The sequence below is a fragment of the Zingiber officinale genome, chromosome 2A, assembly GCF_018446385.1.
Source record: "Zingiber officinale cultivar Zhangliang chromosome 2A, Zo_v1.1, whole genome shotgun sequence".
NCBI classification, from domain to species: Eukaryota; Viridiplantae; Streptophyta; class Magnoliopsida; order Zingiberales; family Zingiberaceae; genus Zingiber; species Zingiber officinale.
In genome coordinates, this window is record NC_055988.1 from 103789031 (window position 1) to 103859553 (window position 70523).

The 70523-nt window shown below is 40.0% G+C and overlaps 6 protein-coding genes, 1 long non-coding RNA gene and 1 other non-coding gene across 10 annotated transcripts; 4 read left to right on the plus strand and 4 right to left on the minus strand.

The window, feature by feature from the left end:
• The first annotated feature begins 2735 nt into the window (after positions 1-2735).
• LOC122041805 (RCC1 domain-containing protein RUG3, mitochondrial-like) lies at positions 2736-11027 on the plus strand. Of its 3 annotated transcripts, none has more exons than XM_042601624.1 (8): positions 2736-3347; positions 3812-3951; positions 5535-5729; positions 6199-6327; positions 6631-6786; positions 6866-7063; positions 7141-7250; positions 11009-11027. In XM_042601624.1, the coding sequence occupies exons 1-7, from the start codon at positions 2824-2826 to the stop codon at positions 7158-7160; spliced, it is 1362 nt and encodes a 453-aa protein (XP_042457558.1). In that variant the 5' UTR covers positions 2736-2823; the 3' UTR covers positions 7161-7250; positions 11009-11027. The 3 variants fall into 3 exon arrangements, with proteins under 3 accessions (XP_042457558.1, XP_042457557.1, XP_042457559.1); XM_042601623.1 differs by having other exon boundaries at positions 7138-7250; positions 11009-11026; XM_042601625.1 differs by having other exon boundaries at positions 3129-3347; positions 3805-3951; positions 7138-7250; positions 11009-11024.
• LOC122041802 (vacuolar-sorting receptor 6-like) lies at positions 8301-12245 on the minus strand. Its single transcript, XM_042601621.1, has 12 exons — positions 11813-12245; positions 11027-11716; positions 10784-10872; positions 10625-10694; positions 10450-10533; positions 10286-10362; positions 10105-10186; positions 9340-9422; positions 9160-9223; positions 8953-9081; positions 8772-8875; positions 8301-8681 (listed from the first exon to the last, which is right to left on the minus strand). The coding sequence occupies exons 1-12, from the start codon at positions 12108-12110 to the stop codon at positions 8580-8582; spliced, it is 1872 nt and encodes a 623-aa protein (XP_042457555.1). The 5' UTR covers positions 12111-12245; the 3' UTR covers positions 8301-8579.
• A 3475-nt stretch (positions 12246-15720) lies between these two features.
• On the minus strand, positions 15721-17730 carry LOC122041803 (ATPase WRNIP1-like). The gene has a single exon (XM_042601622.1). It carries the CDS (start codon positions 17663-17665, stop codon positions 16097-16099), a length of 1569 nt encoding a protein of 522 aa, XP_042457556.1. The 5' UTR covers positions 17666-17730; the 3' UTR covers positions 15721-16096.
• Positions 17731-17978: 248 nt separating this feature from the next.
• Positions 17979-20223, minus strand: LOC122041806. Its single transcript, XM_042601626.1, has 2 exons — positions 19954-20223; positions 17979-18296 (listed from the first exon to the last, which is right to left on the minus strand). The coding sequence occupies exons 1-2, from the start codon at positions 20147-20149 to the stop codon at positions 18142-18144; spliced, it is 351 nt and encodes a 116-aa protein (XP_042457560.1). The 5' UTR covers positions 20150-20223; the 3' UTR covers positions 17979-18141.
• A 140-nt stretch (positions 20224-20363) lies between these two features.
• TRNAA-CGC lies at positions 20364-20436 on the plus strand. The gene has a single exon. It is a non-coding gene; the product is annotated as a tRNA-Ala (tRNA).
• Positions 20437-20510: 74 nt separating this feature from the next.
• Positions 20511-21737, plus strand: LOC122039845 (peptidyl-prolyl cis-trans isomerase FKBP13, chloroplastic-like). The gene is made up of 5 exons (XM_042599270.1): positions 20511-20899; positions 20992-21084; positions 21167-21227; positions 21311-21379; positions 21497-21737. The coding sequence occupies exons 1-5, from the start codon at positions 20543-20545 to the stop codon at positions 21553-21555; spliced, it is 639 nt and encodes a 212-aa protein (XP_042455204.1). The 5' UTR covers positions 20511-20542; the 3' UTR covers positions 21556-21737.
• A 23108-nt stretch (positions 21738-44845) lies between these two features.
• On the plus strand, positions 44846-45331 carry LOC122039847. Its single transcript, XR_006128405.1, has 3 exons — positions 44846-44885; positions 44992-45060; positions 45181-45331. It is a non-coding gene; the product is annotated as an uncharacterized LOC122039847 (long non-coding RNA).
• Positions 45332-46018: 687 nt separating this feature from the next.
• Positions 46019-49832, minus strand: LOC122043860 (putative disease resistance protein RGA3). Its single transcript, XM_042604429.1, has 3 exons — positions 46665-49832; positions 46332-46413; positions 46019-46211 (listed from the first exon to the last, which is right to left on the minus strand). Exons 1-2 carry the CDS (start codon positions 49830-49832, stop codon positions 46378-46380), a joined length of 3204 nt encoding a protein of 1067 aa, XP_042460363.1. The 3' UTR covers positions 46019-46211; positions 46332-46377.
• Between the last annotated feature and the right edge of the window lie 20691 nt (positions 49833-70523).

Genomic DNA, 70523 nt, shown 5'->3' on the forward strand with positions numbered 1-70523 from the left:
GAGTTTAATTGATTTTTTGATAACATTATAATACATTTGAAGAAGTCAAAATAATCAATAGATGACACATATTTGAATTCTTTGCAACCCCATAAATCAGTAAAGATTGATCCATTATTTATTTCAACTTCTATGGAGGTGTAAAATTGTAATAATGATGAATTAGTAAAAATCCTCATGTGTGGGCCCGATATGAATCATTTCAGGCCTAACATGGGCTTGATATGATTTATATCAGGCGCAACGTATGAGGATTATTTTACTGATTATTTTTATTATATTTTAACATCTTTTAGAGGTTGAAATAAATAATAGATAACATATTTGAACTTCTTGTAACATCAGAAATCCATAGGAATTGAAATGAGTGCAATCGGAATCCTCTAAGTCCACTAGTGGGTTTTGACCGAAACCCACTGATCGACCTAGAGACCTCAGATTGTAACCATTTCAGGTCCTGTGGATTTCAAAAATTACAAAGAGTCCAAATATGCTCTTCATTGTTATTTTTGGCATTCCTAGTGGTGGACCAGAGGTTTTGAAAAACTTAAATCTCTTTTTTTTTTTCCTTTTTTTTCTGTTGTTAGGCTTGATATGGGGAGATATCAGATCCACATTAGGCCTGATATGAAGAGATATCAAGCCCACGTTAGGCTTGATATCTGCCCGTATCAGGCCTAACAATAGAAAAAAAAAGAAAGAAAGAGAGATTTAAAATTTTCAAAACTTCTGGTCCGCCACTAGGAATGTCAAAAATAACAATGGAGAGCATATTTGAACTCCTTGCAATTTTAGAAATTCACAGGATCTGAAATAGTTATAATCTGAGGTCTCTAGGTCGATCAGTGAGTTTCGGTCAAAATCCACTGATGGACCTAGAGAGCTCCGATTGCATCTATTTCAGTTCCTGTGGATTTCTGATGTTGCAAGGAGTTCAAATATGCTCTCTATTGTTATTTTCGGCATTCCTAGTGGTGGACCAGATGTTTTGAAAAACCTAAAACGTATGAGGATTGTTTTGCTAATTCTTTTTTATTATATTTTAACATCTTTTAGAAGTTGAAATAAATAATAGATAACATATTTAAACTCTTTGCAATATCAGAAATCTATAGAAACTGAAATGAGTGCAATCAGAACTCTCTAGGTTCATCAGTGGGTTTTGACCGAAATCCACTGATCGACCTAGAGACCTTAGATTTCAGCCATTTTAGGTCATGTGGATTTCTAAAATTGCAAGGAGTCCAAATATGCTCTCCATTGTTATTTTTGGCATTCCTAGTGGTAAACCAAAGGTTTTGAAAAACTTAAATTTTTTTTTTTCTGTTGTTAGGTCTGATATCTCCCCATGTCATGCCCATATTGGGCCTGATATGGAGAGATATCAGGCCCACATTGGGTGTGATACGAAGAGATATCAAGGCCATCAAGCCCAATAAAAAAAAAGGAAAAAAAAAGAGAGACTTAGGTTTTTCAAAACCTCTGGTCCACCACTAGGAATACCGAAAATAACAATGGAGAGCATATTTGGACTTCTTGCAATTTTAAAAATCCACAGGACCTGAAATGACTACAATCTGAGATCTCTAGCGATCAGTGAATTTCGGTCAAAACCCACTGATGGACCTAGAGAGCTCCGATTGCACCCATTTCAGTTCATGTGGATTTCTAAAATTGCAAGGAGTCTAAATATGCACTCTATTATTATTTTCGACATTCTTAGTGGTGGACCATAGATTTTGAAAAACCTAAATCTCTCTCTTTTTTTTTTCTTTTTTTTTCCTGTTGTTAGACATAATATCTCCTCATATCAGGCTCACATTGGACTTGATATGGAGAGATATCAGGCCCAACGTGGGTCTGATCTCCTATAACAGGTTTGAGAAAAAAATTGAAAAAAAAGAGAAGATAAAAAAGAGGTAAGGAAAGAGAAGATACATTACATGTATGGTAGGAAAGAGAAAAGAGAGAAATGATAAAGAAAAGAAAAAGTAAATCAATTAAATTTATTAGGAGGGTAGAATAGGAAGACCACTATAAAAAGGTACGCCCTTTGATAAATACTAAAGTAGTATATACTTTTTGATAAATTCAAAAATCTAAGTACGCCTTTTGATAAATTGTCGAATTTATCATATTATATAACCAACTTAATTAAATCTTAGGAGCCTATATTTAGTCGTTAGTGTGATAAAAGTTGATTTGTTTGTTCATAATGCTTCCATGAATTCATTCCTAGATTCATATAGGAGAAGTAAATTACAAATGACTATTAACTATAAAAATATAAAGAAAACGAAGACATATCAAATTTTGACCTGGTGACCTAATGCTATATTTAGTCGTTAGTAGTGACAAAAGGTGAATACGCTGACGTCAGTGCCTCTGTCAACTCATTCCAGGACTAACACAGAGGAGGTAAATCACGGATGACTACTAGTCTTTGGAATAGTGATTACACATAAGGGGGATATTTATCTCGGTTTTATCAAGATTTGAATACTAGACCTCATGATGATAATATTTCATGTGCTAGTTACTAGACCGTCCCGATAGATTAGCCGTCAGTGAAACATGAAAGAATGTTGTTATTTTCAAAATTAATCGGGTGAAAATCGAAATTATATATATTAAAAAAATTGACTTCAAAGAGATCTTCCAATCTAACAGTCGCACAACCTTTCTTAACGATATTATATAATGGGCGTTGAAATGAATGATAATCATATTTAGAGGGCAATTTTGTAAAGTGAGGACATTCTTGACAACAGCGGTTGAAACCTCTCTCAAACCCTCTCTGTCAGCCAACCCGCCGCCCCCCCAATGGCGGCCCTCTTCCGCTCCATCTCCTCCCTCCGATCTTTTCGCTACCTGTCCACCGCTGCCGAGGGCGTTTCCGCCGCAGGACCTCTCTTGTGGAGCCACACCGACGTTGAATCCTGTGCGCCATCGTCGATCGTGCAGGTCCTCTCGTGGGGCCGCGGTAGTTCCGGCCAGCTTGGCGGCGGAAAGGAGGAGATCCGCTTCTATCCGTCCCCCGTGGCCACTCTCCGTCTTCCTTCCAACTTCCACCTCGCACCTATCCAAGGCTGCCTTCCTTCACAGAGCAGCTCCGACCCTGACGCCAACGTCGAAGTGGGGATCTCGTGCGGGCTCTTCCATTCCGCATTGCTCGTTGATGGGAAGTTTTGGATTTGGGGGAAGGGCGACGGTGGGAGACTCGGCTTCGGCGATGAGATATCTCTGTTCGTACCTTCCTTGAACCCTAACCTCGAAGATGTTCGGAGTATTGCCCTTGGAGGGATCCATTCCACCGCCCTTACACGGTCCGGAGAGGTCTTCACGTGGTCAGTATCGTTGTTTATTCCATTTTTTCTTACCAATGGACAAGTATCACTAGTTTCTAGCATTCCACAAGTTTGTAGGTGTATGTTATTGCTATTCCCTAACATTGGATACATTTTAGTGGGCCGATGTTATCCCTAATTCCTAGCACTTGGATAAGTTATAGATGAGTTCGTGGAATATATATAGGTGTTATTTCATTGAAAAACAAATATATCTATTTTTCAGTTGATTAATTGTGTTCTCAATTTATTACTCTTTCTCCATTTTCTACATTCTCCTTTTATTCCAATTTTTCTTCTCTTTCATCCTACATTAATAGTATAAAATTCATGGTCCTAGGTATGAATTTTAGTATTTTCTCTGTTTATGGTATCTTTTATTTGGATGACTATTCATGAATCCGCTGTATTGATCTGCTGGATTAGCAGAGTGACACTGCTTCTTAATTGGGTGAAGTTTTCAGGGGTTATGGTGGGTTTGGAGCTCTTGGGCATTCAGTCTATCATAGTGAATTGCTTCCGAGACTCGTAAAAGCTCCTTGGACAGAAAAAATATCTCATCTTGCTACTAGTGGAGCCCATACGGCTGCTATTACTAGTTCAGGTAAAAACCTTTATCTATCTTTCATTTTTTTAAAGAGTTCTGAGTCATCTAGTTCTTGTACTTTCTCTTCCTCCAGACTTCCATTATGTAACATGTTTCCTAGCAGGCTTAAGCCCTGATTTTTTTTTTCCATCATGGAATATGCTGTTTCATAATGTCTGTCTTAACTTTCTTGTTTTTCTGTCTCAATGACCTGTACCTTCCCTGTGGTTTGGAGAGTGATAAGTGCATATAAGAAGCCAAGAACTCTATAACTTTCCCTTTCGAAGCTATCTGCAGTAAAAGTTATTTAAAAATAGGATCCTTCCTTGCAGTATTCATTAAAAGTTTTACCCTGGAAAATGGTTGTTGTTACAATATTTCTTTGTCATCTCGCAACTATCCATGTTGAATTGCACATCGAATTGGAGTAAATAGTCTCATGTGATTTAAAATATTTTTGGAGATATGTTTTACAACTCAATTTGCTTGACAAGGCTAGAGTTGTGTTGTTAAACTTTGAAATGCAATGCCCTGTTATTGTGATTGCATCTGATTGTTTCAGTGTTTTGTAGAGGATGACAATTTTAATTCCCCCATTTACTTACTGCTGTCTTATTTACTTTGTGCTTATGTCTTATTAAAGTTCTTGTTATTATCATTGCCACACTAGCATTTGCAGTTGTACTTGCTTTCAGAGTTGAAGATTCTAATCCTTGTCTCTTGCTATATAAGCAGACATTTGCCTTTCTTATCACCGTTATCTTTTGTCCATTCTCTAGTGCTTTTAAAATGGAACCAGCCTGTGAACCAGTGGTTCTAGTTCCCTGGTTTTCTTGTTGTACTAAGGCCAAAATTCAGTCCATCCTGGTTTTCTCCTGCGTCATACTAGACTAGTTTGCTCCTGGTTCCAAGGTTGAACAGGTGAACTATTTGGTTTTGAAATGACTTCAATTTTCTCTTTTGTATCATGACATAGGTCAATATTCTAAAAAATTAAATCTGATGAGACTTACTAATTGAATCCTCTAAAGAGTATGCAATGATACCCAGGGGCTTGATGAAGTTGGGGGGATTCAAGCAAAGATGCCTTATACTGAGTCCATTATCTTTGATGGATTATAAATGTATAAAATATGGCGATTTTTATGTGTTTTTTATTTATATTTTTCATTCTCACATTTTGACATAATGGAATCCTTTGGCCGTTGATGGTGGTTCACTCCATTGATACTGTGTGATTCTAGACACTCTTGGCTTGTTGCTTTATCCATATTTTCATGTAATGAGTAAATAAATTTCTTAAATAGCACATATGCAATTTGTCAAATTTCTCTTCGATGGTAATGCGGGTGAGTCTTATTTGCAGCCTTTCAGAATGTTTTGGTGTCATATTCTAGATTTAATAAAGCGGTTGCTAGTGAAAACCGAGATGACTATTTGGAACATACTAAGTCGCTAAATTGCAAAAAAAAGTGTAATGAGACAGTGGAACATATTATGGGGGTACATAAATCATAGGAAAATTAATTTTCTTTTAGCTTGCCTAAACCTTCTCCCGGATTTTCATCTATTTAATTTTGTTTTGCTATGCATGAGTACAGGTGAGCTTTTTACTTGGGGCCGTGATGAAGGAGAAGGTAGGCTAGGCCTTGGAAGCGGTGGAGGTCCTGGTGAAGCCGGTTCTCTTAGCATTCCTTCTAGAGTAAACGCACTGCCTGTCCCTGTTGCAGCGGTTTGCTGTGGTGGTTTTTTCACAATGGCACTTACTTCAGATGGTCATATATGGAACTGGGGAGGTAAGGGTTTTGTACTGATATATGAGTATTTTTCACTCATGCCATAGTTGACTCTGACTTTTACTAAACACAAATCAAAGAAAGACTCGCTGAGAATAATTCAAATAATTATGTATTTTTTTAGATAAAATTTTGATTGTTTTTTAATCTTCTGTTATATGAACCCTTAGACATCTAGCTATTGAAATTGGCTTAAGAAGGAAGAATGGCTAGTAATCTCACCACTGCAGTGCAGTGCATCTGATAGCTTGGATATTATTTGGAATTTTGAATGTTTGTATGATATTTTTGTGGTTTCTTTGATTGGTAGTGTGTTGGTTGATATACACTCAGCTTTGAGCTTGCATTCTCATTGGTTTTGCCATCGTTTTCACTGAAAGATGCTCAAACTATTTCCTTCATATTTGCTTTTTGCATTTTTTTTCTTCCTGTGACTTTGAAGAAGAATCTCCCTGATCTTTTTCTGCAGCAAATTCAAATTGTGAGCTTGGTAGAGGAAATAACTTAAGTGATTGGAGACCACATCTTATTCCAGGCATTGACGAACATCAAATAGTTCAGATAGCAGCCGGTGGTTACCATTCTTTAGCGTTGACAGGTAAATCAGTGTATGTATTATCTTATCTACTGTTCATTCATACTCTTGAAGTTCAATGAAGCCATGGCATCCTGTTTTCTTTCATTCGTCTTTGAAATTTATATTTATTATTCATTCTAAGAAATGATCTGAATTGCCAGTTTTGCACAAAAAGCACATATATTGTGGATTAAACTGCTGACTTTTGCCAAATTTAGCAATGTCTGAATCACCAGAGCAACCTGGCGGTCCGGTCCATATTGGACCCTAATGTAGGGAAACTATGTACATAAATTGCTATCTTATTGTTTTGGACCTTCTCAGACACTGGGAAAGTTCTTTCATGGGGTTATGGTGGTCACAGTCAGTTGGGCCATCCCTCTGTTCAGAATCAGAAAGTACCACTTGTTATTGAGGCTTTGGCCGATGAGCACGTAGTCCAGATTGCATGCGGAGGGTCATCCTCAGCTGCTATTACAGGTGACTGGTTGTCTCCTACATTCTGCTTCCATTTTTTCACTTTGATCACCTAACATGTCGGCGAACTTGGAAACTCCAGACAAAGGAAAACTGTACATGTGGGGAAACGCAAGGGATTGCCAATTGGGCATTCCAGGCCTCCCAGAAGTGCAGCCGGTGCCCGTGGAAGTGAAGTTCCTGATGGAGGATGAGGCATTGGGCCCACACCATGCGATATCAGTTGCAATCGGTGCATCTCATGCAATGTGCTTAGTTTTGCGGCAAAACTCCAGCATCAGTAAGATTTGAAGACACACAACCCGTTTTGTATTGTTTTCCTATTTTTCAGAGGAAAATGTTGCAACTGTGTAGCAGAAAAAAGCTTGCTGCATTGAAAGCTGGTGATGCAAGTGTCAAAGCTGAATATTTTACTCATCAGCTACGTGAAGCACATTTATGGTGGACTATTAGAGAGGAACCCTCTGGTACTGTTTTTTTTTTTCTATCTTTTCATTTTTATTTTCTTTTTCAGAAAATAATAACCATTTATATACTTTTTTATTTCTGCTATAAGTGGTCAGTTTATTTTATATCTGATGGTGAATGACTTTGTTGCAATGGAATGTTGCAATAACAACCGAGTTTTATCCCACTAGATGGGATCGGCTATATGGATCATTTTACGTTATTATTATCATTTATATTTAAATAAATTTTATATTAATTTATTATTGTTAATCAAGTTTTATATCATATAGTTGGATCATCTATTGACCGTCTACATACATGTCTCCCCGAATACAACAAAGACAAAAAAACTGAAGGTAAGAGACAATTTGTGGATTTACTATTAGGATACTTAGATCTTATCCAAATCTAATCGCCAACCAAATTTGGATATATATAGCTTTAACAACAACCTGGAAACAGTCTTTTGCAAAAAGCAAGGTAAGGTTGCGTACAATAAATCCTTCCCTGGGACCTCGTATGGTGGGAACTTTGTGTACCAGACTGTTCTTTATAACTTTAACAACAACACTCCCCTTGGACCATACCGATATTGTGTTCTCTAACCAACAACTAGGATTTCCAACATAGTACTCCAACTAACAACTAGGATTTCCAACATACAACGCTCGCAATCTAAACTAAAGACTTCCTAAGTGGAGCATGTAGCTATTAATTGTTCCATGTCTTTAAAGTGGAGCATGTAGCTATTAATTGTTCAATGGCTTCAAAGCCACCATAGTAGACTTGAAGACAAGGTGAAAGATGGCATAAAGTCAGCTTAGAAAGGTTGGGGCATCTGAGTGATTAAAGGCCAACAAAGTGGACTCAAGAGCCTAAAACATCTAGGGCTTCAAAGACTTATAAGACGTGTGGGAGAGACTATGAGTGAATGTAATAATTTGCAAGGAGTGTTCTATCAAAGAACAAGAGTTGTAGTCAATTTCGAAGCTTGATCTACAACAATCATTTGCTTATCCTCTTGTTACTACCTTGTTTCTTCATCTTCCACAATTATTCCACCAACAAATCCAAACCTGTAAAACTATATGCAACTCCCCCACTACAAAGCCAATGCAAGTTTCTTTTACAAACCTTTTTATCCTCAACCGTGCATCAGCTTTGAAAGTTGACTGCACGATCAAAATTAATTTCTAAACATGAAACATGAAAACTTTTGGCCAGGATCTATCGTCTGATATATTTCAGCTCAACCTGTGAATCTACATTGATATCTACTTCTGTGAATCAAACAAGAATGACTGATGATGCAGAATTAAGGCACAACCATGCAAACTAAACCCTCATTATATTGTTGTGTCTTCTCTCAAGGGTTGTTCCCCATTTTGGTGGTTGTCAAGAGGCATGTACTGCGACATGATGGCCATGATCTCAGAATCCATGTAAGACTACAAAAAGAGAAGATAAAAACTGTTGTATTAGAATAAAAAAATTCAGGTATTCAAAGTAAGTTTGCTGTTGGAGATTAGGAAACTGACCCTGAGTCTGTATTTGTAGAATACATAAGCTGCTATTGCAGCACTGACCACAATTGCTAGCACAAAGAGTGTTATAAACAAAGAGAACTTTGAGGCATTCTTAGCTGCATTTAGGCACAGGATAAAAAATCACAAACCTATTTGAAAGAGAATTTGATCAATACCGAAATGTTTTCCTTACCGATGCACGCGTCCTCAGACTTTATGTACACAAGGTCACCTCTGCACTTGCAGTCATACCCTCCCCATGTGTTCTTGCAGGAGCATTCAGGACAACTGCAAGCAAGCTTCTCCTTGCACTCGTCAATATCTGAAAAATTATGATAAGATGGACTTTAACATAGGGATTTCACTCAATAATCACCACAATTCAAGAGGGAATAATTACCTTGGCATTCATAGCCATCACCAGAGAATCCATATGGGCAGCGACAACCCTTCAGCAGTGAATCCTGTATGCATTTTGATGAATCAGTTGATCCATAAGTTACTGAAAAAAGGATGAATTGAGGGTGAAAAATGGACTGAAATGGTGATGATATGATCAAGAAAAGGAATTTGACAGAACTGAACAAGCTGAGAATGTCTGGTTATCCCTGGTAGCATTCCAGCAACCTCCATTATCAATTGCACATCTTCCAGGACCCACAGCTGAAACCCAACATGCATAAACAATGGATTCAGTACATGTTATAAATAGGGGCTGAGGTCTCCAGTTCATATAATTTTACTGATATTCCATCATTCATTAGGGCGGTAAATGAATCAAATATTCATTTAAGAATTTATTTAATACATACAAGGTTAATAAAATGAATAAGTTTGAACATATTTATATTTAGCTCATTAATATTAGATTGTGAACTGTCCGTAAATAATATTCATGAACAAAGTCTATCAATCATGTTCATAAATAAAATTCTTATCACTCTAGTAAATAAATAAAGAAAATTTTAAAATGAATAAACAAGCTTGTATTGTAAGTTCAACAATCAATCAAATAAGTTATATAAAATTTTAAGCAATCAAACAAATTTGAATTGAGAGCTCGATAATATATATAAACGAACTAAGCTAGCTTAGTTCATTTTTGGACTCAATTTGATTTAGCTCGGTTACTTTATCAAATAAGTTTAAACATTGACATGGTTTAACTTGTTTACCATCTTAATCATTGTAAAATTCTAAAATAGGAGGATGCATATGGTCTTTAAGATTTCTATCTTACGGATTCAGATATGATTCAAATATATTATTGTTTATTATATTGATATGATATAGAAGATCCTAAATTTAGATCTCTAACAAAGAATCGCTTGTAAAAAACAGATACCTATGCAAGAATTATAGCCATCTCCACTGAATTGGACGTTGTTTACTACAGGGCACTCGCAGATTCTTCCCCTAAAAGTATCCTAAATAAAATGAAAAATATATATATATATAAGTTCATCTTCCTTCCTAACAAGAGGAAGAAAAATCTCAAATGCCTCAGGTAAGGTAATTAGTTGTACTTTGCAAGCAGTGATATTCAGCTGTGTGTTCTTCCAGCAACCTCCATTCGAAGTGAGACACTCATTCGTCTCAATATCTGAAAAACACAGCAAAGTCAACTGGCCGAAGAACATGATGCTTAGTCAACTTTTAAACCGGCAAAAATGGGTGCAAATCAGTTGACCTGGGTTTAAGCAAACAACAGGCTCAGTAGACTCTTTGAATCCTGCACAGATTGCCTTCAGCACAGCAGTCCTCTCTAATTTCCCTGAAATGTCCACAAGTTCTTTTTTTTATCAGCAGAAAGCCTTGAAAGAGGGTGGTAAGAACATGACAGAATCAACGATGTAAATCTAAACCTCGATACTGAACGTTGTTTATCATCAAGGTGGGCAGGATAGTAACATCTCCGCGACTGCCGTGGCCGACCTACAAGATCGAAGAAGACGGTATCGTAAGTTGTATGCCTGAGTGACCATTTGTGCCTCTCGGCTGAAGGAATCTGAAAAATCAGGAACCTGAAGTTCTTGCTCGATGTTCAGGACTTCGTTATCAGCGTCGGCTTCGGGGTCTCCCATACACTTTGTGACCTTGTCCAAAGACAATCCTGATGAACCACATTAGATTGCATCAATCTGCTTCGAACTCAAAGTTCGAGCTATATTCAAATTCGATTTGAAGTTTAAAAATATAAATAATTTTAACTCGAACTTGATTCCAATCAAATATTTTTTTTTGAGCAGGCTTTAAAAACTTCTTACCCAGGGAAGAGACGACAGCCTCTGCGCATGACTTGCTGTACTTCTTCTCCTTCATGGAGCACCTCGCCTGGTAGTCGGTCACGAAGTCCCACCAGGCCCACGGCCTCCCGCTCTCGTTGGCGACTCGGTGGACGCAGAGCTGCCGGAGGTTCTCGACGACGATGTCCTTGCCGTCGTATCCCTCTTCGAAGTCCGTCTCGGGGTCGGGGGCGCAGTAGCGGCCGTTGTTGATGCACTGCGCCTTGCACTCCTTGCTTGCCCGGAAGGCCTCCGGGCAGTACCAGGTGATGTAGTGCGGGGTGAAGAGGGCGAAGCCGCCCTTCTCGAGGATCTGAGCGTTGCCCCTGAAGTCGCCGACGAACTTCACCTGCTCGTCGCATCGGTCGCCGCACTCGTCGTTGCTGTTGGTCCAGAACTCGTACTCGACCCGCTCGTCGGGGTGCGGCATCGACTCCCGCCAGTCCAGCTTGACCACCACCTCCTCGTCGCCCTTCGCGATGGCGCCCTTGAGCGCCGCGCCCAAAGATCGGGTGATGAGGGCGGAGGGGAGGGTGATCTTTTCGACGAATTCGTTGTCGCTTTCTTCGGGGGCGTCCATGGTCAGGAGGGGCTCGTCTATGGTGTCGGCGACGAGGACCGCTGCAGCGCCGGCCTGCTGCCCGTTGTATGCCTTCAGAGCGAAGTAGCAATCTGGGGAATCGAACAATTTTCACAGAAAGGAATTGATGAACAGAAAGAAGAAGAAGAAGAAAAAAAAGAACAGAGCACACACGATCGATCGATTACCTCCGCGATCGACGAGGAGAACGACGGGGCGCTTGGACTTGGACTGGAACGGGCCGTCTTCGAAGGCGTTGCAGCCGGTCCGACCCCGGGAGGGGTAGATGACGACGCCGGTCAAGGTGCCGCCGTAGTTGGGCACGCCGAAGTTAGCGATGGAGGCGTCGTGACGCCCCTTGATCGACTCGGGAGAGACCACGCTGATGCTCTCCTTCTCCACCACGAACCTCCCCGACGCCGGCGGCATCAGCACCCAGGATAAGACCGCGGCGACGGCGGCGGCGGCGAGCCGGAGACTCCCCATCCTTCTTCCTTCGTCCGAACTAAGGATCTATATGAAAAATCTGCAATTTTGGGTCGGAGAATTTAGAGGGGGAGGAGCAGAGATTGGCGTGTCTACTTATGGAAAGAGGATCAGGACATGAAGAAGAGATGAGTTGAACAGCCAACCGACTGCCAAACCAGAGGGAAGAACTGGGCTCGCGGTGAAAGTGACAGTTACCCGTTGAACAATCTAACATGATTTCCGTCCTGAAGTTTTTTAAAATTACAGATATTTCACTGTCTGATTTTTGCCCCTGTAAATATTTGAGGTGCACTAATGGAATTTTTTAAAAGTCAACTCCACTTTTTTTAATCCAGTGACATCATTTACTATTTCATTATATATAAAATGTTTTTTTTATTTTCCAGAGAAATAGTTGGAGTTAATGTCTGAATAAGATAGGAAAACATAATTTTATTGATTTTTTTTTTAAAAAAAAAAGAAAGAAAGGAGAAAGGTACAGCGTGTACTCGGTCATGTATAGTTTAGTAATTATTAAGTCAATGGTCTCCCATTGAGTGCGAGACAAGTTGGCCGGTCGTCTGCGTTTAGGCGTTGACGATGTGGAGTCGACTTATAACCCGATCAAATTTTCAATTGACGCTGGGACACGAACACAAACACAAACGGCCAGTGCCTAACCCGAGCTCAAACCTCCACAGTTTGTTTAATAATAAAAAATAAGTAATAATGATCAAATATAAAAATTTATGAAAATTATATTAAAAATCAATATATTATAAAAAATAAATATATATTTTTTATTTTTATAATGCATAGATCAAACTAATCCCACAAGCCATGCCCGACCAAATACAAACGGGAGCCCACGATCTCTAAACCTAGGGTCGAGGCTGCCGTTGTCAGGTGTCACTAGTTTCTTTGTATTCCACGTTGAAATTGTATGCATTAAGAAAGCCATAAAACATGGTTGACTTGTGGAGTTGAATCTATATTTTTTTTATAAATTAATTCTAAAAATAGATAAGCCACCCTTTATTCACCCAACAGATAAATTCAAAATATAATTTATATGTAATTTCGAATTCTGATCTTCTTATTTATTTCTTAAATACTTTACCATTACGTAGGGCATGATATTCAATTGAGATAAGGTTTATTTCATCCTAAAATAACTAATTTGTGGATCATCAAATCAATATTAATTGAGCATCTAGAGGGATAAGCTAAGTAGTGATATTAAAGGTTCCACATAGCATTTGACAGAGTCAATAAACTGAGTCAAGTCGATCCATATGAAGGGGCCACTGGCAATTGACAGAGTCAATGGGGGTGAATCTGAGTCAAGTCAATAGAAATCGCTAACAAAATCAATTGAGCATTTAGTAGGGCAAGATAGAACAAATGTATGATTATCATAAGCTTAATAACTTGTGGAAAAATAATAGAAAAATAAATGGATGACCAAGTTGATGATGATGACCTACCATATTCTTATGTTATGGAGAATAAAATCGATCCTCCTTAGGATGTGTTTGGTTCAAGTTATCAAATATAACATTGATTATATGATTATCTGGTAATCACATAATCAAGATTTTGAGGAATAAAATATGATCAAATGTTGTTTAGTTCAACCTAAGTAATGTAACAAAAACTTATTTGTTTGAATGTTTTAATGAATAACCTAATTTAATATTTTAATGTATTACCCGTAGTTACAAAATCAACTATACATATTATTATTATTATTATTATTATTATTATTATTAAACTTTACATTTTTTATGGGGTTTTTTAATTTTTTTTACATTTTTTAAATTTTTATATGCTATTTTTTTACATTTTTTAATTTTATTTTCATTTTAAATTTTTTTTTTACACTTTTTAATTTTTTTACATTTTATTTTTTTTAAATTTTTTACGTTTTTTAAAATTTTTATGTTTTTTTATTTATTTTTAAATTTTTTTATGTTTTTATATGTTATTTATATTTTTTCCATATTTTAATTTATATATTTTTTTATGTTTTTTATTTTTAAATTTTTTTTTTTTACGTTTTTTCTATTTTTTAAAAAATTTTGTGTGTTTTTTTTTATTATTTTTACGTTTTTTTTATTATTTATTATTTTTTATGTTTTTTTAATTTCTTTACATCTTTTCCCTGTTTTTCCTAAGTTTTTTTATTTTAATTTTTTTATGTTTTTTAGTTTTTTTTTAATGTTTTTTTTCCATATGTTTGTCTTATCGGAGAGTATTTTTGATAAAAAAAATTCGTTAATCCCAGAATCAAGAAAAACCTTAATTTTTTAAGGTTTTCCGATTCCGAGTTGCATGCCCCTTTTATTGACATGTTAGGCATGGAATATTACCCTGGAATAATCAGGATTTTCGTTGATAACCTTAGATGGATAATAAGATTCTCACGGATAATCCAACTAAACACATCCTTAGTGTTTTCTACTCCCTATTTCTGGTGCCTCCCTATTTGGGGAACTCATCAGACACTTCGTGGAGATAAAGTCAGCTATATTTTTCAGAGGAAGCAACAAGTGGCCATTAATAAACAAAAACAAATTTTACCACCAGAAATATGAGAAACTTCATATTAGCCATAAAGGGGTTGGAGCTTACGGATCTTAACTGTGTTCTTTGCAATGCTGAAAAAAATCTACAGGGAGGTATACGACCTCAACTGTGTTCTTTCAGAATAAAAAACACAGAGATAGCAACTAAGTTAACACCATGGCAGCCAATGATATAAAATCAGAAATCAGAAATAGGGGATAGAATAGAACAAATTAGGCCATTGCCATCTAGTTAAGTTGGTCTATTCAAAACAGAGATTCACACTGAGAATGGTTTAAAGAATCAATCAGAAAACAGCTGCTAAGGGAGCATCCATCAGCATTGCTTGATATAAGAAGAGAAAAATGTATTTTTACCTCTATCATCTAACCAGATTCCTATACTTGATATTTGTTTTATGATCTTATCAAACTATGTAGAGGATCCCATTCTACTTAACCAATAAAGAAACCAAGACATTATCATAATGCTTGTGGTGATTATGAACATCCACAACAGCCCTGTGGCCCTATAATATAAGGGCTAGGATTATTCTTTATCTATATTCACAGCCAAGTGGATAGTCAACTTCAGGACAAGTTAATTAAAATTTTACATGTGATAATAGATTTGGTAATTTTTAGATTTTTAGTTTTAAAAATTCATAATAAATTTATTAAAATGTATAAAACTTATAAGATATTTAATAAATTATCTAAAAATAATCAAGAGTAAGCCAAATGGGTGGAACCCCCAGCCTAAAAATAATTTATCTTTGCCTCTTTTCTTTGGACTGTTGAAGCAATTAGCAATCCATGTTCATACCACTCCATCCTATCCATGTGCATTTAATAGTGCATCCGAAATGGGAAATTCATGTGATTTTAAGACAAGAATTAATAAATGTTAAAATACCAAAGATAAGGTTGTTGCCATCTATTATACAGGTTTGCAAGTTCTTATATAATGAGCTTCGAAATAGAACTATGTTATGGTGGTATATTCAAATTAAAAAATCACACCAGAACTCTTTCAAGAATCAATCAGAAAGCAACTGCCATGGGAACATCCATCCACGTTACTTAATATAAGAAGAGAACAATCTATTTTACTTTTATCATATAACCAGATTGCTATACTCGATAACTGTTTTGTAATCTTATCACAAACTACCCATTAGGAGAGGAGGAGCTATCATTAGGAAGTTGTTCTCCTACTAGTGGTAATTTTGAGTAGCCACAAAAGCAGTATAACAACTAGGATGGGTCACTATTTATACTCAAACCAAGTGAAGGACCCTGAGTTCCCAGTCAAAGAAAATGTTGGCATCAGATCTTTCCAGCAAAATGAACATAATCTATAGCAGATTCCAAAAGCTATCTATAAACCAAAATTTTAAATCTATGGAAAAGGTGCAATTCTAGGCGTACCCTGCTTCACTCTTGCTTTCCATCATTTGGAGGCCAATCAAGAAACTTGTGCCCAAGAAGTGACAGGGGCAAATATGTCTGTGATGAGCAATCATTGTGATCAGGAGGATACATGTAATCTTTGCCATATCCCAGATCCTTCATCAGCTTCGTCGGTGCATTCCTTAAATGCAATGGCACCCCCTCATTGCCCCCTGTTGACTCTTTTATCACCCTCTTGGCTTCCTTGTATGCTCGATAGACAGCAACTGATTTTGGTGCCAGAGCTAAGTAAGAGACACACTGCGCCAAACAGACATCACATTCAGGCATTCCAATAAAATGGCATGCCTGGTAGCATGATACAGCCTGAGGTAGTGCAGCAGGATCTGCCAATCCTATATCCTCACTTGCCAACCTAACAAGCCGACGAGCAATGTACAGTGGTTCCTCCCCTCCTTCCAGCATTCTCGCAAGCCAGTAAATTGCAGCATCAGCATCACTTCCTCTTATTGATTTGTGAAGGGCACTTATCAGATTGTAGTGTTCCTCTCCAGCACGGTCGTACGCCAAGTGCTTGCATTGCATTGCCTCTTTCACATGATCAAGAGTCACTTTCAATTCCCCATTGCTTCCGTCTACGTTGCGACGTGATGCTATTGTCGATGCAATCTCCAGAGCGTTGAGTGCCACTCGAGCATCGCCATCGCAATGCAGAGATAGGAAGTCGATGGCCTCTTGCGCAGCCGACACTGGACATTGAGTTGTGAACTGTAGGCCCCTCTCGGCATCCGAGATGGCTCGGCGGAGTAAACCCTCGATGTACTGCGGTTTGAGGGGCTGGAGGGCGAGGACGCGGCAGCGGGATAGGAGCGGGGTAGTGAGCTGGAAAGAGGGGTTCTCGGTGGTGGCACCAATGAGAACGATGGAACCGTCTTCGATGGCGGGGAGGAAGGAGTCTTGCTGGGACTTGGAGAACCGGTGGATCTCGTCGACAAAGAGGACAGTGCGGCGGCCATGAGATCGGGCGCGGCGGGCGCCGTCGATAGCCTCACGGAGCTCTTTTACGCCAGAGGAAACGGCGGAGAGGGTGACGAAGGCGTATAGGGAGGCCGGGAGAGCGGAGGAGAGGGCGCGAGCGATAGTGGTCTTCCCAGATCCCGGCGGACCCCAGAGGACAATGGAAGGGATGCAGGAGGAGCGAATGATGGAGGTAGAACCGAGGAGGTGATCCTGGCCAAGGACGGCGTCGAGAGTGTTAGGGCGCATACGGTCCGACAAAGGGGCGGCGGAGGAGGGGTGGCGGCGCTTGGCCGGGAGCGAAGACGAGGAAGGAACAGGTGGTGGCTTAGCGGATGAGACAGGATTGCTGGTTTTAGGGTTAGAGGAGGAAGCGAAGAAGCGCTCGAGGCAGGGTTGGCTGGAGGCGGGTTGGGAGAGAGGGAGAGGAGGAGGAGGGGACGAAGACCCGGTGACGACGGAGTCGGAAGAGCGAGAGAGAATCCAGTCGGCAGCAGCAAGGGGAGAGCCGCCGGCGGCAGCGAGCGCTTGGGCGGCGAGATCCTCGGAGAAGCCCATGCTGAGGAGTTCCTCCATGGCGCCTTGCCTTGCCACTCCTCAGCGGAGGGCTTGTGCGATTGACGATGCCCAAAAATAGAAAGACTTGTAAAACATTTTTACAAGAGGGGAACAAAAACCGAAACAGAAGAGGAATTAGAAAACATTTTTATTTTTTTAAAAATCTTTTTGTTCATCATTCGAAGAATTACTTGTAAAATATATTTATTTTTGAAAAAGTAAATTGATTAAGCATTACAAAGTGCAAATTTCCTCTAAGTGCTTATTTTAGAGGGGAAAAACACAAAATTATACTAAATTAATTAATTTACCTAAAATATTATAATAATGATTATACTAATTATTCATTCTTAGGATATCCGGAATAAGAAACTAGAACAGTCATTACACAATTTAAAAAGCAACTAAATATTAAGCATAATGCTAGTGTTAAAAGCCATGGTCGAAACAAAAGATACAAACACGAAATGAGCTCCACCGTTCCGAGTCTTCGGTTATACCCTGAGTCTTCGTGCCTTTCCGTTTCCTTTTCCTTTTCCCTTTCCTTTCCCTCGCTTCTTGCGGTTCATCTTTAGTTTCAGCTTTTTCTTGCCTATTCCACCAACAGGCTTCAAAAATGTGTTTGGTTGCTCATCAGCCATATCCACATCTGTTCAAGAGCAATCAAGCGGAATGAATTACAATGATGGAGGTGATAGATAGTTAGGCAACTATTCTATGTTACAAAGAAGCGCAAAATGGAATTTTAGAATATAAAAATAGAATGCTACCGCCTAGTGCAAGATTCAAAAAGCCCAACGGATTGCCATATAATAACTGTCAATCTTTTGTAACTAGTCTTCACCCAATGAGTTTCATGTTTCATCATGTTATAAAATCACAAATCAAATGGAAGTTAGATAAGAAACCAAAGTTGATAGAAGGCTTCGGCATTTTGTTGCACTTAAATCTTATAGAACTTGCAGCTGGAAAACGCATTAAGAAACTGAAAAGAGATTCTTAGCTACGCATGCTTATCTTCAACCTCAAAGGCTATATACATAGCTTGAGCAATTACACTGCAGTGAGCATTAGGCTAATATAGATTATTGAAAAGAAAAACATGATAAGCAGTGATCTAGCAAAACTATCACACAGCTTACACCAGGATTATGTGACATTAAAGATGGGGATTTACTAGCATTGTCTTGGCATAATGTGGCATGGACAACTATAATGTCTTAATTACCTTTGCATTTGCATACTAGTTACATTGTTAACCATTTTTAACGGGCATCAAGTGCAGTAAATAAATCACAGATTGTTATCAAGTATCAGTTCCACTTATTTAAACACTTTTTTCCAACTCCAATTAGATCTTGTATCTTAATACACAATGAGTACTGAAAGCAAAATGCACAATTCAAAAGGAAAAAAAAAACACTGAGCCACATAACGAAGGTGGGGGATGCTGGAGGTATAAAAATCAAGTATGAACACTGCTCCATCCAACTACCAACAAGACAATTAATTTGATCCGTGGAGAAACACTTGAAGATGACAAAAAGTTATTCCAATTATCTTAAAACACATTCGCCTACAACAAACTATATACCATCTTTAAGAGACTTACAGGATAAAAATTTTCACTAGATTGTTCGTGAACCAAAATTAATATTCACATAAACGTAAGAACATCTGTTAGTTATTCAAATGGAAGCAAGATAAACATCTCAGCCATGCATCCACTTCAGAAATAAGTTCATGAGAATAAAAAAATATCAAACATCCTTCAGCTATAGATGCTATAAACATTTTCACATTCTTCTAAATTATGTTGATGGCATTGGCAGGGATCAATCTTATTGATGCAATTTATCAAACTAATCTGATTGTCACAAAAATATTGTATACTAACTAATCAAGAGATGACTTAAATTTAATAAACGTAGCATGTACATAAATTTCAGAATTGATGAGATTAAAGATGTTGACACAAAGCCTCATTTTGAAGGATAATGAAAAAATGAAAACTAATTATTTTTTCTTCCCAAAAACGATAACATTTTAGTCGATCAATATTTTAACAATAAATGTTCAGATATCCACCCACCACTCACGAGAAAAAAAATCGACTTAGAAAAGTTCACCTTGTTTTTCCTTATCGTTATAAGCTCACCTATAACACAGTTGCATATCTCTAACATCAAATTTGTAAAACAAAAAAAATATCATATTTTGAAGCCTGAAACAAAATATATGCCAAAGCTGCCAATGAAAGAAACGTAAGCATCGAGGAATCAAAGAGAAGGAGCATTGAGGCTCACCCATAGAAGCAGAGGTCAAAGCGGCGGGTTCTTCATCGATGGAGGTGGGAGTTATGACGGCGAGCTTTGGGGCGGCGAGGGCAGCCTCCTGGGCAGCAAGTTTGGCCACCTCTTTCTTATCGTAGAAGGGCTCCACGATCTCCCTCCTCAATGTCCGTAATCTCCTCTTCTTCTTCGAACGCAGCGACTTCGCCATTTGACTTCGGAGGTTGAATTAGGGTTTCGCCAAAAGGGGAGCACGAGGGAGGCAGAGGACGTCGGTGGTGAGAGATTTGTGGTGGAGTTTATCGAACATTGGACGGTCGATATTCCATCAGCTTCCATCCGACAGCCAATACGACGCACTGATCCAAAAGCGTCATTAAACTATGATTATATATAATCAATAAAATATTGATTTAAAAGCAATTGGGGGTGTAGCTCATATGGTAGAGCGCTCGCTTCGCATGCGAGAGGCACGGGGTTCGATTCCCCGCACCTCCATAAAGTTTTTTACTTTTTTTATATTTAACTAAATTTTAAAAAACCTTTTAAAATATATATTTCTACGGCCACTCGATAGAGATTTGGCTGCGAGCTCTCCCCTGGCATGGCCGCCTTCTGCGCCTCCCCCTTCCCGTCTCCGACCATCCTCACCCTACTCCGCGCCACCCCTCGACCCGACCACCGCTTCTCCTATCGCCACTCTTTCTCCCCCAACTTCCGAGCACTCACCGACCCAGTTCTCGCTCCGTCCCCATCCCCCGTGCCCCTTCCCCTTCCCATCCGCAGGCGGGAGGCCGCCCTCTCCCTCTCTCTCTCTCTCCTCCTCTTCCTCCTCGACCCCCCCGCTGGCGCCTCCTCCGACCAGACGAACTGCACCCTCGCCGTCGCCTCCTCCGGCCTCGCGTTCTGCGACACCGTCGTCGGCACCGGCCCCGGCGCCACCAAGGGCCAGCTCATCAAGGTAACGAACCCTCTTTTACGGACTCCTCTGCCTACTTAACCACGGATTTCCCCTAAAGTTTGGCTCTTGCGTTGCGATTCGGAACCCTGAAGGCGCATTACGTCGGGAAATTGGAGAACGGCAAGGTGTTCGACAGCAGCTACAGCCGCGGGCGACCTCTCTCATTCAGGATCGGCGTCGGGGAGGTAAAGCTCGCTCAATTTCCCCCTCCAAAAAAAAAAAAAAAAACAAATCCGTTTCAACTTATTACCACGATAACGTCTTTAGGTGATCAAAGGATGGGATCAAGGGATTCTAGGCGTAGATGGAATTCCACCAATGCTCGTCGGTATGCAGAAAAATTCCACCAATGCTCGTCGATTCATAATCTGTGCTTCTTATTGTGTTGGTCGTGTGGCCTTTAAACCGTAGGTGGCAAGCGTACATTGAAGATTCCTCCCGAGCTTGGTTATGGGGCGAGAGGAGCAGGCTGCAGAGGAGGTCAGCTTTCAGTCACTGTTTTCAGATTGGCACCACATCTCCAACACTTCACAGTTCATCTTATGTGAATATTTGATGTCAACTAACTCAATGCTGCTGCTTTCTATAATTGATCAGGCTCTTGCATTATTCCTCCGGATTCAACTCTTCTGTTCGATATAGAATTCATTGGGTAGGCAGGAGCCAGAGACCTACAGAGTCTTTTTCTGACGAAAGGAACCAACAGACGAGATACTTGTATAAGCACTTAAACAAGAGGGAACCAAGGCTACAAATAATTACAATTATGCAGTACTGATTTCCTACTGTAAACGACCTTTATCAAGTCAAAATCTGTAAACGAGCTCTTTTAGTCCCACATCGTTAAATTCAAATCGCATCATGCCAATATATGGGTTGTCGTTTGTCTATTCAACGCCGAGCTGGGTAGTGCCAGTTTGTGATCAAGCGGAGGCAACGAATGATTTGGATGATGGGGATGGATTCTGAGGCGTGAATCCAATGTATTATTGTTGGCCTGCCCGTTCCAAGTTGACAGTAAATTGGTAGAATCAGATGAAGATCTGGTTCTTCCGATTAATAGTGCGGAGGGCATCGGTCCAGGCTGGTTTCACAGAGCAAGTACACCCGCCCACTCTTAACGGTGGAAGGTTAACAGGTCGATTTACACGGGATCCACAGTACCCTCAGAGCCTCTTCCATCAAACAAATCATTTTTACTTTTTTTTTTTTAATTGTAAAATTATACATTACTAATAGTTGCAACAGCCATTAAAATTGCAAAACTTCAACAAAGAATTATTTCTTTTGTTCTGCCTGTTCCAACAACTTTCACATTGCATTTTCTTAAATTTGTATCATCATTTACTTTGTCTCAAAACAATTATAATCCAGGATGTTTGTTGTCTCGTGCAAACATTTGCGTATCAAGAAAGGGATTAGATTTAGGTATTTTAATGCATAAGATGCTAATCTTATAGCCCTTAATGTATTGTGGATAAGGCAATTATATTGATGCTCACTGATGAAGCAGTCAATTAAATAGAATAGAGTTTGATGCTGTGAAGCTTCTGAAGGCAAGGGAATGAATTATACGTCTACTTAAAATAGAGAGTGAAAATAGCATGAGAGAAGAACTACTGATTACATTGTCTCCAAGAATCCAAAATAGATAAAAAGTCCAACAAAGATGCATGCCACATACAACTTTGAGACTAATCGTGATGAAATTTATAAAGCATTACCTTCTTAATAAAGATAGTGTATCATTACATAAGGTTCGTCTTTATGAATTTTTAAAAATAAATACAAGAAAAGAAATTAGAACATCATAGGAAGTAGAACACACCAAGTTTCACTAAAGTTATTTAATTGCAATGAACAATGCAACTCAAGAAATCATACAACACTTCGAAATGTAGGTGCAGAACTCTGATGCTCTTATCAACTTGTTCTTGTAATTTTCTTTAAAAGAAACCAAGGGATGCATAACTAGTACATATAGGCATCCAAGTTGAAGTAATAACTAAAAAAATAAATCAAATATTTGAAGTAATAACTAAAAGCAAGTTAAAACCCAAGTTGTCACATCCAGCTACACATTGGCATAAAGTAGAATGCAGCAAAGTGAAGAACGTACCTGGATCTGCAGTTTGGGAAATGCTTCAACAACTAGATTTTTCAGCCTACTCTTGACTTTCAATTCCTCTGGAATGAATGATAGCACCCGACAACCATGTACGCTCAGGGACTCCAAACATGATTGCTCATGCCAAATTGGCAAAGCCTCCAATTTGTTGCAATTCATTATTGTCAACGTCTTTAGAGGTTTTGAATGTTCCTTATATCATTTGGTAGATTTCTCAGCTCTTGGCACCCAAATATCTGCAACATATTGATTCCTCCCAGGTTCGACCAAGAATTGAATTTGGAAGTAGGCATTAGCATCTCGTTGCTCAACCACAATTTCAACTTCAATTGAGAAGATGTTGGAAATTGCACAAGGAATACCATGAGCTTTGGGCACTGAATTAGGGTCAATTCCTCAAGTTTGGCAAAAAGACAATGACGTCTTATGCTCTTCATGCCTAGCCCCTTCTCTAGCCTAGGCATGCTCTTCATGCCTAGCCACATCTCTAGCCTAGGCATTTCAGAGAATGTGAGTTTCCTCAACTCAAGAAATACAAATGGTTTTCTATCCTCCCCATAGAATTCATCATCTATTACTCTAACTAAATCAAAACCACTTATTGTAACTTCCTCAAGCTGAGGTAATACTCCAAGTGGTGGTAGCGTCGCACACCTCCTAAGATATTTTCAACTTTTTGAGAACAATCAACCTGGGCTCGAGCATCAGCAAAGTTGGGAGTTTCTTGCTCATGTATGAAATGATCCGCAAGCCTTCAACTCTCGTAGGCTACGTAAGAATCCTTCCAACAGCTGCACCGTGGGATTGGAAGTTCCCTTAGTAGCCATATCATTCCATCATTCCCAATGCGGCACCAACTCATATAGATCTTGATCCTTCAGTAAATAAGTAGGTAGAGTAACACTCTTTAATTTATCTAATTCTAACCTTTCAAGGTGTTGTATATGCAGGGACTCAAGATTTTTAAGATCTTGCAACTCTGACAACATGATATTTCCATGGCCATCCACGACATCAATTCCCCTCAGAGACTGCAAGTTTATCCATTGCCTAATTCCACTAGGCATTCTAGTCAATGCTGCACATCCTTCCATGTTAAGCTGCATCAAGTTCTTCATGCCGCTCAAATCATCAGGCAACTCAGAAAGCCTACAACAACCTCCAATATCTAATTCATTCAAATTTACAAGGTAAATGATTGACTCCGGCAACTTCTGAATCTTTAGGCAGTAAGAGAGTCTCAAAATCTGCAATTTCCTTAGCTTGTGGATTCTTATTGGAAGCTCCTTGAGCATTTCGCAACTAGATAAATTTAGAACACACAAGTTATAGAGGTTGCAGATGGATTCGGGTAGTGTTTCTATCTTGTTCTCCATGAGGTTGAGGTATCTCAAACAACGCAATGAGAACAACTGTTCTAGAAATGTCTTGAATCATGATTGCTTTCATATCTAACACACATAAACTCGTGAGACTTGAAAACATACTTTCAAGTGTCTCTGTCTCAATCTGACAAATCTGTTCATTTTTCTCTTCCCTGTGTAAAACCAATGTTCTCAGCTTCCTGGCTACTCTAGCCACTTCAATGGTTTTTTTTTTTGAATTTGGAAATATTTTCAGAATCGATTGGTAAATACAAATGGCGGCATTGCGGTGGTATCCTTGAACCACCCCTAACCTTCCTTCATTTTAGTATCCATTTTGTCAACATTACCATCTTCGTGCTATTTTCGTCAAAATATCATCATCTTGGTACTCCAAAGATGCATAGGTCATTTGACAAAGTGACCGGTTAACCGTCATTCCACCAATACTTGGTAGGACCAAGTATTGGTTGTGTATATTTTGCTTGTGATCGTATCCACCTTATATAGGAGACCAATGAACAACATATGTCAAGCAAATTTTATCCGATCGATCCTCCATTAGGTGCGCGCAGGTCGTGCTTGTACCCATGTATTTGTTCACATCATCAATGCATGTGAATCAATATAAATAAACCAATATGTTTTGAAACTTTCAATGTCAGATTAAAATCTCATTCACAATGAAATTTTTTTTTCTTCCACCTCTTCTTCATTCACATATATTCAATAAAATTTAGATTTTTTTTTTAGCATAGTGAGACTCAGGAGAGTGAAACAAATATATTGGATAAGATTTGAATTGAAACTAACTCATCTAGATTGTTGGTTAAACTCATTAATAACTTAGACATTTTTGAAATTTTAAAATTTATGCATATACAAGATTATAAGAGTGCAAGAAAAGTATTATTACAATCGTAGAATAAATTAGAGACATATAGATTTAGATGCGATATTTGCCAAAAATTTAAAAAATAAACTGACTTTTTTGAATAATTTCTCGAAACTAATAAGAGTAATAATGAATCTAAGAGTTTGTTAGCATGTAAGACTCCAAAAGAATAAAAAAATAAAAGGAACTGATTCTGTCTGAGAGTCGAAGCTGTTGGTTGCTATTCGGAAAACCTACAGGTTCCACTGTACAAAAATTTTGTACAAAGGTCTGAACCTTTTCCTAGCTACCATGTGTTCTTTTAAATTAAATTTTAGATCGTCTGCGGAACTTAACACGTTTGATCCAAAACTTAATTTATTCTTTCTTTTAGGTTTTGACTTGGGTCTCCTGCGGAACTTAACACGTTCGACCCAAATCACCTTAAGTTATTAATTCCATTAAATATTAATTTCCATAATTGGTTCCCAGTACTGACGTGGCGAGGCACATGACCTTCTTGGATATGGGAGCAACCACCACCGACTAGACAAAACCTTTTATGGAAAGTTAATATTTAATTTCCTAAAATAACTTTAGGTTAACCGAAAAGAACAATCAAATCACAAGGGAAAAAAAACAAAAGAACACAACATCGAAAAACATATTCGAAATACTAGAATCGCATGCCTCTTGTATTTGGTATTATTTCCAAAAATAACTAGTATGATGCGGAAAGAAAAATTACTAGTTATACCATTTAAAAAGACCTCTTGATCTTCTACCGTATTCCTCTTCTAACCTCGGACGTTGTGTGGGCAACGTTCTTCCGAGATGAGAAACCACCAAGCACCTTCTTCTTCCTTGCAAGTTTCGACCATCAAAACATCTTCTAGGATGAAGAGGTTCGGCCACCACCACCATGCTCCAAGGGATGCTAGAAACGAGGCTTGCTTTCTCTCCTTCTTCTCCTTCCTTGATCCGGCCACTAACAAAAGCTCCACCAAGAGATAAGTTTCGGCCAACAAGAGGAGAGTAGAGAAATAGGGCCGGCCACACCACCAAGGAAAAGAGGGAGAAAAATAGAATAGAGTCGTTCGCCTTGAAGCCTCCTCTACCCCCTCTTTTATAATCCTTGATCCTGGCAAATAAGGAAAATTTAATAAAAATTTCCTTAATTCTTTTTCCATTGAAAAGGAAAAATTATTTAATTAAAATAATTTTCTTTCTCAATTTTATTTGGCCGGCCACATAAAAGCTACAAACAAGGAGAGTTTTAATTAATTAAAACTTCCTAATTTGTCTCCAGAAATTTATAAAATTTCTTCAATAATTTAATCCCTTCATGATTGGTTTATAAAAAGGAAATTTAATAAATTAAAATCTTTCTTTTAAACATGTGGATAAAAAGAAAGTTATCTCTAAAAATTAAAATCTCTTTTAATCTACAAATAAGGAAAGATATCAAATCTTTTCTTAATCTTTTGTAGAAACTAATAAAAGAGAATTATTAATTTTTAAACTTTCTTTTAAATCATGAACATGGTTAAAAAGGAAAGTTTTCTTAAAATTTAAAATCCTCCTTTAATCAACAAATAAGGAAAGATTTCAAATTTTAAACTCTCTTTTAAACATGTAGATGATTTACAAATAAGGAAAGTTTTTACCAAAAATTAAAACCATCCTTTTAAACTACAAATAAGGAAAGAGATTAATCTCTTCTCTTAATCTTTTGTAGAAAACTATAAAAGGAAATTTTTAATTTTTAAACTCTCTTTTAAAATCATGATATCCACATAAGAAATAATTTTAATAAAAATCCTTTTTAATATTCTAGTGGCCGGCCACCTAAGCTTGGGACCCAAGCTTTGGCCGGCCACCTACATGGCTCATCCACTTGGTCTTGGCCGGCCCTAGCTTGGGTTCCAAGCTATCTTGGTCGGCCCCATTGGATGGGTAAGAAGGTGGGTATACGGTGAGTATAAATCTCTATATACTAGAGGCTATGATAGGGACCGAGAGGAGGAATTGGTTTTGGTCTCCCGATGAAATTAAGCATCCCGTGTTCGCCCCGAACACACAACTTAATTTCATCAATAATAATTTATTCCACTAAAGAACTATTATTGAACTACCGCACCAATCCCAAATTACATTTTGGGCTCCTTCTTATTATGAGTGTGTTAGTCTCCCTGTGTTTAAGATAACAAATGTCCACTAATTAAATAAGTTACTGACAACTCACTTAATTAATATCTAGCTCCAAGAGTAGTACCACTCAACTTTATCGTCATGTCGGACTAAGTCCACCTAAGTCCACCTGCAGGGTTTAACATGACAATCCTTATGAGCTCCTCTTGGGGACATTCTCAACCTAGATCACTAGGACACAGTTTCCTTCTATAATCAACAACACACACTATAAGTGATATCATTTCCCAACTTATCGGGCTTATTGATTTATCGAACTAAATCTCACCCATTGACAAATTATAGAAATAAATATCAAATATATGTGCTTGTTATTATATTAGGATTAAGAGCACACACTTCCATAATAACTGAGGTCTTTGTTCCTTTATAAAGTCAGTATAAAAGGAACGACCTCAAATGGTCCTACTCAATACACTCTAAGTGTACTAGTGTAATTATATAGTTAAGATAAACTAATACCTAATTACACTACGACCTTCCAATGGTTTGCTCCTTTCCATCTTGGTCGTGAGCTACTGTTTATAATTTATAAGGAACTGATAACATGATCTTCTGTGTGTGGCACCACACACCATGTTATCTACAATATAAATTAATTGAGCAACTACATTTACCATAAATGTAGACATTTGACCAATGTGATTCTTATTTCTAGATAAATGTTTATACCAAAAGCTAGGCTTTTAGTATACACTCTAACAGAAGCGATGGATGTTGGGGACTTGATACTCTTATTGACCGTTGGTAGACTCCTCGTCAGTGAAACCTCTAACCACAGCAGCGTCAGTGCCGAGCCAAGGAGGGGTTCCCCGACGATGACCCTCCGACGTTCAAGTCAACCACCGGCGATGTAGAAAAAACGAGGGAGCAAAATGGTAGGGTAACTGTAGCTACAGTAGAGATTCTGCATACCTCCGTCGAAGCTTGGAAGTCTTTATATAGGACTCCCAAGGAGCGCGTGCACGCTCCTCGATGCGTGCACGCTCCTCAAAGTATACCCTGAAAAGATGTGTCAAAAAAATGTCCCTGACAACATACCTTAACAACCCGAGCATATATATCTCTGACAAGACAGTAGAAGCTTCCGTCATACGATCTTCTGCCTGACCATGCCGCCAAGCATGTCGTCTATCGACGACACAGGTTCCCAGAAGGATATCCTCTGATCCTCCTTTTGTCTGTTATAGGTCGAGCGGAAGGATCGCTCGACCAGCTGTCGTCCATCCAGGCGATCTTGTCCTCGGGCCAAGCAGAATGGTCGCTCGGCCAACATCCCACTGTCCAGGCTCCGCGCTATGTAGAACGGAGAAGCTGTGTTTGAATGTAATCTGCTCAGTCGTCATTGTTTTACCGATGTGAGTCCAAGCGGGTTGGCCGCTCGGCACATGCCTTGTCTGTTTGAGCGCCGGAAGCTCGGTACATGACCAAACTGTGCTAACATCTACTTCATGTAGGCTCGGCGACTCTTCCTCCCAGTCGGAAGAGGGGGTTGTCCAATCAGACGATAATACCAGGGTGTTGACCAGCTTGACTTTGACCTCTACCATGTCATTGACCACCCTGCTGATCACATGCCTCCCCCTCAAATATAGTCGAAGGAGGCTGCAAGTCCGACTGACTAGATGAGCTAGTTTGAAGATCGGTTGGCCGATCGGCCGTGATACTGGTTGGACCCCGACCGGTCTACCCGAGGGTGTCGGACAACCATGAGATTGCTCCTTGAGGCCGATCGGTACTTCGCACATTCGCACTTGGAGAAATTTGTAGTTTCTGCCCTTGGCTGAGAGCGGTCAATACTGACATCATCCGAATCCCTTCGGAATTCATGTAAATTATCTCCATTAAAACTGAGCACGCGGCCACGCCTGTTAATGACGTTCATTAAATGCTGCCATGTAGGCATGTGCCACGTGTCAATGCCACCGTCATCGCACACCCGAAGCGACAATCGTTGATGTGATGTTTGGCGGTTTGAATTCAACAGCTGGATCTGCGCTCCAGCTTCCGTGATCTGGATCGGATGGCCCTGGTCAGCCGAGCTCAAGCTTTATAAAGCCACGATGTCGGCTTCTTCCTCTTGCGTTTTCTGCAAAGGCTGTCGGTGAGTTCCTGTGCAGTCGGTGCTCCAACGACGCTACGCTCCTGTTTTTGGTGACATTTTCTTCTCCTGTAAGCTCTCCCATTCCTTCCCCTCTCAATCGCTCGCAACCCTCTTCGTTCCTTGTAGTTTTCCTAGCGTTCGTTTTGCGTTTCCTGCTTACTGCTCCGTTAAACTTCCGTCGAACCCCTATTTTTCATTTTTCGGCGATGGCGAGCTCTTCCCGACCGTCTGACCCCGCTCCTGGTCTTTGGTACACCACCATGGAGACCAGGTTTGACGAGGGTGACGCCGAGAACCTCCGAAATGCTTTCGAAATCCCCTTTGACCATAAAATCATTTTGGCCTCTTCGTCCGACCGACCTAATGATCCACCGATTGACACAATATGTTTATTCAGAGACCAATTTATGGTCGGTTTCGCTTCCCAATCCATCCTTTCATCCCTGAAGTTTGTAATGACTTCCGCGTTCCTCTCCCCCAACTAGTACCAAATTCCTTTCGTCTGTTGTGCGGCGTTGTTGTCCTATTCTAGCTGCATGACATCCCTTTGACCCCTCAAGTCTTTCATTATTTCTACTATCCCAAGCAGTTCGAGCTGGGGACCATCTCTTTTAGTCTCAGATCGGTCTACTATTTTTTTGATATGATGTCACTTCAAATAAACACTGTAAGGAGTATTTCTTCTTCATGCGGCTTCCCGAATGGCCAAACTTCCGGACCCAATGGCAGGTCGGACTACCACCTCAGCCGGACCTGAAGAAGTACAAGAGTTGACTGGATTATCTTCATGCAGCGAACATGCTGGTCGGTCAGAAGTACGACATCCATAAGCTATTGCTGGAGGGTGTTATGTATATCTTTGGGCTGAGTCCGATCTACACGAGGCTCCCGAGCGACTTAGGTATGAAATTTGTTGGCTCCTTTCTTTTAAGTCTAACTGATTTGCTTTTTTCCTTTTGCAGCCAAAATCATGATGCGAGCGTGCGCGACCGGCCTGACGAAGCTGAAGGATACTGAGATTGAAGCGACTGCTGCCAAGGAAATGGCAAGCCTTGTCCTTACACCGATCAGTTCCCACGAAGGCATGCAAGCCGAGAGCGGGGAGACCCCCACCGCCGTTCAGACAGCAAACATCAAAGAAGTTGCTGAAGTGGTTGGTGTTCCGCTTCCAATCCCTGAAACACAGCATGCCGATGGACTGAAGGCTTTGAGTCTTTCGATGGAGTGCCCCTCCTTAGGCCCAAGAGGCGTCGCACGGACAACACCTCCCGATCCGCCACCTCGGTCGTGGGTACCGCCGAGCGGGTTGGCACTTCTTCCCCTGTGGCTATCCTAATGGTGGAGGCCACTTCGTCCGATCGAACACCATCTCTGGTCAAGCCACCGTCGGAGGCCATCGCTGCTCCTTCGGTCTCATTTTTGTCGTCACCCCGAACCCTACGAAGACCACTAGTGTCCAGGATCGATCCGGCATCTGCCGCCGCTCCAGGTCCGCCGGTCTCCTCCTCGTCAGACCCAAGCAGCCGGCGATCGGTAACGGCGACTATCAACCTTCCGACGGAGGACTATCTTGAGCAATGCACCCGTCCGACCATCCCCAAACACAAGATCCTGATCCGCGGGCCGCTCATCGGTGTTTGGGAGGAGGCGAGGGCCCGAGCGGCCATGATGTCTCCCAGGCAGCTCGACAACAACCATGTGCGAATGTCTACGAGAGTACGTTTTTCAATTATCAATTTACACCTTACCTTCGATCGGCTCTTGACCTTTGTCTTTTTATCTGTAGTACTGGGTTGAGAGCGTGACCATGTGCTAACGACTCACTTTTGTAGAGGATGAGTTGAAGAAGCTCAAGGTTTCTGGTGACGCCTCTTCCTCCTAGGGCCATCGGTCGCCCAATTGCAAGCCGATCTGGAGAAGGCCCAACAACTCCTTTTGGCTGAGCAACAAAAGTCGGTCGATCAGGCTATTCGGCTGGGCCAAATCGAGACATAATTGAAGACTTATGACATGAAGCTTGAGCTGGCCATTACAAGGAAATAGCGAGCTATCGCCGACCTGGAGCTAAAGAACCAGGAGGCTCGACAACTCAACCAAAAGCTTAAAAAAGCCGAGGATTATCTAACCCCCGAGCGGGCCTTCGAGTGGCTGGGGAGGAGTCTCTGAATAAGAAACTCAAAGACGCCGAAGCTGCCCTAGAGGCCTCCAACTCCGCCCTGACGGTCTATCAACAGGATGAGCTGAGCCATTTTGAAGTGATGAAGCAGGAATACCTTCGCTCGGACCAGTTCACTGACAAAGTTGTCAAGCGGATCGTTTGAGCTGACCATTGAGGGGACCCTCCAGCAGCTCAAGGCGGACGGTTATCTCCCCGAAGCTCTGACGGACGACATTATCAACCGCAGTCAACTGAACGACTCCATGCCTGATGATGTATTTGACTATATGGAGTGTGCTGGAGTCCTGTAAAAGTGTCTTAAGTGTATTTCTACCGCTCGGTAGTATCTTTTTGTGAAATGAACGGTTTGCTCGCTCAACGGGCTTTTTCTCTTATGATTTATTTGTTTCCATGTCTGGCACCAACTTCTCCGTTCGGCTATGATCATGGCCTACCTTCGATTTACTATGACGAATTGCGGGTCATCAATCATCCATTGACGAATTAAATAAGGTTTATACCTTCTCCCGGGTTTAAGGTCACAGCTCGATCGTCAATGAAGACTAGGGTTTAACGTCGTCTCTCGACGATTCGGTGAAGATAGGGGTTTAATGTCGCCGCTCGATGATTTGGTGAAGATTGGGGTTTAAGATCACCGCTCGACCGTCGATGAAGACTGGGGTTTATGGTTGCCGCTCAACCGTCGGTGGAGATAGGGTTTAAGGTCGCCGCTCGACCGTCGATGAAGATTGGGGTTTAAGATCGCCGCTCGATCGTCGATGAAGACTGGGGTTTAAGGTCGCCGCTTGACCGTCGATGAAGAGTAGGGTTTAACGTCACCGCTCAACGATTTGATGAAGATAGGGGTTTAACGTCGCCGCTCGACGGTTTGGTGAAGACTTGGGTTTAAGGTCGCTGCTCGACCGTCGATGAAGACTAGGGTTTAAGGTCGTCGCTCGACCGTCGGTGGAGATAGGGGTTTAAAGTCGTCGCTCGACCATCGATAATGACTGGGGTTTAAGGTCGTTGCTTGACCGTCGATGAAGACAGGGGTTTAAGGTCGCCGCTCAACCGTCGATGAAAATTGGGGTTTAACGTCACCGCTCAACGATTTGATGAAGATAGGGGTTTAACGTCGCCGCTCGACGGTTTGGTGAAGACTTGGGTTTAAGGTCGCTGCTCGACCGTCGATGAAGACTAGGGTTTAAGGTCGTCGCTCGACCGTCGGTGGAGATAGGGGTTTAAAGTCGTCGCTCGACCATCGATAATGACTGGGGTTTAAGGTCGTTGCTTGACCGTCGATGAAGACAGGGGTTTAAGGTCGCCGCTCAACCGTCGATGAAAATTGGGGTTTAAGGTCGCCGTTCGACCGTCAATAAAGAATGAGGTTTAATATCGTCGCACGACCGTCGATGAAGACTAGGGTTTAACGTTGCCGCTCGACGATTCGGTGAAGACAGGGGTTTAACGTTGCCACTCGATGGTTTGGTGAAGACTAGGCTTTAAGGTCGTCGCTCGACCTTCGATGAAAACTGGGGTTTAAGGTCGCCTCTCGACCATCGGTGGAGACAGGGATTTAAGGTCGCCGCTAGACTATAGATGAAGACTGGGGTTTAAGGTCGTCGCTCGACCGTCGATGAAGATAGGGATTTAAGGTCATCGTCGACCGTCGATGAAGAATGGGGTTTAAGGTCGCCGCTCGACCATCGATGAAGACTGGGGTTTAAGGTCTCCGCTCAACCTTCGGTGGACACTAGGATTTAATGTTACCGCTCGACGATTCGTTAGGTCGTTCAGCATAAAACTTGGAAGCTTAATCTTTTATTTCCTGTCCTGCATTCAAGGCAAATAGGGATATAAAGGTACATTGATCACATCAGCGCACTTTTCATCCGACTCTGTAAGGCTGAAGATGGTTTGCGCTCCACAGACGCTCTAGTTTCCGTCCGTTCTCATCCTCTAAGTAATAGGAGTCCGAGCGAAGCTTTTCCACGACCCCGAAGGGTCCAACCCACGGAGCTTCCAGCTTGGTGACGTCGCCGACCAACTTCACTTTTTTCCATACTAAGTCACCAACCTGGAACGACCTTGGGATCACCGTTCAATGGTAGTTCTGCTTCATCCTCTGGCGGTAGGCCATCAGCCAAACGGCTGCTTTAGCACATGCCTCGTCCACCAAGTCCAGAAGCCTCCGCTCGGTGTTGTCTTTGTTATAGTGTTGTATCTGGTCGGATTCAACCCCGACTTCGACGGGGATGGCCGCTTCACTGCCATATACGAGGTGGAAGGGCGTTGCCCCGATCCCTTCCTTGGAAGTCGAGTGGATCGCCCATAGCACGCTGGGGAATTCATCTACCCAACTCCCTCCGACATGGTCGAGCCGAATGCGCAGGATCCAAAGTATTTCGTGGTTGGCGACCTCCGCTTGCCCATTGCTCTGAGGGTAGGCTACCGAAGTGAAGGCTTGCTGAATGTCGTACCTTTCGCACCACTCCTTAAGCCTCTGACCCACGAATTGTCTCCCATTATTGGAGACGAGTCGACAAGGGATCCCGAATCGACAAATGATGTGCTGCCAAATGAACTTCATGACTATCTACTCGGTTATCTTCGCTAGTGGCTCGACTTCAACCCATTTGGAGAAATAGTCCATTGCGACGAGCAGGAACTTCCTCTGACCCATCGCCATGGGAAAGGGCCCCACGATGCCCATGCCCCACTGGTTGAACGGACAAGCCACTGTGGACGTCTTCATCTCCTCGGTCGGCCAGTGCGAGAGGTTATGATACTTTTGGTAGGACAAGCAGGTGGCAACCGTCCGAGCGACACCCCCTGAAGGGTTGGCCAGAAGTATTCGGCAAGTAAAATCTTCCTTACCAATGATCGGTCGCCCGAGTGTCCTCCACAGGGCCCTTGGTGTACCTCCTACAGTATGTAGTCAGCATCCTGCAACCCGACGCACTTAAATAGGGGCCTTAAGAAAGCCTTCTTGTAGAGCTGAACTCTGATTAGGGTAAACCGACCATCCCTCTTTCTTAATAAGCGGGCCCCCTCCCGATCGGACGGTGTAGTTCTCGATCGCAGAAACTCCGTCAGCGCTGTCCTCCAATCGTTTGGGAAGGTAAGTCCCTCTATCCGGTCAATGTGGGCCACTAAAGCCACTTGCTCGATCGGCTACGATATGACGATTAACGATAATGAGCTAGCTAGTTTGGCCAATTCGTCTGCAGCTTGGTTCTCCGCTCAGGGGACCTTCTGTATTACTATCTCCCGAAAGTTGGCCTTCGGCTTTTCGAAAGCCTCAGCGTAGAGCCTGAGCCACGCGTTGCTTATCTCGAACGTTCCGACTAGCTGCTGAGCAGCCAACTATGAGTCCGAGTGGATGAGGACATTGATGGCTTCGACGTGCCGGGCAGCTTGTAGGCCAACTATAAGTGCTTCATGTTCGGCTTCATTGTTGGTTGCCCGGTAGTCTAGCCGAACGAACAGCCGCATCCACTCCTCTTGGGGGGAGATGAGTAGTATTCTGATCCCGCTCCCTTATCGAGTGGCCGAGCCATCTATATATATTCTCCAAACGGCTTCTGGTTCATGATTCTGTACTTCAGTGATGAAATCTGCTAAGGATTGTGCTTTGATGGCCGTTCGGGGCTGGTATTGGATATCGAACTCACTGAGCTCCGTCATCCATTTAATTAGCCGTCTGGATGCTTCTGAATTGAGAAGGACCCTCCCCAAAGGACTGTAGAAATCACGATGATGGAATGCGGGAGGAAGTAGGGGCGAAGTCTCCGAGTGGCGAGCACCAATGCGAAGGCCAGTTTCTAGAGACCGGTGTAGAGGGATTCAGCATCTTTCAATATATGACTCAAGAAGTATACCTACTTCTCCTCGCCGTTCGACCTAACTAGTGTCGAGCCGACCGCATGCTCGGTTGAGGATAAATAAATCCTGAGTGGCTCATGGACTCTTGGCTTAGCCAATACAAGCAATGCATTGAGGTACTCCTTCAATTCTTCAAACGCCCGGTCGCATTCTTCGTCCCATTGAAATTTGGTGGCTCGGCGTAATATCTTGAAGAACGACAAGCTCTGATCAGCTGACTTGGAGATGAAGCGAGATAGTATTGTTATCCGTTCGATGAGACATTGGGCTTCCTTAAGATTCCTTGGCGGTGACATATCTTGTAGTGCTTTCATTTTGCTGGGATTCGCCTCGATGCCCCGTTCGGTGACGATATAACCCAGGAATCGTCCGCTCTTTGCGCTGAACAGACACTTGCTTAGATTCAGCTTGATTCCGTACATCCTGAGTGTCTGGTAGGTCTTCTTGATATCTGCACATAGGTCAGCTGCTCGGAGGGATTTAATTAATATGTCATCGACATATACCTCCATGTTGCGGTCGATCTACTGCCTGAACATCTTATTTATCAACCTCTGATAAGTAGTGTCGGTGTTCTTTAGCCCGAACGACATGACATTGTCGCAGTAGGTTTCATCGGCCGTGATGAAACTGACATTCTCTTGATCTTCTCGGACGAGCGACACTTGGTGGTACCCTTGATACACATATAACATGCATATTAGCTTGCACTCGACAATGGAATCTACCATCTGATCGATTCGGGGCAGTGGGTAGAAGTCCTTCGGACACGCCTTGTTGAGGTCCCTGAAGTCGATGTAAACTCGCCACTTGTTGCTCGGCTTTGAGACCAGCACTATATTCACGAGCCAACTCGAGAATTGAACCTCACGTATGTGGCTGTCTTCCAAGAGCGTCTCTATTTCTGCTCGGATGATCAAATTTTGTTCGACGCTGAAGTCCCTCTTTCTCTGCTTCACCGATCGAGCGTCTGGTCGAACGTGAAGCTCATGTTGCGCGATGCTCGACGAGATCCCGGGAAGCTCATGCGTCGACTGCGTGAATACATCGTGGTTTTGTTGGAGGTAGGCGACCAACTCTGCCTTCTGTTCAACTCTCAGGTCGGACGCAATGAAAGTTGTTGCCCCCGCTCGGCAGGGGTGGATCTGTACTTCTTCCTTTTCTTCATAGAATAGAGTAGGAGGCTTTTCAATGACAGTGCTTACATCTAGTCGGGGGATCTTTCGAGCGGACTTGGCCTCAGTTTTGATCATCTCGACATAACAGCGCCGAGCGGCCAACTGGTCGCCTTTGACCTCTGTTACACGGTCTTTTACCGGGAACTTGATCTTCTGGCAGTATGTTGAGACTACCGCTCGAAATTCGTTGAGGGTCCGTCGACCCAGAATGACGTTGTAGGCTGAGGGGGCATCCACCACAATGAAGTTCCTGGTCCTGGTCCTTCTGAGCGGCTCCTCTCCGAGTGATATGGCCAACATGGCTTGGTCGATCGGCAGAACTTCGTTGCGAGTGAACTCATATAGTGGGGTCGTCATCCGCAGTAGATCGCCTCGGTCGATCTGGAGCTGATCGAAAGCCTTCTTGAAAATTATATTCACCGAACTTCCAGTGTCAATAAAAATCCGGTGAATTGTATAGTTGGCGATTACCGCTCGGATAATGAGGGCGTCATCGTGAGGGACTTCCACTCCTTAGAGGTCTCGGGGTCTGAAACTGATTTCGGGCCCGCTCACCTTCTCCTGACTACAACCCACAACGTGAATTTCCAAGCGCTGAGCGTATGACTTTCTGGCTCGATTGGAGTCTCCGCTGGTCGGTCCACCGATGATGATGTTTATCTCTCCCCGAGCGACATTGCTTCTATTTTCCTCCTCTTGAGCGCTAGGCCTGTGTCGCTCGTGTGAGGCTCGGGGATGGTCATTGCTCCTCTGTTGATGGTGGTGCTACCGTTCGGGTAATCGCCTGGCATCTTCTCGTCGCTCGGCGGTTTGATGCCCGTGTCGCTGGTTGGGTGAAGGCGATCGACGACAGTAACCCCTTGGCACTTATCGGGTGATCGGTGTAAACTCACGACAGTCACGGGTGTGTGTGACGCTGACTAGTGGAAGGAACAAAACATAGGCGTCCATACCTTGCCCTTCGTTGTTTTTGGCCAATTAGAAGCCACATGCTGCACGACTTGTGCCCTTGTTTCTTGGTGCGGTCGACCTTCAGCTCTCGACCCCCTTGGCGGTTGGTGGCTGCTCGACAATCACCATTCGGTTGGCACCGCGGGCTCGGATGGCGCCTCTTTCCTTCTGGTTGCCTGGGCCTCCTCGACGTTTATATATTCATTAGCCTTCTTGAGCATATGTTTCCTAATAAGCGACCGGAAGAAGTCTCCCTTTACGAGCCCCTGGGTGAAGGCATTTGTCATGGTCTCAGATGAGACCGAGGGGATATCCATAGTTACCTGGTTGAAGCGTTGGATGTATGCTCGGAGGGTTTCTCTCGACCCTTTCTTCAAAGAGAACAGACTGACGCTTGTCTTTTGGAAGCGCCTGCTGCTTGCAAAAATGGTGGAGGAAGGTCATTCGGAAATCCTTGAAGCTTTGTATTGATCCGTCTGGTAGCCTCCTGAACCATTGTTGGGCCGAGCCGGACAACGTTGTGAGAAAGATTCGGCACTTCATCCCATCTATGTATTGGTGAAGTGTAGCAGCATTGTCAAACTTTCCCAAATGATCATCTGGATCGGTTGATTTGTTGTATTATCCAATTGTCAAGGGAGCGTAGCGCCTCGGTAAAGGGTCTTGAAGTACTGCTTCAGAGAACTGGCGGTTGATTCACTCGGGAGACGCGTCGGCTCAAGGTGCCTTGCCTTTCCTTGCGTCCTGAATGGGCGCTTCGTCTCTAGAAGATCCCCTCTCCTGATTTGCTTGTGCAACCTCCAAGGGCGTTTGGAACAGAGCCCGATGGAATGGAATAGACGCGGGTGGAGCTTCTCCATGTATGTCGGTCGACAGTCTATTTTGCCCCCAAATAGAATACTGCTTCGATCGGTCGTCGTGAGCTGCTCGGCCTCCAGAGGCTGACATTGCTCATTGTGCCAGTCAGTCGGCTAGTGCCTTTTGTTGCTGTTGCTCAACTATCTTTGTCGCTCGCGCTTGTATTAGTGTGTCGAGCTCCTCTTGAGTGAGCGTTACGGTATGAAGTCGTTTAGCGTTATCCATCTTCTCGGCTTGGATGCAGGTGCGTTTCCACTGACGGTGTCAAATTTAATCTTGTCCGAAAGTCGAGGCGATGGATGCTGGGGACGTGGCACTCTTGCTGACCGTTGGTGGACTCCTCGTCAGTAAAACCTGCAACCACAGCAGTGTCAGTGCCGAGCTAGGGAAGGGTTCCCCGGCGATGACCCTCCAACGCTCAAGTCAACCACCGACGATGTAGAAGAAATGAGGAAGCAAAATGGTAGGGTAACTGTAGCTATAGTAGAGATTATGCATACCTCCGTCGAAGCTTGGGGGTCTTTATATAGGACTCCCGGGGAGCGTGTGCACGCTTCTCAAAGTATACCTTGAAGAGACGTGTCAGAAAAGTGTCCTTGACACCATACCTTAACGACCCGATCATATCTCTGACAAGACAGCAGAAGCTTCCGTCGTACGATCTTCTGCCTGACCATACCGCTAAGCATGCCGTCTGTCGGCGACACAGGTTCCCAGAAGGATATCCTCTGATCCTTCTTTTGTCTGTTATAGGTCAAGCGGAAGGGCCGCTCGGCCAGCTATCGGCCATCAGGGCGATCTTGTCCTCAGGCATAGCGGAATGACCGCTCGGCCAACATCCCACTGTCCAGGCTCCGCTGCTATGTAGAATGGAGAAGCTGTGTCTTAATGTAGTCTGCTCAGTCGTCACTGTTTTGCCGATGTGAGTCTGAGCAGGCTGGTCGCTCGGCACATGCCTTGTCTGTTTGAGCGCCGGAAGCTCGGTACATGGCCGAACTGTGCTAACATCTGCTTCATGTAGTCTCAACGACTCTTCTTCCCGGTCGGAAGAGGGGGTTGCCCGATCGAACGATAATACGATAGCATTGACCAGTTTAACTTTGGCCACCCTACTGATCGGGGCCCTCCTTATCACCGGATCAGGAACCCATTAGATTAAACTCTCGTTATATTCCATCATTAAAGCACTAAGATGGTGGTTTTGACTAAATCAGTACCAAAGTGAGCTTGTTTTGACCAAAATAGTACCAATGTAGTGATACTTTGAGAAAATCAATACCAAAGGGTTGTTGTTTAACCAAAACAACACTAAGGTAGTAATGCTTTAACTTTATTTTTATTTTTCAAACTTTCAAATTTTATTTTTCTTTTTAAAATTTTGTTTCATTTTTTTCTCTTATAATTAGCTATTAAAAAAGATAAACAATTTTAAAAATAGAGAAAATTGAAAATAAAATATGGACAAATTTAGAGGACCATCATGGATGTAACAGCCTAAATTTTAAATTCAACAATAACTTTTGATCAAAACTGAATTTAAAAAATTTATTTTAAAAAAAAACTATATAAATAATTAAAGAGGTTATTCCAAGTTAATAATGTTAATTTGACATAAATTTTAGATTTTTAAGATTGTCCTCCTTAAAAAATAATAAAAATATTATTTTATTTTATTCCTATTGTATTAATTTTATTTGACATTTCCTTATTTTCTTGTAGTTAGATATTAAATAATAAAAAATAAGTTTAAAAAAATATTAGGCAGTGCAATATTTAGAAAATCAAAGTATAGTGTATCCTTTCATAAATTTAGAAAATTGGATTCGCCTTTGGGAAAATACAAAAACTTTTTTTTCTTTGAAGTTGAGCTGATCAGAGAGATAAGGACGAATCTTGCATAGGACTGTTCTGGGCTCTAATCATAGAATTAGTTAGGTAAAATTTTTACTTAATCCACTAAAACCCCTCCTTTCATACCCACAGTCCAATCCACCTCCACTATGAAAAAAGTCCGATAGAAATGACTGATAATATCTGTTTTTTTAGCTAGTAATACATGTTGATACGGGGTATAAGGGTTCTGTATAGACGTAGCAATTAGAAGTTAAGGGGATACGACAGTCAAAAGTCAAGGAAGGAAGGTAGTTAGATCGCCTCGCCTTACCTGATGCATAAATCACGGTCGATCAATGGCAGGTCGGGTATCTAGAGCTGAGACACAAGACCGAATAGTTCCCGGCTTGTCATCGACAGATCAGTTCTTACCAGCTCGAGTTTTACATTGTTCAATTCACATGATTCAGCTCATCTTCCTTAATAATGCCCCAACACGATAGCTTAGCCGAGTAGTCTCCCGGGCAGGCTGCAGCTCAACCTAAGCAGGAACAGACAATGCTAAAGGACAACAATGTCAGAGAATTGTAACCGCCTCTTAGAGAATAGTTGTCATCGGCCAAGGAATATTCCAGTGGTCGGTCATTCTCAAGGAATAGAACTTTCTTTCAATCAATGAGAGGGCGCCACGTGCCCTCTATCACCAGACATCGGACATTCTCTAACACCGATCAGGTTCAGAGGTGCGCAGTGTTATATAAAATAGGAGGTTCTCTCTCTTGAGCAGGTACGCGCACATTCGCACTCGTCTTCTACATTTCTTTTTCCTTCGTACACTATTCTTTTGGAGAAAAAGTACCTAATTTGAGAGTCGGAGGGCCTGCGCCTGAGACTTTTTCCCTAATTTTTGGTCTCTAACGTTCTGTGTACTTGTCTGAGTGTGTGCAGAACCTAAGTACCGCCGGTTTCGTCACCGCCATCCTTAAGTCCCATGTGGGGGTCTATTTTCCTGGGCACATACGCTATGTGTGTCTCAACCACTTCTTCAACACCGATGACATCTCAGCCGATCTTCGTTTGACTCAAATTTCAAAAGAATCACATGTTATCGGAAAAAAAAAATTCATCAGAACTTGGTCAATAATGGTTCGTATTTTTTCTAATCATTATTTTAACCGATATTTTTTTAAAAAAATACTGATCAAATAAATGGTCGGTAATTATTTTAAAAATAGCAGTAAAAAATAACCAGTGATTTTTAAAAATAAATAGTTGATAAATTTTCAAAAATATCGACCAAATATATAGTAAGTTATTATTTTTTTTTAAAAATAATAACCAATATATTTGATTAGTTTTTTTTATAAATATAAATATATAGTTGACTCTAATTTTAATTAACTTATCGGTCAAAATATATTTGCCCGTTAAATTAAAAAAAATAATATTAAAATATTTTTATTAATTTATTAATCCTCTCTACAAAATAAAAAAATGATATATTAAAAAACTAATTAAATATATGAAAAATTCATACAATCCATAGAAGATAAAGTAAAAATAAAATGCTTAAATGATATATTGTGCAAATAAATTGATGAGGCTATAAAGGTGGTTCATCAAGTATGGGTCAAGTACATAGACAGTCGATGTGGAAGTTAAAGTTTAAGCGTTTAATGTGGTCAACGACCCCATCCAAGTTGATAGAACAGAAATCGACTCCAGCCATCGATTGAGCTTGAAGTGTCCGATCTGCCAAGCAGTTTGTCTGAGCGGATTGCCTATCTGGCCTGGAGTACTATGGTAAGAACATTAGATGCCCGTTACAGATCGAAGGAATGCTAAGGCGACCGGAGCGTTGGTCCGATCAGGCAGAAACAATCAACTGCGCTAAGGGATTACGGAAAAGATTGGTTGAGGTTGATCGAACAAGGATCCCCAGCCGAGCGGCTCCCCCGCTCGGCCAAACAATGGAACCTCTCTCATATCTCTTAATATCTATTTGGGATATAATGTCGCTGACAATAAGGCATGGTCAACAGGCAAATCGTACGACAAAAACTTCTATTATCTCTTTAGAAATTTGTATGCCCTGTTAGGGTATGGTGTCAGAGACATTTTTTTGACATATCCTTTCATAGGATACCTTGGAGAACGTTCCCATACCTTGAGGAGCGTGCACGTCGTCCACTGTAGTACTATATAAAGAGGGATCCATGGATCGACGGAAGTACGTGTTATTCACTATTCACGGAAATAGGCATATGTATAAAATCTGATTTGGGAGGTTAGTCTCCCAAATCAAATGTCAAATCATATATAGTAGCTAGGAGTTTATCCTCTACAGTTGAGGTAAACTCCTTGATCACCGTTTAGTATTCTTACAATCTCATGCAAACTAAACACCATCATGCATTACATGGCCACAATCCGCCCATTGTGATGTTTACAGAACATCTCATAAAACATTGCGGAAGACCCAATTTTCCATCGCCCGATCATCTCCTTCAACTGTATTTCTCGACCGGGTATTAGCAGTCCGTCTTGTTTCGCTGCATGCACACTATCATATCCCGGTCGACCATTCATTTCCAAGTCCGCCATCTATGTCCCGGCCAGCCATACATGCCCAAGTCTGCCATCCTTCAGCTGTATTTCCCAGTCAGGTATTAGCAGTTCGGTTTGTTTTGCTGCATGCACACCGTTATATCCCCGTTGGGCATTCATGTCCAATCCGCTATCTATGTCAGTATGTCACGACCGTTTATTCATACCCAAGTCTTCCATCTGCGTCCCGACCGGTCATTCATGTCCCAGTTGACTATATGTCCCAGTCGGTCATTCGCCGGTCATTCATGTCCCAGTTGGCTATATGTCTCGGTCGGTCATTCATGTCTCGGTCGAGTATTAGCTGCCGGGTATGTTACAATGCACACACACAGTCATATCTCGATTATCCATACATGCCCGGTTAGTGATTCATGTCTCGGTCGGTCCTTCAATTTGCAATTGCTGAATACTATGGAGGTTTCAGGTCCACAAATCTATGGACATGTGTTTGGACTTTATGAAATAACCCATCCACGTCCAGTGTAATGTCTTGGTACCGACACCTATTTCTGGCTTCCCACACATAGTAGATTGAGTTGGATATGCCTAGATGTCGATCCTTCATCTTTCGACCACCACCCTTGTAATGACTTCTAAAAATCTGATGCAACTTCTCAAAGGATTTGAAGTTGTGCTTGATTTTCAACCATCGCTTCACCTTGCAGTAAAGTTCACAAGTCACTGAACATTATTCACTATTCACAAAAAAAAAAAGGTAGATCCGCTACCTTAGTGATCCCCCTAGTGCCGGCCACACGGATATGGAGGGAGGTTCATGCAGGTACACAGGCCATAGGCGCATGACGGGGTAAACCCCAGGTCGTCAGTTCCTGAGAATCGACCCCTGGCCATTACACCAGAGATACCATGCGCCCACCATGTGTGCTACGCCCTGGGGGTACATTATTCACTATTCACGCTTGTATTTACTGTTGCTCCGCTTTCTTCTACTATTCCGGTGACCTGACTTGAGCGTCGGAGGGCCAACGCCGGGACCCCTTCTTTAGCTCGGCTCTGACATTTATTATGTTGCAGAGCGAAACGAAGTCTACACGTGATCAACCCAGAAGCTACATGCCCAACTAACCTTCTCCATAATTTTCGAATAGGATCATAAATAATGTTTGTTTTTCCCTTAGCAGTTCATAGCATGCCGACTCGAAGTCTTCCACCTTCGGATTCGGATTCGGGTTCATGATATAAATTTATCCAGTCTTTTTAAGCATACCTGATGTGATAAATAGATGATTATTTGTTACATGAGATTTATTTTGGCACTTATGAGAAATAAATCCTTGTATCATATGTAACTCATCCTCCAGTAGAGATCCTCTGGTTCGTAATTTACGGACCAGAGGATGATCCACTGTATGAGAATTATAGATTTGAATGGAGTTCACCTTTAAGTTGATAGGGTCTATCCAAATCAAGGATCTATAATAATGGACCATCTCCTAATCCATAAATTATGAACCAAAAAATTTACCCTCCTCATCCTCTGTCCATTTACTTTCTCAGTTATTCTTATTTATCTCTTTCTATAAATCCTGAAACTTACGGGGCATTGGATACGAGTATTTTTGTTTTTTTTTTGCCACGTGATGTAAATTTATCCAGCAATCCTTCCGCCTATTAATTTTAATATATGATGAATATTAATTAATTAAAGAATTATAAAATTAAACCCCAATAATATTTACACTTAAAGAAGTGAACGTGAGCTCCCGAACATAGCCGGAGGCGCTGGCGTCACCCACCACACCCAACAAAGATAACGTCTTTAGGTGATCAAGGGATTCTAGGCGTAGATGGAATTCCACCAATGCTCGTCGGTATACAGCAAAATTCTACATGATTTTCGCCCCATTTTTTGTTTGTTTTTTTCGATTCATAATCTGTGCTTCTTATTGTGTTGGTCGTGTGGCCTTTAAACCGTAGGTGGCAAGCGTACATTGAAGCTTCCTCCCGATCTTGGTTATGGGGCGAGAGGAGCAGGCTGCAGAGGAGGTCAGCTTTCCTTCACTGTTTTCAGATTGTCACCACATCTCCGGCAGTACTTCACAGTTCATCTTATGTGAATATTTGATGTCAACTAACTCAATGCTGCTGCTTTCTATAATTGATCAGGCTCTTGCATTATTCCTCCGGATTCAACTCTTCTGTTCGATATAGAATTCATTGGGTAGGCAGGAGCCAGAGACCTACAGAGTCTTTTTCTGACGAAAGGAACCAACAGACGAGATACTTGTATAAGCACTTACTTAAACAAGAGGGAACCAAGGGCTACAAATAATTACAATTATGCAGTACTGATTTGCTACTGTAAACGACCTTTATCAATTCAAATTCTGTAAACGAGCTCTCTTAGTCCCACATCGTTAAATTCAAATTGCATCACGCCGGTATATGAGTTGTCGTTTGTCTCTTCACCGCCGAGCTGGGTTGCGCCAGCTTGTGATCCAAGCGGAGGCAATGAATGATTTGGATGGTGGGGTTGAGTTCTGAGGCGTGAATTCAATGTATATTTGTTGACCTGCCCGATCCAAGTTGATTGTGAACTGATAAAATCGGATGAAGATCTGATTCTTCCGGTTCATAATGCGGAGGGCACCGGTCCAGGCTGGTTTCACAGAGCAAATACACCCGCCCGCTTTCGACGGTGGAAGGATAACAGGTTGATTTGCACGGGATTCACATTACCCCTCAGAGCCTCTTCCATCAAACAAATCATTTTCACTATTTTTGTTTTGTAATTGTAAAATTATTCCTTCCATCACTAACTTACCATTCATTACTAATAGTTGAAATTTATAAATCCTTACCTTCTTAATAAAGATAGTAGATCATTACATAACATTCGTCTTTATGAATTTTTAAAAATAAATACAGGAAAAGAACTTGGAAGTTAGAACATCATAGGAAGTAGAACACACCAAGTTGCACTAAAGCCATTCAATTGCTTATTTAATTGCCATGATCAATGCAACTCAAGAAATCATATAACACTTGGAACGTAGGTGCAGAAATCTGATGCTCTTATCAAACTTGTTCTTTTAATTTTCTTTAAAAGAAACCATGGGATGCATAACTAGTGCAAATAAGCATCCAAGTTAGAAGATGTAGCATAGATAACATCAAAGTTTATGTGCTGAGTTGGCCTGCAAAAATAAAGGACCAACGAGTTATCTTAATAACGAAAGGGAAGGTGAGTGAGTAACAAAAGAGTAAGATTATTATATTCCAACAAAGTAAAACTAACTGAGTCGTTAGGGTCTAACCTTCTATTCATACAAGTTGGAGAAGTCACAACATGACTATTGTCCCTTATGAAAAAGGATTCCATTTATGTGATAGGTACTTCTGCAAACAAAGTAAATTAGTGAAATTGTCGATTATTCTTCGTGCACACTATTATTCATTTTTAGCTATCATTTTATGAAGTAAAAAATAAATCGCAACTGATCAAAAATCACAACTGCAACACTTTAATAACTAAAAAAATAAATCAAATATTTGAAGTAATAACTAAAAGCAAGTTAAAACCCAATTTGTTACGTCCAGCTACACATGGACTACTTGCATATAGTAATGCAGCAAAGTGAAGAATGTACCTGGCTCTGCAGTTTGGGGCATGCTTCAACAATCAGATTTTTCAGTCGACCCTTGACTTTCAATTCCTCTGGAATGAATGATAGCGCCCGACAACCATACATGCACAGGGACTCCAAACATGACTGTTCGAGCCAAATTGGCAAAGCCTCCAATTTGTTGCAATTCATTATTGTCAATGTCTTTAGGTTGTGTATCTCCCTTGTATCATTTGGTAGACTTCTCAGTTCTTGGCATCCAAATATCTGCACCATATTGATTCCCCCAAGGTTCGACCAAGAATTGAATTTGGAAGTAGGCATTAGCATCTCGTTGCTCAACCACAATTTCAACTTCAATTGAGAAGATGTTGGAAATTGCGCAAGGAATACCATGAGCTTTGGGCACTGAATTAGGGTCAATTCCTCAAGTTTGGCAAAAAGACCATGACGTCTTATGCTCTTCATGCCTAGCCACTTCTCTAGCCTAGGCATGCTCTTCAAGCCTAGGTCCTTCTCTAGTCTATTCATGCTCTTCATGCCTAGCCACATCTCTAGCCTTGGCATTTCAGAGAATGTGAGTTTCCTCAACTCAGGAAATACAAATGGTTTTCTATCCTCCCCATAGAATTCATCATCTATTACTCTAACTGAATCAAAACCACTTATTGTAACTTCCTCAAGCTGAGGTAATACTCCAAGTGGTGGTAGCGTCGCACACCTCCTAAGATTAACAAGTTCGACTCTTTTCAACTTTTTGAGAACAATCAACCTGGGCTCGAGCATCAGCCAAGTTGGGAGTCTCTTGCTCATGTATGAGATGATTCGCAAGACCTTCAACTCTCGTAGGCTACGTAAGAATCCTTCCAACAGCTGCACCATGGGATTGGAAGTTCCCTTAGTAGCCATATCATTCCACCGTTCCCAATGCAGCACCAACTCATATAGATCTTGATCCTTCAGTAAATAAGTAGGTAGAGTAGCACTCTTTAATTCATCTAATTCTAATCTTTCAAGGTGTTGTATATGCAGGGATTCAAGATTTCTAAGATCATGCAACTCTGACAACGTGACATTTCCATGACCATCCACGGCATCAATTCCCCTCAGAGACTGCAAGTTTATCCATCGCCTAATTCCACTAGGCATTCTAGTCAATGCTGCACATCCTGCCATGTTAAGCTGCATCAAGTTCTTCATGCCGCTCAAATCATCAGGCAACTCAGAAAGCCTACAACAACCTCTAATATCTAGTTCATTCAAATTTACAAGGCAAATTATCGACTCCGGCAACTTCTGAATCCTTAGGCAGTAACACAGTTTCAAAATCTGCAATTTCCTAAGCTCGTGGATTCTTCTTGGAAGCTCCTTGAGCTTTTCGCAATTAGACAAATTTAGAACACACAAGTTATAGAGATTGCAGATGGATTCAGGTAGTGTTTCTATCTTGTTCTCCGCAAGGTTGAGGTATCTTAAACAACGCAATGTAACAACTGCTCTAGGAAGGCCTTGAATCATGATTGCTCTCATATCTAACGTACATAAACTCGTGAGACTTGAAAACATACTTTCAAGTATCTTCGTCTCAATCTGACAAATATGTTCATTTATCTCTTCCCTATGTAAAACCAATGTTCTCAGCTTCCTGGCCACTCTAGCCACTTCAATGGCTTTTTTGAATTTAGAAATATTTTTAGAATTGATAGGTAAATACAAATGGCGGCATTGCCGTGGTATCCTCGAAGCTCCACTAACCTCCATTCTAAAGAAGCATAGATCTACACCGTACTCCAATGGCGTGAAGTCAATGTTCCTCTTGTGCCAATAATATGTTAGAGTGCCTTCAGCAACCAGTATATGGAACACATCTTCATCATAACCTGGAACTGAAGATCCTCCAAACAATAGCTCATAAAGAAAACGTCGTATCCTCCCAAATGACCAATAATGTAAATGCATCAAACTAAAATGTCGGGATGTTGAAGGGTAATGCCGGATGAGCAACTCATTAGCTAATTCTTGCCACTGACTCACATCTCTCTGCCGAAACATGAGGCCCATACCTTTTGGTATAAGAAAATTTTGAACATAATTTTGGCTACTGTACTTCTTAGCAAATTGAATTAGCATATTAGTAGCAGCAGGAGAAACCTTCACTTTCTGGTTGTTATTACCTTCAATTGGATGGACAAATGTTGCATACTTTAATAATAATCTTACCCATGCACCGTCGGGCAGCGGACTTAAGTCGTCGTATGTGTCGCAGAAGAAATGCGTTTCATATTCGTAAGGAGGATACACAGTGAAAATGAATTTGCTCCCCGGTGCTGCCCAATGAAAGAGTTTCCGCACAAGTTCGTCCAATTTGTGTCCAGAAGCACCATATGAATAAAGGTTATCCATGATGAACAAGTATCTAACTCTATAAAGATGTTCGTCCACAATTTTCCAGCAATTGAGGTCCATATATGGCCTCCTGGTCAATAATCTTGCGATTTCTTTGGAGATCATATTGCTGTTAAAATCGTTAAAAGACGAAGCATCCAACCATATTCGACGTTGGAAATGCTGGCGTACCCAAGGGTGATGGTAGACTTTTCGAGCCAAGGTTGTCTTCCCAAAGTATTCATCACCTCTTATGGCAATCATGTCACGTTGACTCCAATGGTGTTGTTCTTGAAGGAGCTTTATGACAGTTTCTTCGTGACTTCCCATCACCTCCTCGCTCATAATAGCAGCGTAGTCATCATGGCTCGGATCCATGGAATCCATCATCTCCGCCCAGAGGCCAAAAGTAGCTCCCCTATTGGCTAGGTAATTCAACGTGCATACTATCTCTTGGAGCTCTAGTAGGATGGATCGGCGGCTGCTCGTCGATTGAAAAAAATTGTTGATCATCTTCCTCTTCCTTTCTGCTGCATCTTCATTGCTAGGCTTCCAGTAGTCTAGGATCCTTTCGAGTAGGTTGTGGACATCCTCAACGGCCGCACCCACTTCCTTCATCCACTCGGCCACATCGGGCTGCTCGAGCGCACGAAGAGAACCATCCATGACGAAGGAATTGATGACCCAAAGGCTGTCCCGAATCATCTCCAAGTGATTTGAGATGCGGAATGCCTTCCTTTGTGCCACCATCTCGGGCGCCGGCAGGATCTTCATCAGTATGTGCCTCAATTGCGCTGCTGCCTCCATAGGCCTCTTGCTATCTACTTTTGGTGGATGCACAGAGCTTCTCTTGTTCTGTGTATATGTATGGGCTATGCATTCAAGTTAAGCTCCCAAGGAAGCTTAAAGCTATAAGTTCTTTAATTGATGCCCACCACCATATCAATTACTTCTCGGCAAGTCTGCATATATGCGTTGCTTGCAGAAGGCTTTCACCTTTAACAACGTTGTATCATGATGCTAAAAAAGTGAATACGTTTATCTCCAGCGTCTCCGTCAATCTGTCTAGGACCAACACGAAAAATATAAATCATGGATAACTACTAATATTTAAAATAATAATTAATACATAAGAAAGATATTTATCTCGACATCATCCATATATGGATGCCCACCAAGCAAACAACAAAGACTTTATATATATCGGCCAAGGCAAGTCCGCATATATGCGTTAATTGCAGAAGGATTTGACCTTTTTTACAAAGTTGTGTCATGAATGTCTTGTGATGTCTGCCAAGCAAGCAAACAACAATATCTAATTTTATTCACACAACTTTAATTTTTGCATTTCCTTCTCAGAAGCAATGCTTGATACTTGGTCTAATCAAGTATATATAAGGTCACCAAGTGGTAGGTGGTGTTGTAAATTTTATACGACTTTATAATTTGCCATATTCCATGAATGGATGCGTTTCTTGTATATAGTTGCATCCTGATTGCTCCAACAATATAATATTATAGTAAAAGTGAAACTAATATCCAATTCCAAGTGATTTGAATCCATGGAAAAGTCTCCGTAATTTTAAATTTATCTCTATCAATTTATTGATCTTATCTAACAGTTGAGAAGATGAAAATACTAGAATGATATGGTTAGAATATTGATAAAGTCGTCATGATCTAAAGGAAAGGGTATGGTAAATTATCTTCTATATTGACTAAATCATCAGAAGGTCTTTGATCAACGCTATCTGTAGACAGTGACCAGATTTTCTCAGTCTCTGGCACTTTGATGTTCGAGGTGGATATCACGAATATATAAGGAACAGGATAATAACAAAATAATAAATGAATGAAGAGTGAGTATGATGACTTACCCTGGTCCAGAGGACGTCCTATGGTAGACTAGTGAGCTGGTTGTAAGACTGATTGTGTCGTCATGACTTGGTAGAGTAGGTGAATGTGAGTCGAATGAGGAGCTAGGCGTCGTGACCAGATGTGTTCATGGCCAAGAACAAACACACTCATGAGAACTGAGTTGTATTAGGGAGAGTCTTGGGTGAGATTTGTCACTGCTTACACAGACGACAATATAATTCAAAGACATCCAGGGCCGTTTCAAGGTTCAATGAGGCCCTAGGCAAAACATTTTATTTATGCTTTTAATATTTTTTTAAAAAAAATAAAATTAAATTTCCCCTCGCACTTTTTCAATGGGACTTGGGACGTCATGGTAGGTTTAATATTTTAAAAATAAAATAATATTTTAAAAATATATTTTTATATAAAATTTAATTTTCTAACTTTTTATATGTAAAATTATTAATTAAATCTTTATATTCAAGTTTTGATAATATTTTTTTTTCAATTGATAAAATTATTAAATTATTTAATTTTTCTTATAAATAAAACTTTTGTTGATCCATATTTTGAATAATAATTTTATCAATATTAATAAAAAAATTATCTTATCTATTAAGTCGTAATTACTATTATCTTCTTTGTTAATATTAATATTTGATGAATATTATTTATGATCATTAAAAAGTTCTCGACAATTTTTTTCTTGAAATATTATCTTTTAATGAAAATTTAATTAGTTTTCATTTAAATTTTTAATTGTATTATTTTTTGAGTTTTGATTTTGAATACTATTAATAAATCTATCCAGTACACCATTCTAAGATTAAATAAATTCTTTTATATTTTTTATACATTTTATATATTCTGAATCAAAATTTAGAAGACATATTTATATTTAAATAATAATAATAAAAAGAAAATATAAGTTACTATTATTTTTTCAAAATAAAATTGTTTAAAATTAAATAAATAATAAAATCTGATTTATACCATGTAGTTTCAATTTGATAATATTTCAAAGTTTAATTATTTTATGTACAAATATAATAAAAAACAAATAAATATTAAATTATATTTAGATCGATTAATTTAAGTATATAATCTATTAGATAGTATCCATAAATAATTCTTTCTCAATAGATAATAAAAGAATAGAAATACAATCGCACATGCCAAGTTAGCTTGGTGATATGGAAATACACTTGAAACGATAGTAAAAAATCTTTAAATTAATATAAAAGAAGAGGAAAATAGCACTGAGATCTATATGTAACATGCTACATATGATCAATTAATAACAAAACTTTATGATGGACTTTGAAATAAAAAAGTTACTGCAAAAATAAAACAACATAAATTGAAAACAAAATTAAATTGTATAGAGTCATAAGTAATTTTTGGTTAAAATTCATTGATGAATTTAAAAAATTTAAATTGTTTTTATAAATTTTATAAATATATTAAGGAGGTTATCTAAAGTAAATAATATTAATTTCATCTAAATTTGAGATTTTCAAGGTTGTTTACTTTGATATTAAAGTCTTTGATAAAATAACTTAAAAATTGTTTTATTTTATTCTTTTTTATTAATTATATTTTACTTTTTCTTATTTCCTTATTTTTCTTGTAATTAGATTTAAATAATAAAAAACGAAAAAAATATTTTTTTTAAATTCTTTATTATATTTTTTATATTTTAAAAATATTTTATAATATTTTATTATCTTTTTTCCTTATTTTTGACTGCATTGATATCGTCGCCATTATTCAAGACTTCAACAAGCGAAATGAATCGGAATAAGAATAGAGATCTTAATAAAAATAGATTATCCTAGTGAAATTTCCACTCTCTAAGTCCGATCAGCAAAAATCGTAGGCAGCGAGAGGACGAAAAGGAGCATAAACATTACCTTTTCGGTCAACGAGAATACTGACGGGAAGAGTTCCCTTTCGTTTCGTCTCCTAAAGCCCTAGCGGAAGCCTGCCACTTTCCTTGGCTTCCGCTTCTAGTCCTCCCCCACAGCTATTGCGCGGCCACCCGACAAGGCCAGCGCCACCACCTGCCATCTCGCGCTCGTCGCGGCGAAGCGACGCCTCTTCTTCCGTCCGGTAAACCCTTTTAGTTAAAGATGAATTTGACGATGTTATAATAAGGAAGCAAAGATGAATTTGACGAAATAATTAAACAACGATGTTATAATTATTTATTTTAATTATTTCGTTTCACTAAAAGACTTCCTTCGGATTAGCTCGGCCATTGAGCATCGACCATCGATTAGTTTCTCTTATAATTATTTATTATAATTAATCCGAAGGAACTCTTTTAGTCCCACATTGTCAAATTAATATTTCCTTCCTGACTCTATATGGGTTGTCGTTGGTTCCTCGATCGCTGAGCTGGGTAGCGCCAGTTTGTGACCCAAGCATGGGGCAATGTATGGTTTGGATGATGTCGATGGGATCTGTGGCGTGGATCCAACGTGTACCATTGCTGGCCTGCCCGTTCCAAGTTAATAGTGAATTAGGAAAATCCATGGTAGGCTCGATTCTCCTGGTTCATAGTGTGGAGGGCACCGGTCTAGGCTGGTTTCACAGAGCAAGCACACCCACTCACTTTCAACGGTGGAAGTATAACAGGCCGGTTTACATTTGATCTGCAGTACTCCTTCAGAGCCCACTTCTATCAAACAAATCATTTTTTAATTTTTGTTCCTACATAAATTTATCGTTTCCAGATTATTTATTAGCCAATAATTAAAAAAAGAGAATATTAATAATCCCAATTAATCATCAAAATGTTACATGAATACTAACAAAAGATGATTCGACAGGATTCATATTTGTTTAAAACATCCTCACAGTTTGTTAAAAACAATGTCATATTTAGGAAACATTGTTTTTAAAGATGAGGATGCGGCAACTTAATGCATGAAAACTCCCATTAATATGGAATTCAAAACTCATTAGATCTTTTTGTATACAATAATCTGATTATGTATAGAAGCCAACCCATGACAATCAATAGGTCACACACGATAATAATTTTATCATTATAGCTCCCCTTCACTCTAATCCAATAAAAGATTAAATTCTATACGTATCCATAGGGATGAAGCTAGAAAGCACTTTAATTAAGTGCTTGGTCCTTGTAATAATTAGTGAAGACTAGTAGTCCTTTGTTTTTCATTAATAGGCTCAAGTGTGAGTCCAAAGCGTGGATCTGAGCTCAAGAATGGTTATTTGCAATAACCACGCAATGGATGAGAATGTCACTAGGCTACACATTCTAAACGTCGAGAGCTGATATTAAAATGTGGCTCCCTATCACCTTTTATCGATCTTTAACGACATACAGAGGGCATTCAATCTTGGAACTCTAATGTTGTCTATATTTCTCCCTTATACATAGTTTGGTTTGTCAATAATATTTCCACAGGTTTTGGTACTAACATCCATGTGATTAGATAATCTTGCTATCAAGTAGACATGGTAATACTACATATTTATGCTTTAAAATGCTTCATGCCTTTCGGGAACCCGTGGCAAGTGTGTCTGCATCCATGAGATGGTAAGCAGCTTAAATCATTCTATCGCTAGACTTTAATACCTAGTACAGTGCCACACCAACATGTTCTCTCTATCATAATTCACCATATGCTTTCTGAAACTATTGAGTTCACAAATCTGTAAATTAGAGATATAATTTCCTAGTTTGAGTGAATGACCCAAACTTATTCCTGATCACTCAATATGGTGTACAAAGAGTACAAAGTGTTTCATCTGTATGAAAGATTGAAATTCTAGGTGACTGGGAAGTTGTTCAAAAACTTGAGGCAGCATGCATTCATAGGGAGGCAAGCATTTGGTGAATCTGTGTAATGAGATATAGTAGATAAGCCATGATTCATCAAAATGTCAAACATAAAGAGGACGAGGATTACAAGAGAGGAGACTAGTGAGACAAAAAGAGATCATTGTCTTCATCATAGCTGATACAGGAATGTAGTGCCAACATGCAAGCTCAAAGTCTCATGAGCACCATACCCAGGGGCGTAGTCAGGATTTTCGATTAGAAGGATCAATTTTCAAAAATTCATGAAACAAGAAAGGAATAACTTACAACTTTTTGGAAGATCATTGTTTTTGAGAAAAATAGAGAAGATAAAATAGAGAGGAAGAAATAAAAAATAAAAAAGGAGAACTTTACTTTCTTCGTTAGAAACCTTCACTAGTTTCGGTGAGCTCGACAATAACACAAAGAGAGAAGGTAAGACAAAACATGACTATTTTGCTATGCCAATAAAATCCTAAAAAAATACCAGAAGAGGAAGAAGATAGGGGGGTTGATGGCTGCTTGATCTTGTTGCTAGAAGAGGACAACAACTGGTATTGCATTTCTTGCTTATAGGAGAAGAGAAAGGAGAAGAAAAAAGCTCTTGTGCTTAAAAAAAGAGAGGAAAAAATTGTAGGTTTACTAACGTTGGAGAAGAGAAGGAGAAGAAGCAAATGAGGAAGAAGAGGAAAAAAAATAAAAGAGAGGAATGGGCGAAGGGGTGACATACGGTATGGTTGGGATGTAACATGCATAGGGAGAAGAGGGAGAGAAAAAAAATGAAAGGTTTCATCCAAAATATCCTAATTCTTTTTAAATCGTTCGAACTCGTTTAAATATTAAACTTGGTTTGGTCATAACTCAACTTCAAATCAATTCCAATTTGAACCAACGTAATACTTATCTCCATATCTACCCGTTGAATTTAGTTCAAACTCGATTCAATTTTAATTTAGCTTCCTTACTTTGTGCCCTATGATTTAGTTTATCCGTTTATTATTATATATTTTATTTTTAAAATTCAATGCTTAATAGTTTTCGACATTGAATGGAGATGAATCAACTACTCAAAGTATATATATATATATATATATATATATAATTTTTTAATAAAATATGAGAGGGGGTGGTCGCACCCCCTCTCCTTAAGGTGGCTATGCCCCTGACCATACTATAAATTTTTTCTTTTTTTTTTCAAATGTGTCTTGGGTTACTTTGGAACTATTTCGATATCAGAATCTCATAAGTCATTAAACATAACTCAATGTAGATGAACAAAAAAATACTCATATGTCAAGAAAGAGGGCTGCTATATATAGAATGATATTTTATCAAAAGCACATTGAAAAAGTTTGATTGCAATACTTTGTCCATAGGGATTCTAGGTCCAGAAGATTGCAGATCTCCAGGAGCTAACGCTTTGTTGCATAGGCAATGGAGACAGTCGTCGAGCACTGTATTTCGTCATTCGCATCACTATTATGATTGTGAGTTGTTGATATTATTCGGCTTGTGAGCCGTTATTATGATCCAACCTTCGTATCGTTGTAACATTTAGCCCTGTGAGTTGTTATTATATTCTGGCATACGTGCCGTGTTCCTGTCTTCGAGTCGCTAGGGTGTTATGGTTTACGTGTCGTTGTCTTATTTCGGCCTGCATGATGCCTTTCATATCTATGTCATGTCCAGTTCCGAGTCGTCACCCCCAGATCCAGCTTCTCAGTCAGCTCATATTCATCTGCTCTTCCGTGTCACGACTGTTGGGACCGAAAAGTAGCTAGAGGGGGGGGTGAATAGCTCGTCGCGTGCTTCGTGGTTGGCGTTGCTTGTTTCTTCAAAGATGTGCAGCGGAAATGTACAAGAAACAAAATACAATGCTAACAAATGGATTTTACTTGGTATCCACCTCACAAGAGGTGACTAATCCAAGGATCCACACACTCACGCACCCTCCACTATGAAACACACTCCTCTATGGTAACTACCGAAGGCAGAGAAGCCTTTACAAACTCTCAATACAAGAAGAAATGAAAGGATATGAAATACAAGCAAAAGCTTACAATAAACCCTAACCCTAACTTCTCTTCTTGCTTTTGATCCGCCTCTTGACTTGGAAGAACCTCCAAGAATCTTCAAGAACTGGCGATCTGAACTTGAGAGAGAGCTGTGGAGTCGCTGGTGAAGATCGGAGATGAATCGTGTAAGCACTGCTGAAGGAAACGCTCGCCTGCAGCTAAATACGACGCCAACGGTCGGATCCCGATCGATTGGATTGCTCCCAATCGATCGGGGAGCCTTTGGATAGATCAATCGATTGATCCAGAGTGCCTCTGTGCTCTCTGGAATAGCCTGGATCGATTGGCTGATCGATCCAGGGCTTATCGCGCACAAACAGCAGCTCCCAATCGATCCACTGATCGATTGGGACCTCTGGATCGATCCACGGATCGATCCAAAGGGGTTCTGTTCGTGGGGACTCACCCGATCGATCAACTGATCGATTGGGCATGATCCAATCGATCAGCTGATCGATCCAGATCTGCTGGATCAATCGGCTGATCAATCCAAATCTTGGGTTTTGCCCAAAAGCAAGTCCAAAACCCCCTAAACCAATATCCAGTCAACCATGACTTGTTGGTACATAAAACCTAGCATCCGGTCACCCTTGACCAGCTAGGACTCTCTCACAAAGTGTCTGGTCAATCCCTTTGACCCACTTGGACTTTTCTTCTCTTGCCAAGTATCCGATCAATCCCTTTGACATACTTGGACTTTCACCAGATGTCTGGTCAACCTTGACCCATCTGGATTTCCCCGTGTCTGGCTTCACTCACCATGACTTCCCTTCTACCTAGCTTCACTCACTAGGATTTCTCTTCTGACTGGCTTCACTCATCAGGACTTTCACCTAGCTTCACTCACTAGGATTTCCTTCTGCCTGGCTTCACTCACCAGGACTTTCACCCAGCTTCACTCACTAGGATTTTCAGTCAAGTATCTAGTCAACCTTGATCTACTTGACTCTTCTTCACAATCTCCCCACATGAACAATTGCACCTGCAATGTTTATGTGTTGTCTACAAGTATTGTCAAACATCGAAACCAAATCATCAAGACTCGAGCTTGACTCACTTCAAGCTCAGTCAAACAGGTCAATCTTGACCTAGGGAATATTGCACCAACAACGACGACTCGATCAGCATCACAACCAACTCACCGGTCTACCAAAGGGCGCCTCCTGGGCCAGGGTACGTCATCGTACTCATTCTTTACTCATTTCATTATTCTACCATTATCCTGTTCCTTATATATTCGTGAGATCTGTCTCGAGCATCGGGATGCTAGGGACTGGGACAATCTGATCACTGTCTACAGGTAGCGCTGACCAAAGACTTCATGCGACTTGGTTAACATAGAAGACTACTCATCACACCCTCCCCCTTTGGGTCATGATGATTCAGTCAACATTGTAGCTACATCATTTCGGCAATTCCATCTTCTCAACTTCCAAACAAGATCAATTAGATACTCTTGCTATCAAGTAGGGCTACAAACAAGTTGAGTTGAGCCAAATTTTAGGGTATTCAAGTTTGTGTGATAAAGTTACCAAGCTAAGTCAAGCCGAGTTTAAAATGAACCAAGCCATTAAAATGATTGTTCAAGTTTAACTTGATTTATTTTTATGAGCGGTTAAGCTTGACTTGATCTTAATTCGTTTAGATATTATCGAGCTCTTAATTGATTATTTAAAATTTTTATTTATTTAATTAGTTATTGTACTTGATAATTTAAATTTATTTATTTATTTTTTAAAAAATATTTATTTAGATAAAAGTGTTATGAATGAGCATAGTTTATTCATGAACGTTGTTCATGAATATTAACGAGTTAAACACATATATGTTTAAATTTATTTATTTAGTTTAACAAGTCAATCAAATTTATTTATATAATTGATTTTGTATGTATAGAATGAAGATAAATAAATTTTTACCAATCCAAATTCTAAATTCGTTAACGAATATCCAATTCATTTAGGACACTAAGTATCAAATAGACAGGGTAATAATTCCTATTTATGCTTTAAAAACACCGTAATCACTAGATATAACCCCCTGATATTTTGCCTAATAATTACCTTTGTCTTTTGTGTGAAATGCAGAGCCAGATCATTCTGGTTCAGTATGCCTTTTCTGGTTCAGTATGCCTCTTCCAAATAGAAACTAATCATTTTGTTATTTGTTACAGCACGAACCAGATCCAATCAGTTCTTTCCATTTCACAGTACTCTGAAACTCTTAACTAACCTCGATTTATATAATTATTTTAAAAATTCAGCTTTACTTTACTTTTAATTTCTATTGTAATAAAAAATTGATTATGCTGATTCAGCTTTCACGGTCTCTAATGTTATGTTTACTTTGGAGGGCGGAGAATAAAATTAAAGAAAAGTTTTTACAGGGAAAAAATTTTCATCATTTATTTTATTGAAATTTTTAGATAGAAAAAAAATGCAATCTATTCATGGATAATTTTGGAGTCAAAATCGATCACCTCAAAATTGGACAGAAAACAACGGATGGAAAAAAAAATAATACACGTACCCTTTTTCATTTACAAAATTACACTATATACTAAAAAATAATGACGCATATACCATTTTTAACTTACAAAATTATACTATGTACTAAAAAAATGACGCATGTATTCTTTTTTGTTTATAAAATTACGTCGCATGTATCCATCTTCCTCAATGAAGATAAACAAAAATATAAAGGAAGAGATTTCTTTATCCTTTCTTTTCTCTTCTTCCGAGAATAATTTTCTACCATAGATTTCTTTCTTTTCTTTATCCATGCTTGAGAGTAACATAACATAAATTCTATAAAAAAAGATAAATCATAAGATAAATTTATAATGGACCATCAATTGACTAAATAATGAAAGGAGATTTTTTTCGAGAATTTACGATCGTCAGAAACATCACTATTTTATTATAATAAATTTATCTTTTTCTAACTAACTGGACACCTGAAAAGACTACTAACTTTGTGCTTGGTGCAATACTGCAATGCCACTTCTAACAATGGCGCTTAGATGCTTTTGAAATTTTTAAACTTTTTAAATGAAGATTAGGAGAGTAAAGAGTATTGCCCTAAAGTAAATTATATATCTGGTTCGGATATGAAATCTTATCAAAAGTAAAAATAAAATAAAAATTTTAAATAAAGGGCAGGTGAACAAAGCTCTGGTCGATATGGCAGGAAATGATAGGTTATTTAAGTCTCGAATTCGTGACTTTTTTTTTTCTCTCCATCTGTAACATCTGTAACGCCCCGTTCATACTGTATTATAATGACACTGTAAATTTAATTAGACGTTGAAACAAGGTAAAAGTACACCAATATACGTCGCCACCAAGAAATTGGAAGGAAACTCAATAAATCATCGAGCGGCGACATTAAATTCATGTTTTCATTAGTGGTCGAGCGATGACCTTAAATTCCGGTCTTCATCAAATCGTCGAGCGACGACGTTAAATCCATGTCTCCATCGGCGGTTGAGCGACGACCTTAAACCCCGGACTTCAACAAATCATCGAGCGGCGACGTTAAACCCAGGTCTCCACCAATGGTCGAGCGGCGACTTTAAACCCCGGACTTTACCAAATCGTCGAGCGGCGACGTTAAACCCCGGAGTCGAGCAGCGACTATAAACCCCGGATCGAGCGGCGACCTTAAACCCAGGAGGTATGATCCTAGCGAATCTACGAATAACAAAGGTACGGTCGTAGCAGTCGATCGGGACTATACAGTTGGAAACTAGTAAAAAGACAACATATAAGGAAAGATCACAAAAGGATTTTATTGATAGCAAATCAAACACTGCCGAACGGCAGGAGTACATTCAGGGCTTACAAAAAATATTTTCTACAGACCCCTCGCTCACTCGATATAGTCGAAGGCTTCGTCGGGAATGAACTCGAGGAGCTGGACGTGGTTAACATCATTGTCAGACAGAGCCTCTGAGTCGTGGTCGTTCGCCTTCAGCTGGCTTAGCATCGCGTCGATGGCCAGCTCAAACGAGCGTACAATCCAATTGGTCGCCTTTTCCAAAAATTGGTCCAAACGGAGGAATTGTTGCCTCAGGACCGCGAAGCGGCCCAGCTCAGCCTTCTGGTAGGCTGATAGTGCAGCGCGAGAGGCATCCAGATCTTCTTCGAGGCGCTTCACTTGACCTTGAAGCTCAGCCTCCTTGGCCGAACGGCTCTCCCTCTCGACGATCAGAAGGTTCTCCGCATTTTTGAGCAGCTCGGCCAACTGACGAGCCTCCTGGTTCTTCTGTTCCAGGTCGGCGATGTCCCGTTGTTTCCTTGTGGAAGCCAGATCGAGTTTCCTGTCATAGGTCTTTAATTGTGCCTCGATCTAGCCCAACCTACTGGCCTGCTCGGCCGACTTCAGATGCTCCGTCGCGAGAAGTTGTTGGGCCTTTTTTAAGTCGGCCTGTAGACGAGCGGTCGGTGGCCCCTGGGAGGAGGAAGCTTCTCCAGAAATCTCGAGCTTCTTCAGCTCATCCTCCACTTGAGTCAATCGTTGGCACATGACGATGTTCTCCACCCAGAACTGCAAGCAAGCATTAGTGCCGATCGGAGGTAAGTCATGAGCTGATAGTTGAGAATACTAACCCCGGTGGACATTTCCAAATGACTATCGGTGAGCGCGCCAGGGGGTTTCATCGCCGTTTGTGCCCTTGCTTCCTCCCAGACACGGACGAGCCCACCACGGATATAGACTTAATGCTGAGGAGAGCTGGGCTGGTCACCCGACGCTAGAAGGTGCTCTGTCGGAAGGCGAAGCGTGGCGGTGATGGATCGTCGCCCGGTCGACGCCGATTAAGCGGAGGCTGTCAGGCCGAAAGCTTGGGCAGGGGGAACTGGAAGAATAGCATACCGTGTTATCTTCTACCGGGCCGGAGGCAGGGAAGTGATCGGTCGAATGGCGAGCGGCTCTTGTAACTCAGCCAAAGAAGAAGTTCGATCAGAGGAAGTAGCCTCCATTGTTGCGGGAGCGGCTGGAGACGGGGGTGCCTCCCCCCGCGGAAGCTTGTACGACCGAAGTGGCGGAGCGAGAGGGCACGCCCATTCGGTTCTCTTGCGGGTGAGCGGTACCTCATCGCCCGAGGACCTCGAGCCCTCAGCGTGGACTACAGGTGGTACTTCTCGAACCGGGCATGGGTCAGCCACCCCTCCTACACTGGGCGTCCGTTCGGCTGTCCCCTCGCCCACAGTTGGGGTTTCCTCAACTGTACCTTCCTGTGAGCCGACAGAGGTCAAGCCGAGCCGTTCCATCTCCTTGGCTGCGACTGCTTAAATCTCGGTTTGCTTGGCCTTCATTATGCCGGCTGCCCGAGCGCGCATCATGATGTCGACTACAAAAGAAGATAAGAATCAGTTAGACTCAAGGGAAGAAGGTTGAGGAATTTCATACCTAGGTTGCTTGGGAGCTTCCTTCGGATCGGACTTAGCCCGAACACGTACATCACACCCTCTGACAACAACTTATGAATGTTGAATTTCAGGCCGCCCAACATATTAGCATCATGGAGGTAGTCCGATCGGGTCTTGTACTTCTTCAAATCAGGCTGAGTAGGAAGCCCAACCCGCTATCTGGTCCGGAAGCTTGGTCGCTCAGGGAGTCTCAAAAAGAAGAAGCACTCCTTCTAGTGTTTGTTGGAGGAGGACATTTTGTCAAAGAAGACTAGACTGATGCGAAATTGGAACAGGTAAGTGCCCAGCTCGGACTGTTTGGGGTAATAAAAATAGTGGAAGACCTGAGGGGTCAGTGGAATGTTGTGCACTCGGAACAACACTACCATGCCGCACAGCAGGCGGAAGGAATTGGGGACGAGCTAGGCGAGCGAGACACGAAAGTAGTTGCAAACCTCGGTTATGAAGGGGTGGATGGGAAACCGAAGATCGGCCACATATTGGTCTCGGAAGAAACAGACTGTGCCGACCGACGGGTCATTGGGCCGGTCGGACGAGGAGGCTAGAACTATTTCGTGGTCAAAAGGGATGTCAAAGGCATTTATCAGACTCGCTACGTCGCCTGCGTCGAATCGAGTCTCCATGGTAGCATACCAGAGATTGGGTGCGGGGTCGGACGACTGCGAGGAGCTCGCCATTGTTGGGAAATGAAAAGGCAGAAGGTTCGAGGGGAAAGATGGCCGGAAAACACAGAAAACTGAAAAGTATGGTGGTGAAAACGGAGCAGCGGGAAAGCAGCAATGGAGAAGGAGAGGGAAAGCTTACGAGAGGGAGAGGACCACCGCAGGGAGCAGGGGATTACTGTAGCAAAGAGCCAAGGTTCGCCGGAGCAAGCAAACACACAATCGCCGGAGTAAACAAACGCACAATCGCCGGAGCACACAACAAACGCAAGACGATGGAACAGAAGCCGACACCTCGGCTTTATAAAGAATGGTTCGGTCGACCGGAGCCGTCCGATCTAGGGCACGGGAATCAAAGCGCACATCCAGTCAATGAATTCAAACCGCCAAACGTCACATCAGCAGCTGTCACCTCGGACGTACGATGGCTGCGTCGGCGACATGTGGCGCCCTCCAAGAGAACAACATTTAATAGGCGTGGGCGCGTGCTCGGCCTTAATGGGGGTGATTTGCATGTATTCCGAGGAGATTTGGGTGGCGTCAGCATTGATCACCCAGTTCGCGCCTCTCCGGGAACGACCGGGATAAAATATCCAAGTACACAAAGACTCAATGCGCCGATCGGCAGAGAGAGATCAGTCCTACATGGCCCGATCGGCCAATCGGTCACCAGAGTACTTGTCAAATCAGTCGGACTTGCAGCCTCCGTCGACTAGACTTAAGGGGGAGACATGTGATCCGGTCGTAAGGTAGGGCCCGTTTGGCAGGAGGTCAAAGTGGTCAACGCCCTAGGCAGGTGCCCGATCGGGCGAGCTACCTTCCTGGTCAACATGAAGGGTAGCCGGTCCGACACTCCGACAGCTCGGTCAGATACCGGGCTTTCGACGCTCATAAAACTCAAGCAGGGAGGCACGAAGGCCGCGCGGCCGCCCCGCTCAGCTAAACAGTGGATGCAGCCTCGACCTGGTAAACAGGGCTCCCTCGCCCGATGGGGGGAGCCGGGTAGCAGAGCATTGGTCGAGCGGACGCTCGACTCGGCCACTGCATCACCCGGACGGTAGACCGACCGAGCGGCTCTCCCGCTCGGGCCAATGAAAGACAAAAGTGATAGGATCGAGTAGCGCGATAGAGGGGGGGATGAATATCGCTTCTTTTTAAAACTATTCTTTTCTTTTTAAGTCAGAATCGTGCAGCGGAAAATAAGAAAGGAGACACAATCGTTTACTTCGTTCGGAGCCTAGCTCGACTCCTACTCGAAGGCCCGCGGTCCTTGACCGCACCGATGGGCAAAGCACTAAAACCCTTCTCTCCGAACTCCTCGGAGAGAAGCAGATCGTACAAGTACAATAGAATAAGATAGTAACAAATCTACTATCTTAGTAGCAATTAAGTATAAAACAAAAAAGAAGTATACCAACAAATGAATCAAAGATGTAGCGTAGGTCGGTTCTTCCAAATGACGTAGCTTTGCACTGAAGATGAGTCGCTTGCAGAGTAGTAACTTGTGATCAGAAAAATTCTTAATTGGTCTCTGTCTTCGAGTCTGAATTTATAGGTGGACTGAGGTTCGGTCCACCGATCCCTCTGTTTGGTCGACCGAACCAGCTCCGCTCACCCACAGCTGGAGTCTGACGCTGGCTCGTACATTCTGCATTAACTGGCCTTCAATGGTTCGGTCGACCGAATCCTTTTATCGGTCGACCGAACAAGGTTTTTCCTTGTTCGCTCAAATCTGTCGAGATCACCCTTTAATGCTGATTAAATGTTGATTGGATCGATCGACCGATCCTCTTGTTCGGTCGACCGATCAGCCCTTCTTTCCTTTGCTTGCTGATTCAGTGCTGATGAACTGGCTTGCTGAGTCACTATGGTTCAGTCGACCGATCTTCTGGTTCGGTCGACCGATCAAGCTTTTGACCAGACTGAACTCTGCTTTGCCTGATCTGAACTGATCTCTGGTCTGAGTCAAGTGGACCAAACCTCCTGTTCGGTCGACCGATCAGGCCGAATATGCAAAACTGAGTTTAAACAATATTCTTGCAAAACAAGTGTTAGCACAGTAATATAGACAGTAGAGCTGTCTTGATCTCAACTTGGAAACCTTCCCGGTTTCTTCAGTTGGATCAACAACCTAAGGTTGTTCCCTCTGGGAACCCGACCTCACTGTCGCTCCTCCAGTTTACTTACCTCAACCTACCTGCCAAACTTTGATCCTCCAGATCCAGTTTGGACTTTTCACTCAGCCTTGATCGGCTCCCCAGGACTTTTCTCTTTATCTTCAGTCATCCAGACTTCTCGATCATACCGCCAAGCATTGGGTCCTCTTGACCTACTTGGACTTGCACCTAGGTTCCACGATCTGCTAAGACTTTTCTGCCTAGCCTCCAGCTAGGACTTTCTCGGTTGAGTAAACATCCTGCACACTCAGTCAACTTGTTAGATCATAACAAGACTTAACTTGAACCTTTGACAACATCAAAACTCAGGTTTGATTCTGGTGTAGTTTGCACCAACAATCTCCCCCTTTTTGATGTTTGGCAACCAAGGTTCAAAGTTAAGTTTAAAAATATGCAACAAGTAAATAAACAAGCATACAAATATGCAACAAGTAAATAAGCAAGTAATTTAAAGTCTTATTTCTCCACCTGAAATAAACCTCTCCCCCTGAATACACTATCTCTCCCCCTTTGACACACATCAAAAATAGGGGAAGACAGAACAAACAAAAATTTAGAAAACTAAATGTTAGAATAATAAGAAAACTCTTAGTAAAAATAACCATTCAAAAATTTACTAAGGTAAAATAATTTTACAAGGTAAAAAGTCTAATAAAAAAAAATTTACTAAGTTATAAATTTTGAAAAAGATTAATTGAAAAATATTTTTTAAGGAAAAACAATTTTACTAAAGTGTTTTGTAAGTATATCTACTAAGTTAAATATATAATATTTTTTTAAAACAATTTTGAAATTACACTATAAAAAATGTTTTGAAATTTTTTTGAAAAAGATGTTGAAGAAAACAATTTAGAAAATTAAATTTACTAAATTGAGAAAATTTATAAAAAAAACTAATAAAGTATAAAAATAATTTTTGTAAAGATAACTCCCCCTAAAAATGATATTTATCCTAAAATTCCAAGCATGGGTAATAAAACTAAGGAAAAGAGATCCTTATGATGAAATGTCCAACCTTTGTACAATGCTAACTACCATAGGATAGTAGCCATAGACTCAGGTTGGTCAATTTGAGCATTTATAACTAGCAAGGTTTTACTTACTAGTCAACTCAAATTGATCAATGTTTGTTATTTAAAGCCCAGATTTATAACGATGCACTGACATAAGCATCTGAAATCTAGGGCTAGGAACTAAGCATCTCACCCATTCTAAGTTATCAAACAAGGGATCTTACTGTGCTTGTGAGATGTTGGCTTCTAGAACTATAGGATCATGCAATTCTACGGTAAAACCTAGGCTATTCCATAAACTGAAAAATAGTTTCAAAGTATTTTTGAAACAAAAATTTGAAATGGGAATTTTTACAAAAATAATTTTGAAAAATAAACTACGTAGTAATTTTCAAAAACAAAGAACCTATTCTACAAAACATAACCCTAATTGTCTTCTTAGATTACTAAATTCTGCTTCAGGTAAGGGTTTAGTAAAAATGTCTGCCAAGTTAGATTTGGATTCAATATAATTAAGTTCAATATTCCCTTTAGACACATGATCTCTAATGAAGTGATGCTTAACCTCTATATGTTTAGTTCTAGAGTGATGTACTGGATTTTTAGTAAGATTTATAGAGCTAATATTATCAATGTAGGTTTTTACATTTTTATAATCTAGATTAAAATCTTTTAATGTATGAGACATCCACAACAATTGAGCTACACATTCACCCATTGCTATGTATTCGGCTTCAGTGGTAGATAAGGCAACACATTGTTGCTTACGACTAAACCAACTAACCAAAGATGATCCTAACAACTGGCAACCTCCACTTGCACTCTTTCTATCTAACTTACACCCAGCATAATCTGAATCCGAGTATCCGACTAAGTCAAAATGTGAGGTTCTTGTGTACCAAATTCTCACATTTATAGTGTTTTTTAAATATTTGATAATTCTTTTAACCAATGAAAGATGGGCTTCTTTTGCACAAGTTTGATATCGGGCACATATACTAACTGCAAATAAAATGTCAGGTCGGCTTGCAGTTAGATAAAGTAAACTTCCTATCATACTTCTGTAATATTTTAAATCAACAGGTATACCATTTTCATCATTATCAAGGGTTAGATTACTTGCCATTGGTGTTTTTAGCCCTTTACAGTTTTCCATACCAAATTTTTTAAGAAGTTCTTTTGTATATTTAGTTTGATGTACATAATTACCATCTTTAGTTTGTTTAATTTGGAGACCTAAAAAATAATTTAATTCACCAACTAAACTCATTTCAAATTCATTTTCCATTAAGGTGACAAATTCTTTTAAGAATTTTGAATTAGTTGAACCAAATACAATATCGTCTACATAAACCTGGGCTATAAAAATGTCTGAGTTAAATGTTTTAATAAAAAGTGTAGGATCAATTTGGCCTTCTTTAAAACCCTTGGATTTTAGAAAACTAGATAAACGTTCATACCAAGCCCTAGGTGCTTGTTTTAATCCATATAAAGCTTTTTTAAGTCTAAAGGCATAGGTTGGATTTTCTAGATCTTCAAAACCGGGTGGTTGACTAACGTAGACTTCCTCCTTAATAACGCCATTTTAGAAAAGTGGATTTAACATCCATTTGGTACAACTTGAACCCCTTAAATGCAGCATAGGCTAACAACATTCTAATTGATTCAAGTCTAGCTATCGGGGCATAAGTCTCGTCGTAATCTAGTCCTTCAACTTGACTAAACCCTTTTGCTACTAAACGAGCTTTATTTCTTAAAATATTACCTTGATCATCTAATTTGTTTCTAAACACCCATTTAGTATCAATGACCGCTTTATTTATTGGTGGAGGTACTAAGTCTCAAACCTGATTTCGTTCAAATTGGTTTAATTCTTCTTGCATTGCGATTACCCAGTCTGGTTCTATTAATGCATCATTTATATTTTTAGGTTCAATTTTAGATATCAATGCTATTTGACTTAGATTTCTAAAAGCAGATCTTGTTTGAACTCTTAATTCAGGGTTTCCTATGATTTGATTGATCGGATGGTGAGGGTTAGATTTTAATAAGTTTGAATTTTCAGATTCTTTAAGGTTAGGTAATTCTTCATCATCTACTTGATTACCATTTGAATGAGGTTGAGTAGTAGAATCAGTATCAATTTCATTAAAAGTTACATTTGTTGTTTCCTCAATTTTTAAAGTAGATTTGTTATAAACCCTATATGCCCTACTTGTAGATGAATACCCTAGAAAAATTCCCAAGTTAGTTTTTGAAGTGAATTTGCCTAAGTGATCTTTAAGATTTAAAATATGAACATTACAACCAAAAACTTTAAAATATTTTATATTAGGAATTTTGTTGAAATAAATTTCATAGGATGTTTTATTTTTATCTTTATTAATTATGATCTGATTTTGAACATAACAAGCTGTGTTAACAGCCTCAACCCAAAAGTATTTTGGTGTATTGTATTCATTTAACATGGTTCGGGCAGCTTCTTGTAAGTTTCTATTCTTACGTTCTACTAATCCATTTTGTTGTGGTGTTTTAGGGCATGAAAACTCATGGTGATAACCATTTTCTAAACAAAAATTATTAAAATTATGATTTCTGAATTCTCCTCCATTATCACTTCTTATCCTTTTTATTTTAATATCTCTATCATTTTCTACTTGTTTACAAAAATTCTTGAATGTTTCAAAGGTTTCATTTTTGTTAGATAAAAATTTTACCCAAGTATATCTAGAGTAGTCATCAATGATTACTAAACAATATAGATTTCCATTAAAAGATTTTATTCCATGAGAATCAAATAAATCCAAATGTATTAGTTCGAGTATTTTATTTGTTCTATTTTGATTTGTAAGTTTATGAGTTGATTTAATTTGTTTACCTTGTTGACAGGAATTACAAAATTTATTTAAAGGATTTCCTAATTTTGGCAAACCTTTAACTAAACCATTTTTGCTTAATTTTAATAAATTTCTAAGGTGAGTATGAGCTAATCTCCTATGTCATAACCAAGTTTCATCATTATTTGCTAGAAGACATTTAGATATTGTTTTAGGTAGATGAATGGAGTATATATTTTTGTCTCTAAAGCCTTTTAGTAAAACATTAGTTGAGTCATTGTAACTTATTAAGCATTTAGAAAACAAAATTTGAACCTTAAAACCTGGATCACAAAGTTGACTTATACTAAGTAAATTATAATTACAATGTTCAACAAGTAAAACCTTTTTAATTGAAATGTTTGACTGTAATTGAATTTCACCTGTACCGATTTTCTTTAACTTGTCATTGTTTCCAAAAGCAACTGACCCTAAATTTTTTAATTCAATGTTGGTAAATTTGTGCTGATCCCCAGTCATGTGTCTGGAACACCCGCTATCCAAGATCCATTTATCCAGAGTTTTGGAATCCTACAAAATGTAGGATGAGACCAAAGTGTGGTTAAAGGATTAAGTAGTTTTGAAACCTAGTTGATTTACATGTATTATTTATTGTTCGAATCAAGTAAAGTGATTAAGTTTTAAATTTAAAGTAATTTTAAAAGTTTTAATTTTAATTAAGTTTAAAATAATTTTAATTAAGTTTAAAATAATTTTAATAATTTTAATTAAATTTAAAATAATTTAATTAAGTTTAAAATATTTTTTATTAAGTTTTTAATAATTTTAATTAAGTTTAAAATAATTTTTAATAAATTTAAAATAATTTAATTAAGTTTAAAATAATTTTAATTAAGTTTAAAATAATTTTAATTAAGTTTAAAATAATTTTTAATAAATTTAAAATAATTTAATTAAGTTTAAAAAAAATTTTAAGTAAGTTTAAAATAATATTAATTAAGTTTAAAATAAGTTTTAAGTAAGTTTAAAATAATTTTAATTAAGTTTTAATTTTTTTTTTAATTAAATTTAAAATAATTTTAATTAAGGTCAAAATATTTTTAATTAAGTTTAAAATAATTTTAATAATTTAATTAAGTTTAAAATAATTTTAATAATTTTAATTAAATTTAAAATAAGTTTAATTAAGTTTAAAATAATTTTAATTATGTTTAAAATAATTTTTAATAAGTTTCAAATAATTTTAATTAAGTTTAAAATAATTTTAATTAAGTTTAAAATAATTTAATTAAGTTTAAAATAATTTTTAATTAAGTTTAAATTAATTTTTAATAAATTTAAAATAATTTAATTAAGTTTAAAATATTTTTTAATAAGTTTAAAATAATTTTTTAATAAGTTTAAAATAATTTTAATTAAGTTTAAAATAATTTTAATTAAGTTTAAAATAATTTAATTACGTTTAAAATAATTTTTTAATAATTTTAAAATAATTTTAATTACGTTTAAAATAATTTAATTACGTTTAAAATAATTTTAATTAAGTTTAAAATAATTTTAATTAAATTTAAAATAATTGAATTATTTTGAATTAGATCAAAATTAAT

Bases quoted from the DNA above. Each gene is read 5' to 3' on its own strand.
- LOC122041805 (XM_042601623.1), top strand. From the start codon at position 2,824: ATGGCGGCCCTCTTCCGCTCCATCTCCTCCCTCCGATCTTTTCGCTAC. The intron at 3,348-3,811 runs GTCAGTATCGTT...TGAAGTTTTCAG, and splicing joins TCCGGAGAGGTCTTCACGTG to GGGTTATGGTGGGTTTGGAG. The intron at 6,328-6,630 runs GTAAATCAGTGT...GGACCTTCTCAG, and splicing joins CCATTCTTTAGCGTTGACAG to ACACTGGGAAAGTTCTTTCA.
- LOC122041802 (XM_042601621.1), bottom strand. From the start codon at position 12,110: ATGGGGAGTCTCCGGCTCGCCGCCGCCGCCGTCGCCGCGGTCTTATCC. The intron at 10,187-10,285 runs GTACAACTAATT...CATTTTATTTAG, and splicing joins TGAATATCACTGCTTGCAAA to GATACTTTTAGGGGAAGAAT. The intron at 9,423-10,104 runs GTATCTGTTTTT...GTTGGGTTTCAG, and splicing joins TGGCTATAATTCTTGCATAG to CTGTGGGTCCTGGAAGATGT.
- LOC122041803 (XM_042601622.1), bottom strand. From the start codon at position 17,665: ATGGAGGAACTCCTCAGCATGGGCTTCTCCGAGGATCTCGCCGCCCAA.
- LOC122041806 (XM_042601626.1), bottom strand. From the start codon at position 20,149: ATGGCGAAGTCGCTGCGTTCGAAGAAGAAGAGGAGATTACGGACATTG. The intron at 18,297-19,953 runs GTGAGCCTCAAT...GCTCTTGAACAG, and splicing joins TTTGACCTCTGCTTCTATGG to ATGTGGATATGGCTGATGAG.
- LOC122039845 (XM_042599270.1), top strand. From the start codon at position 20,543: ATGGCCGCCTTCTGCGCCTCCCCCTTCCCGTCTCCGACCATCCTCACC. The intron at 20,900-20,991 runs GTAACGAACCCT...GGAACCCTGAAG, and splicing joins CCAAGGGCCAGCTCATCAAG to GCGCATTACGTCGGGAAATT. The intron at 21,085-21,166 runs GTAAAGCTCGCT...TAACGTCTTTAG, and splicing joins TCAGGATCGGCGTCGGGGAG to GTGATCAAAGGATGGGATCA.
- LOC122043860 (XM_042604429.1), bottom strand. From the start codon at position 49,832: ATGGAGGCAGCAGCGCAATTGAGGCACATACTGATGAAGATCCTGCCG. The intron at 46,414-46,664 runs GTACATTCTTCA...CTTTGTTTGCAG, and splicing joins GCCCCAAACTGCAGAGCCAG to AAGTACCTATCACATAAATG.